This window comes from Centrocercus urophasianus, unplaced genomic scaffold (assembly GCF_019232065.1).
Source record: "Centrocercus urophasianus isolate 14NV4802_14NV808 unplaced genomic scaffold, USGS_Curo_1.0 seq_43, whole genome shotgun sequence".
Classification (NCBI taxonomy): Eukaryota; Metazoa; Chordata; class Aves; order Galliformes; family Phasianidae; genus Centrocercus; species Centrocercus urophasianus.
In genome coordinates, this window is record NW_024885011.1 from 1 (window position 1) to 70,365 (window position 70,365).

The 70,365-nt window shown below is 45.5% G+C and overlaps 3 protein-coding genes and 1 long non-coding RNA gene across 10 annotated transcripts; all 4 read right to left on the minus strand.

The window, feature by feature from the left end:
• Window positions 1-1,131: 1,131 nt before the first annotated feature.
• LOC122168566 lies at window positions 1,132-3,668 on the minus strand. 4 transcript variants are annotated; one of them, XR_006171285.1, is made up of 5 exons: window positions 3,416-3,668; window positions 3,116-3,198; window positions 2,550-2,651; window positions 1,840-2,067; window positions 1,132-1,754 (listed from the first exon to the last, which is right to left on the minus strand). It is a non-coding gene; the product is annotated as an uncharacterized LOC122168566 (long non-coding RNA). The 4 variants fall into 4 exon arrangements; XR_006171284.1 differs by lacking the exons at window positions 3,116-3,198; window positions 3,416-3,668 and adding an exon at window positions 2,219-2,313 and having other exon boundaries at window positions 2,550-3,109; XR_006171286.1 differs by lacking the exons at window positions 3,116-3,198; window positions 3,416-3,668 and adding an exon at window positions 2,148-2,313 and having other exon boundaries at window positions 2,550-3,109.
• Window positions 3,669-8,648: 4,980 nt separating this feature from the next.
• RCAN3 (RCAN family member 3) lies at window positions 8,649-17,164 on the minus strand. 3 transcript variants are annotated; one of them, XM_042833901.1, is made up of 5 exons: window positions 16,774-17,164; window positions 14,236-14,475; window positions 12,008-12,181; window positions 11,520-11,691; window positions 8,649-10,756 (listed from the first exon to the last, which is right to left on the minus strand). In XM_042833901.1, exons 2-5 carry the CDS (start codon window positions 14,431-14,433, stop codon window positions 10,551-10,553), a joined length of 750 nt encoding a protein of 249 aa, XP_042689835.1. In that variant the 5' UTR covers window positions 14,434-14,475; window positions 16,774-17,164; the 3' UTR covers window positions 8,649-10,550. The 3 variants fall into 3 exon arrangements, with proteins under 3 accessions (XP_042689835.1, XP_042689832.1, XP_042689833.1); XM_042833898.1 differs by lacking the exon at window positions 16,774-17,164 and adding an exon at window positions 15,540-15,662; XM_042833899.1 differs by lacking the exon at window positions 16,774-17,164 and adding an exon at window positions 15,140-15,233.
• A 3,107-nt stretch (window positions 17,165-20,271) lies between these two features.
• NIPAL3 (NIPA like domain containing 3) lies at window positions 20,272-29,633 on the minus strand. 2 transcript variants are annotated; one of them, XM_042833897.1, is made up of 12 exons: window positions 29,495-29,633; window positions 28,246-28,509; window positions 27,251-27,319; window positions 26,980-27,151; window positions 26,793-26,852; window positions 26,123-26,244; window positions 25,373-25,469; window positions 24,853-24,988; window positions 24,110-24,198; window positions 22,755-22,818; window positions 21,610-21,704; window positions 20,272-20,976 (listed from the first exon to the last, which is right to left on the minus strand). In XM_042833897.1, the coding sequence occupies exons 2-12, from the start codon at window positions 28,342-28,344 to the stop codon at window positions 20,777-20,779; spliced, it is 1,203 nt and encodes a 400-aa protein (XP_042689831.1). In that variant the 5' UTR covers window positions 28,345-28,509; window positions 29,495-29,633; the 3' UTR covers window positions 20,272-20,776. The 2 variants fall into 2 exon arrangements, with proteins under 2 accessions (XP_042689831.1, XP_042689830.1); XM_042833896.1 differs by having other exon boundaries at window positions 26,123-26,268.
• Window positions 29,634-41,080: 11,447 nt separating this feature from the next.
• On the minus strand, window positions 41,081-62,956 carry GRHL3 (grainyhead like transcription factor 3). Its single transcript, XM_042834033.1, has 16 exons — window positions 62,940-62,956; window positions 55,555-55,741; window positions 54,787-54,848; window positions 53,214-53,550; window positions 52,869-52,948; window positions 51,563-51,716; window positions 50,644-50,755; window positions 49,867-49,961; window positions 47,693-47,851; window positions 46,820-46,898; window positions 46,317-46,450; window positions 45,436-45,470; window positions 44,666-44,754; window positions 44,447-44,532; window positions 43,432-43,496; window positions 41,081-41,835 (listed from the first exon to the last, which is right to left on the minus strand). The coding sequence occupies exons 1-16, from the start codon at window positions 62,954-62,956 to the stop codon at window positions 41,721-41,723; spliced, it is 1,806 nt and encodes a 601-aa protein (XP_042689967.1). The 3' UTR covers window positions 41,081-41,720.
• Between the last annotated feature and the right edge of the window lie 7,409 nt (window positions 62,957-70,365).

The window sequence follows — 70,365 nt, forward strand, 5'->3', positions numbered from 1 at the left end:
TGGGTGTGCATTGCCCTTACCTGCTGGGGAGACAATTACCAGCCAGCAAAGCGGGGTTCCGGGCATCCCAGGAAATGCAGATTCCGGTTCCTTGCTGTTCCCATAAGAGCCACACATCTCCATGCGGTCGTTACGGCACTCGGGAGTGCCGCAGCCTGCTGCCACCTGTGGGACACAACGCAGTAATGAAGGCACTGCCCTGCAGATGTGCCTCTTTCACAAACCTGCACTCCTTTCTCTGATCAACGTGGCTGCGCTCTGCGCACGATGCTGCTTACCAGCAGCACTGAGCTGGGAACAACAGACAAGGAGAAGGCTGGCTGAGATACCCAACAACATCCATCTTCCATCTTCTCTGATAACTGCTCATTATACACTGCCCTCACCTTTGGTTTGGTAGGTGGGGATTGAGGAAGCAATGCTGGTCCCACAGACCCCTCCCTATCCCACACTGTGATGGGAGATCAGGTTCTGGACCACCTGAGGACCCGAGCATCCAGGAGTCTTTGGGTCCTGATGAGACGAGTCCCAGAGCTCTGAGGGAATTCAGTGCTGCAGTCACCGAGCCACTCTCAGTGGTATTTCAGAAGTCGAGGCAGTCAGGTGAAGTCCCTGGTGAGCAGAAAAAAAGGTGACAGCACAGCTGTTACTGCAGATATAAAGTGTGACCCTGGGAACTGCCAACATGTCAGTCTCACCTCTGTGCTGCAAAAAGTCATGGAGCAGATCCTCCTGGAAGGGACTCTGAGGCACGTTCCAGTGTGTCACCACCCTCTGTATGAAAAGCTTCCTCCTAATAACCAACCTAAACCTCTCCTGTCTCAGTTTAAAACCATTCCCCCTTGTCCTATCACGATCCACCCTTGTAAACAGCCGTTCCCCTTCCTGCTGTTCCCCCCTTCAAGTACTGGAAAGCTGCAACGAGGTCTCCCCCAAGCCTTCTTTTCTCCAGGCTGAACAAGCCCACTTCCCTCAACCTTTCCTTGTAGGAGAGCTGCTCCAACCATCTGCTCATCTCAGTGCCTCCTCTGGACCCGCTCCGTGAGCTCCACGTCCTTCCTGTGCTGGGGGCCCCAGGCCTGGATGCAGCACTGCAGATGGGGCCTCACAAGAGCAGAGCAGATGGGGACGATCACCTCCCTCTCCCTGCTGGCCGCTCCTCTTTTAATGCAGCCCAGAACACAGCTGGCCTTCCAGGCTGCAAGCCCGCTCTGCTGGCTGACGTCCAGCTTCTCACCCACAAGGATCCACAAGCCCTTCTCTGTGGGGCTGCTCTCAAGGTGTTCTTTGCTGAGTTTGCACAAATATCTGGGATTGCCCCTTCATCAGTGACATTGACAGTGGGGTGGAGTGCACCCTAATGACACCAAGCTGTGGGGTGCGGTGACACACCAGAGGGACGGGATGCCATCCAGAGGGACCTCAACAGGCTGAGTAGTGGCACTCAGCAATGCGCCTTCCAGCCCAGAAAGCCAACCGTATGCTGGGCTCCATCCAAAGACGTGCGGTCAGCAGGCGAAGGGAGGCGGTCCTGCCCCTCTGCTCTGCGCTGGGAGGCCTCACCTGGAGGTGCTGTGTGTGGATGTGGATGCCTGCAGTGCAGGACAGACATGGAGCTGTTGGAGCACATCCAGAGAATGGCCACAGATATGAACCAAGGGATGGAATGCCTTTCCTATAAAGACAGAGAGCTGGAGCTGTTCAGCCTGCAGAAGTGAAGGCTCCGAGGTGATCTGGTAACAGCCTTTCAACACCTGAAGGGAAGAACAAGGAAAGATTTAGCCTAGATATGAAGAAAATCTTGTACAGTGATGGTGGTGACACAGCAGAACAGATTACCCAGACATGATGGATGCCCTGTCCCTTCCAAGGTGAGGCTGGGTCAGGCTCTGGGCACTGATCTGGCTGTGGATGTTCCTGTTCGTTGTGTGGCAGTTGGACGAGATCACCACCAATGGTACCAAGTACTCCAGCTGGGATAATCCACATCCATCAGAGCCTCTCTGGGCCAGTCCCAGTATTCAGCAGAGCAGGGGCTTCACTTCATCACACTGTTGGGAACCAGAGCTGCAGAGCATTGAATGCAGGTCAGGGGGTGGGAGGAAGAGGAATTGGGGTTTGGGTGTCGTACAGATTAGGAAACTAACAGCATCTCCAGACAATTAGGATGGAGATATCTGGGGTGATGCTGAGTACAGCGGTCCAGAAGAGGACAAACCTTGGCTTCCTATAAAGATGAAGACTTATTACACCTAACGGTGCACAGAATGCCCTTAAACAACTCTGCACGGTTGGAAGCAGTGCATAACAGCCCTGAAATAAAGGAAGAAGAAGTTACTCCATTCCGAAGATGAACACTCAGCCCACACTGCCAGGGAAGCAGTCTCCAGGTAGAGATGCTGCCCTTATGGCTTCCACCCCTTAAATGTGGTCAGGATACTGAATTATAATAATAAAAAAAAAAAAAAAAAGAAAAAATGGAGATTGCAGCCTGAAATAAAGAAAAAACAAAGAAACCACTTACACCCTTCTCAAAGGCCAAAACTCACCCATGCTCCACAGGAGACAGCCTCCAGAGATCAATGCTGCCCTTACATCTACCAGCACTCAAATGTGGTCAGGATGCCCCAAAAACAGGAAAGATCACAGCCCTAAAACAAGAAGGAATCACTCATCCTTTCGCAAGGACCAGCCCTCACCCCACACTCCCAAGGAGACAGTCTCTAAAGACAGATACCACCTTAAAGGCTGCCAGCCCTTAAGCGGGGTCAGGATCCTCCCAAAAACAAGATATTGCAACCCTGGAATAAAGACTCACTCACCCCGTTTCAAGGGTTCACCCCACACTCTAAAGGAAGCAGCCTCCAGGTGCAGTTGCTGCTCCTTCTGCTGACAGACCTTAAATGTGGTCAGCAGCTCCCAGAAAGTGAAATTACAATCCAGCAATACAGAAAAAACCAATGACCCCATTCCAAAAACAAACACTCAGCCCACACCCCAAAGGAAGCAGCCTCCATGCAGAGATGCTGCCCTTACAGCTTCCAGCCCTTAAAAGCAGTCAGGATCCCCAAAACCAGAAAGACCAGAGCCCTGCAATAAAGCACCAATCACTCACCCCATTCCAACGAGCAGAACTCGCTCCCAATGCTCCCATGGAGGCAGTTCCCAAGCAGAATGCTGCCCTGGCTGTTCTCAGCCCTTAAATGTGGTCAGGAGCCCACAGAAAGTGAAATTACAATCCAGCAATAAAGAAGAAATCAATGACCCCACTCCAAAAACAAACACTCAGCCCACACCCCAGAGGAAGCAGCCTCCATGCAGAGATGCTGCCCTTACAGCTTCCAGCCCTTAAAAGTTGCCAGGATCCCTAAAAAGCAAAAGACCAGAGCCCTACAACACAGCATCAATCACTCACCCCCTTCCAACGAGCAGAACTGGCTCCCAACGCTCCCCACAAGGCAGTTCCCAAGCAGAATGCTGCCCTGGCTGTTCCCAGCCCTTAAATATGGGCAGGGAGGGGGTGGAGCCAAGCTCAGCCCTATCCGGTCCCACAGGTAAATTGCTTCCACCTGTGCTGGCAGGGCTGGCCACACCCCTCACCAGGTGCTCAATCACTGCTTCAGGCTGTAAACAACAACAACAAAAGACTAATTACAAGCAGGTGATTGGATCTGCCTGTCCGGCAAGGGGAGTTTGATCAAAGGATGAGCAACAGTGGCATGCATATTTTGATTCAAGTCTGTCCTCAAAGGCATTCGGTAAAATTTCTAATAGATAGGGGAGCACAAATTTCACTACTGATACAGCAAGATGCTGAAAAGCTGTGTGTGCAGCCTGGACGGCAAAGAGTTGAGATTACCAGTGTGATCGTGGCAAGCACTGTTTGCCAAACTAGTGGGGACAGCTTATGGCTCTCCAGTGAGAAACGTGTCACCTACTTTCTTTGCAATTAAAGACCATTGTGAAAATATTTCAGGATTCGGTGCCCTCAGTGGGTGAGTCTGGCACTTGCACTTGTATGGCAATGTGTGGCTCAAGTATCAATCCCAAATCCCAAAGAAATAGGGAGGCTGCAGTGTGAGTATTTCATGTAGCCCCTGCACTCCTGGAATCAGGAATAACTCACCTATCTGCCCAGTTTGGAAACCAGGTGGAAAGTGGTGATTAACAATTGATAATTAGTGCCTGAATGGTCATAAAGCTCCTCTAGGAGCTGCTGTCCCAAACACTGCTGACTTAACAGCTACTTGGCAAGCAGCCATGTGTCGGCTTATTCCCGTGGAACCCAGTGCCCTCTGTGTGCCCCAGAACTCTTTCATGGCCACACGATGGGCTCTAGAGACAACCAGATGTGTTCCAGAGCTATGGAGTGTGCCGTGGGCAGCCCCAGAGACATAATCAAGCCCTCTCCCAGCTTCTCAGCGCACTCTTGGATATGATGGTGATGCAACACAGGGAGGTGTCAGGCAGCGCCAGGAAGTGCCGGTGCCATCGCAGGTGCCGTTCGAGCAGCGCTGTGGGGCAGATGAGCAGTGCCACCTTGAGCTGGTAGTGACGGTGACACCCAGTGTCATGCTGCTGCTGGGCGGCCACAGAACCAATGTAACCGCTGTGCTGATGCTGCACAACCACGGTGAGGTCACACACGGGGCCACCATCACCATCCGACACCCCCTGAGAATGGTGTTCCACAGAGCCAGGGTCTCCATGGTGGGGGCACCTGTCCCCGTGTCCACACAATGTCCCCAGTGTCCCTGTGTCCCTGTGCCTCCACATCCCCCAATGTCCCTTGGGTCCCCACAATGCCTCCCAATGTCCCCACAATGTTTATTTCCATGCTCCCATGTCCCAGTGTTCCCATACCCCCCAACTTCGCGACAGTGTCCTCACATCTCCCATTGTCCTCCCACTGGTGGGGTGACGTTGAGGGTATAGTGGTAATGCTAAATCATGGCTTGAAGCAGTGATGGAGCACCTGGTGAAAAGGCAGGGCCAATCCAGGGGAGCAAAGATGCATGCAATGTTGCTGAGTGATGAAGGGGTGGAGCCAAATCCACCCCTTCCCAACCCTCATTTAAGGGCTGGCAGTGGAAGCATAGGGTTTTTTGTTGTGGGTTCCCGCCAATCTGGGGTCTTTCAGTGTGGAGTAGTTTTGTTTCTGTGCCCATTCATGCTGTGCTGGAGCTGACCTTCATTTGCTGTAACCTGGGGATTGGCTGCTCTGCTGTTGCTGCTGTGCTTTCCAGCTCATTGTGGAGGTGAGGCTGCGGGGGTGACACTGTGGCAATGGCGGGGTATCACTGGGGGGGACGTGATGTGGGGGGCTGATATTGGGGTGATGGGGGGTGGGGATGCTGGGGTCATGTTGGGGAGGGATGCTAGGGTATGATACAGTTAGGGTGACACTGGGGGGAATATCAGGAAGTGACAGTGGAGTGAGGTGGTTGGGGGGCAAGGTTGGTTGCTGAGGGTGAGGTTGGTTGTTAGAGGTGAGGCTGTCAGGGGTTCTCTTCCACTTGGGCTCTGTACCATGCGCTGGCCACACCGCTACAGTGTGCAATGGAACAAATCCTGTAGACCCTAGGAAGAATTAAAGCAGGAGAGAGGCTGCAGTAGGGGTGAAAGGCCAAGTGCCCTTTGAAGCAGGGGACGCCCTGCTGGCACTGCGTATCACATCCACTGCCAGCCTGTTCCTTCTCAATCCTGTCGGCAATTTGCTGTCTCTCAAGGGTCAGAAAGTAATAGTGCGCTTGTTTGGGGAGGTTCTGCTTCTTATTTACGGGGATTATGGTGACACTGGGGTGATACTGAGAAGTGACACCAAGGGGTGACACTATTGGGGTGAAACTGTTCGCTGATGTGGGGGTGATGCTGTTGGGAGGTGGTGCCGGAGGTTGACATTGGGAAGGGATGTTGGAGGGTGATGGAGTATCACTGGCGACATCGGGGAGTGATGCTGAGGGGTGACAACATTAGGAATTATGTTGGGGTATCAGTGGGGTTTAACATCAAGGAGTGATGCTTGAGGGGAGACACTGGAGTGATAGTGGTACAGAGGGAACGTTGTCAAGATGATGTTGGGGTGATAGTAATGACATTAGGCAGTGACAATTGTTGGGGGGTGATGATGTTGGGGCATTGGGGGAGCGTCACTTGTGGGTGACATTGTAGGGGGGGTGGCATGGAATGACAATGGGGTGCCATGAGGCATGACTGTGGGGAATTATGTTGGGTGTCCCTTCAGGGTGACACTGGGATGACACTGGTGTCACGTTGCGGGGTGACATCAAGAAGTGACGCTGGGGGATGACATTCTTGGGGAGTGGCATTGTTGAGGGGTGATGTCAGGGTATCACTACTGTTGATATCAAGGAGTGATGCTGGGGTGATGCTGGCTGGTGACATTTTTGGGATGAATCTGAGGTGATGTTGGGGTATCAGTGGAGTTTAAAAGCAAGGAGTGATGCTGAGTGACATTGTTGGGGTAACACTGGGGTGGGCACACTGGAGTGATGTTGAAAGGACACTGAGTTGACGCCAGGGGGCAGATGCTGCAGAGGTCACATCAGATTGTGATGCTGGGGATTGATACCCTGGTTATGTTGGGGTGTAATGTTGGGGCATCATTGGGGTTGACAGTAGGGACTGTTGCTGTGGTGACGTTGTTGAGGTGACAGTGATGATGTTGGGCTGATGCTAGGGGTGACACTAGGGTGATGGTGGGATGTCACTGAAATTTAACATCAAGGAGTGATGCTGGAATGGGGAATGACATTGTTGGAGCGATGCTGAGGGTTGATACTGCGGTGAGATTGGGGTGGGACACCACTAGTGACTGGCTGCCAACTGGGTTTAACTTCACTGACCACAACTATTACTTGATTTACCCCCTCATCCCACACCTTCTCCCCAAAATACCCCCTCACAGCCCCCATTCCCCCCCTCCTTTCCCCCAAATTCTGTTCCAGGTGCAGATGGCGCTGCCCCCCACCACAAAGCACCATCCATCCCAACCACATTGCCTTCATTCTCCTGCCCTGCACACTTGCCCCCTGGCTTGGTTGTCAAATATCTGTGGGGTGAGTCCCATAGCACTGCCCCACAGCTTCTCAGGGCACCCACTCCCACACTGTAAAGCTGGGCTGGGGAGGGGCTGTTGGCCATCGGGGTTGAAGTGGGGCTGAAGGTCACTATGGGATGTGGGAGTCGATGTAGGGCATGGGGTGCTATGATGGGGTGGGAGTCAATGGAGGCCATGGGGTGCTATGGGGCCGGGAGTAGCTATGGGGCTGCAGGTCACACTCACCTGCCTGCAGAACACTGCCATCACCATGAGGATGTGGAAGCTGCTTGTGCAGCACAACGTTGCTGTATCCTCCACCTCCTGCGAGAATGTGTGGGCCAGCTGAGAACCTAGTTGCCCCAGTCACCACAGTTGGCCCCACATCTCAGCCCTACTCCGTGCACTTGGCCCCACACCCCCCATCTCAGCCCTAAACCTGTCTCCAAATATCAAATCCAGGGCCCAGAGGGATCCCCCGCCCTATAACCTAACACCTGCGCCCCATGCCCCAAATGCCCCAGACCATTCCCGGCACGACACTACGCATGCGCCAGTTCCGGCGCAGCAGTACGCATGCGCCTTTCGTGGCAGACGTGTACGCATGCGCTGTTCTCTTCACAGCGCCACGCAGGCGGTGTTTCCGGCGCACCACCATGCGTTCTGTTCCGCGCATTGGCCACGCCGTGGCAGCAGAGACCGCTGATAGAACTGCGATGGTGGCGACGCGGGCCCGCAACGCAGTCGCCGGCCTTTCCTTCTCTCTTTTGGTGATAGGGGAAGCGCGCGAAGTTAGAAAGGGGGGGGAGGGGAAAGACCTCGGTCGAGGGAGTCCCCTTTACCAGGTCAATAACTGCAGAAGAATTTTGTCTTGCTCTAAACAAAGGCAGGCAGCTGCTGAAGCGCACATTCCTCTCTGGTGTTAGAAACCAGTTTCCTCCTGCTGACTTCACCATTAGTGGCTCTTCTGCACCAGGTTGGATGGAGCCCTGGGCAACCTGGTTTAGTACTAGACCTGGAGGCTGTGGCAGAGGGTTGGAACCTGATGATCTTTGGGGTCTCTTCCAACCAAACCATTCTATGATTCTATAATTCTGTGATCTGTGGATAAACTGAAGATTCCCTTCTGTGAAGGTTTTGCATTGTCTGCAAATGTGGTCTTGTAGCACTTTTCACTTAAGTCAGTCCTATTGCTCTGATCTGTGCTACAAGAAGGGCACGCTCAGCCTGCTTCTGCTGTCTGAAGAAATGCCTTCTGAACTGGACCTCACCCGTGACTGAGGCAGGATGGAACCTCACAGCACAAACACGCGCTGTACTACAAACGAACGTTAGAATGCCCTTTCTGTGGTAATGGCTTTCTGTAGTTTTTGGAAAACATTTATTTTTATTACACAAGCACAGATAATAATGCTGCACCCAGACCCAACGCACTCCCTTAAATATTTGCTGTCTAAGTCAGTGTCAAACCCCCACTGTGAGGGAAACATCCCAAGGGAATCTATCTTCACTGCTCACGTAGTTGCACCAACATAAACACTGTCAGAACACACAGCAAACATGGGTTAATTAAAGAAAACCACATAAATGGCGCTGTATCATTTTTATTTTAAGCCTCTTTACACAAGGAATGATGTTGGAATGCAAGGTGCGATACACTTTACACAACATACATTGACAACATCACTCATTCCATTTGCCTTTATAAAATGGTTTTGGAAAGTTTTCACTGAATTCCTACTTACACAAACTGTTACAGTGGGGTAGAAATCAAACAACTGACAAAATATAAATATCAGAGAATCCAAGATGGACTTCTGGCATTTTAAAACACACAGGTCTCGTGGACAATACAACTCTTATTTTTTCGTACTGCAGAACAGCAAGACAGAAGTCAGATGAAGTGATCTGACCATCTGAAGAAATACATAAATATCAGCACATTTGCAGGTGAGATGAACAAAATCCTTTTTCCTGCCGTTCTCATGGACACTCCTGCCTCTGGAACAAGGACCTGCCTGCAGGATCCCACTTCACAACTGCAAGCCAATGGCAGGAAGGGATCGCAACTAGCACAATATGGACCTGAACACTACTGTGCCTGTGCAGATTCACGATCACTGCTACTTCAGTTGTCAACCAAGTGAAAACACTTTGGAAAGAAGTTCAATGAGCACTTCAAATAGAATTAAAATACACTAACATGATTTGAAAAAGTCCAATTTCTGAATGATTTCTATATATGCATATAAGCAGCTTGGCTTTTTCAATGTTTTCCTGTTTTGTTTTGTTTGTTTGTTTGTTTTACTAATAGAAAAAAGAAGAATCCGTGTAGACTAAAAAAGGTTGGTTATAAAGTAGCATAAAAGTATACACACACATCACACAATGAGGCATATTTTCCACCTATTGAAATGCTTAACACGAGTTTATGGAATTTAAAGATCTGTATTTTAAAAAATGCATCCTTGTCTCTAAAGCAGCAGGTGCTCTATCAGACAAAGAGGATGCTGCACAGGAAAAAGTCTCAATGAAAAACAGCAAAGAAGGGCTTAAACTGCATAATAACAGCTGGCCAAGCCAGGCAACTGACTGCCTTCAAAAAACAAAAACAACAGACAGATCAGGTTTAGGTCCACAGGTCAGAAATCTACCCTAGGTGTTTTACCTCCTCATATCATTCTGTCATACATTCAGTTTGATTTATTTATAAATTGAGGCCATCTCCAGGACTGGAGAGGGACAAACATTACCACATTTCCAGAGAGGATAAGAGATTGCATTCAGTAGCCAAATCCCTATTTCACTCTGCATATTGTAACTCACTCTTAAGCAGATGTCAGTGCAAACTGTTGCAGCCATCAGTGTACCATCAAACAGTAGCAGCAGTAGTGCTGGAGACAGATTCAGGGTCTGTCTTGTAGTGGTCTGTGGCTCTTCCTCCTGTACTCTTTTGTGTAGTGAGAACTACTGGAATTTAGTTCCATATATGTATTTGTGCCTCATGTCAAATTAAAAACATATCTGAGAAAAGCAAGTACTGACCTTCAGCCCAGAAGACTGATAACTGGGAAGGAATTTTAGCATGAAGACCTATGCCTCACTTCCACTTAAATAACTGGAAGCTGCCACACGAGCATGGATCAGTTTATAACTGCTATACAAATAACTTCTTCAAATCCAGTAGTGACAGAAAAATATTATTTTAGCACTTGGCACGCCACACTTTACAGTATAAAGAGTAATATTTCAATAAAACTAAACTTCCTATTTTTCACTATTGCACGTCGGGTGGATTTGCTACACTTGGGAGATTAGTCCTTAGAATTAAAGTGCTTTGTGGAGCATTGGCATCCAAAATCTCGAACATGAGAGACAACTACAAGTAAAATCTGTTGTTGCTATATATAACATATAGCAGGACAACAGGCATCAACGTGTGTACTCATTATGTGTCTGGTTTTCGATGGCATCCTGAGTAACACAGAGTTTAACAGTGCATAGTACCCCCTACCTCCAGTGTACAATCAAATGCTTTAGATTCATCCAGTATTGGTGGCGGCTCTGGACGCCTTGTCTGCATGATCTTCTGTTTAGGATTTTTCAATTCCTCTTCCTCTTCTGTCTCACTTTCACAGACATGGACGACGACACTAGGAGTGGATTCTGTCCCTGCATGAAGCTCATACTTCTCCCCTGAGGAGCAGCAAACAAAGACCATGCTAAGAACATCCCCAAGGAATAGCATTAAGCCACTTCATCACAAAAACTCCTTAACAGCTGCAGTAATTCAATCAAAAGACGAGCAGCATACAAATTTTTAAGTGACATATTTGTGTTGTGCATTTGCAGGACATTTCTAAATGGAAAACCATAAATGCATTTGATAATATTTAATCCTCCTAATTCCCCACGAAGTTATGTTGCTACTGTACCCAGTAGTGGCTTTCTGAGAGGACAAGAAAGTAGCTCTCTTCTCTACACCGCTACTTGTCAGAACATTTCTGTCCTGTTAGGACGGCCAATTCAACAGATTACACATTAGGTTCTTTGTGTGAAAGATAACCTTCCTTTCAGGGAAAATAAATAGCATTGTTCTGAGTAAGACCCATGAAGAATTTTGGTGATGCAACATAAAATCCATATTAGCATCCTTAACAACTGAAGCCGCCAATCTGCAAGAGATTGAACATCTCATTCCTCTTCTTGTTTGCTGGTCAATACTAAGATTATAGCAAAATTCAATAAATGGGTGACAAAGAGCCAGCGCCACACAGTCCAGTTTCTGTGTTATAATTTCAGTCAGCTACAGAACAAAGTTAATAGTGACAGCTTACTTTATTCAAGTAAGTAACCTAATATAAGAGAAACTTGGTTCTTTTCCCAGAAAAGTAGATAAATGCCCTGGATAAGTACTTTTGAAGTTAAATAACACAACAAAAGCAGGTAAATATCCCACCCGGTCCCAACTTGGAGACAGCACAAAGGAGGTCATAGTTTATCAGTGGAGTTGCATCTTCAGTCTGTTTCCATCCAACTGGGGGAGATGCAGGTGGTGATATCAGGAACTGTTTAACAGGTTGTGGAGGAAGAAGGTAGGACTTGTCTCCTACTTCACCGGACACCTGTACCTAAAGACAAAGGCCAGGAGATGCAGAATAAAATCACAATTTCCCCACTACTATATGGCTGTTCTCTAAGAATGCTTAATTCAGCCTAGATCCAAAAATAATAGCACAGCTACATAATACTTCAGATAAGCAATGCAGGTTAAGAAACTGCTCTGTGTTGACAGTGTAGCTGTCGATGAATAGAGAATACATGCTCGTGTATAAGAACAAGACGTTAATGGTTGCTTCAGAACTTCCCAGAAATGAAACTTACTGTCAAATATGAAACAAGGGAGAAACAAGCACACATGCAGACCAAGTTAGCATTCCATAATACCTGTGCAAAATATAGCTTCAGCTTTTTTCCATTGAAGTCAGTTTCATGCAGTTCGATCCGTGCTCTTGCTGCTGCCTCTGGATTACTGAAGTTTATCCTTACTCTTCTAAAGCTTTTAAACAACTGGAATGTAACTTGATTATCGTAGACAGTGAAAAGTGCTTCAAATCTTTCCTAGAGATGAAGTACAGAGATTCTCCAAACACAACATGAACATTTTCACTCAAGGAAAACACACTCTGCATTCACTTTCCTCTCCCAAATCCCCATGCATTTCCTTAACACTCTTCTAAGCCTGCATGTTTCATAGTTCTCCCTGACTGCTTTATCTCACTACTAAAATTCCAGGAGTACACTGATATGTAAAAGCCCCTGTAGCTCCCAAGTACTGCCATCTAGCGACAGTTACCCAAAAGCGCAGTCGACAAAAATAGCTGCACACTGGAACCTGACTTTCACCTGAGCATCACAGATGCATTTTTAGGCGTGATAATATAAAGCATTGAATGATTAAGGAAGCTAAAACAAAAAACACAGGATTAATGAGATTTCTCTAGGAGAGAAAGACTTATTACCAAATACTGTTTTTTACAAAAAGCAAAAATAAAAAAAATATTATTTAATTAGAAATCGTATTAATCATTGAGGAGATTGAACATAACTGTATTGTTAAAGGTTCAACTTGTTTTAATTTACTAGTTCATTTTTATTAAAAACCTAATTTGCAGATTTTTTTCCCCCCAGTTTAACTACAGGTATTCTCACTCACTGAAAAAAATCAAATTCAGATCAGCAGAAGAATGCAAACGATATATTTTCAATTTTATTTACTCTGCATTGATAACATTCAGTTACTCACAGAGATCTACATAAGCAAATGAGCAGAGAAGAACAACTTTTAAGAACTCTTTCCAAAGGCAAAACTTATTTGTTTCGTTTCAAAAGACTCCAGTCTCTTTACATAAATTCTTTGACTCCTGTAATAATACTTATAGGACGAGGTTGCCACTGACTTCCGTTTCAATTAGGACAAAAGAAACTCTACAGATGATACCCACGTTAGTTTTAGAATTATTAGTTTAGCAATTCTTTCTGCAAGCTGCACCATCTCAAGGTCTTCATTAAATCAGAAAATCCATTCCTTCTGCACTCTCACCAAATTTGGTAATGAACAAACACAGAACTACAATCTAGCGTAATCACCATTTCCCAAATAACATTTGAAATTAACCAGAAGTGGTTACATCCACCAATGGCTTCATAGCGCATCCAATTACTCTGGTGTCATTAGAGAAGAACACATTGCCCTCAACACACCTGATATGCTCAGACAGACTGTGGGAATACCTTCACAGAAAAAGGAAACGTGCCTAAAAGTGACAAATCCCAGGCAGACACGCAATGTAATTTAGACAGGCAGCATTTCCAGTGCACACTTTCTAGATCAAATAATGAATTATGGGGCACTGCTGTCTCTGTAGCAGAGCTGAATCAGTCTGGTGCAAGACTTAATGTTTCGTTGATCAGCTGCTGCTTTCACTGCCCTCTTCTATAAGTGGTAACAACCACTGACCCAAATGGAGGGTACGCCACTCTCAAGAGGCTTCAGAGAATGCAGAAGCAGGAACAATTTAGTCATCCGAGATTTACAGGTGTATGCAGGGAGATGCCACCTTGCCCTCTTCATTTTTTTCCTCGAATACTCATGAGCTACCAACAGTCATTCCTGGTGCTCTCAGATGCAAAGACCATGCACAAATCCGACTGAATACAAAGATTAGCAACCCAGAGAAGATTTAGTTTATTACCAAGTCCTAAGCGACTATCAAGAAGTTATTTTAGTTCAAAGCAGAACATGCATTCTAAGAATTTACTATAATCTTTAGGAGAATTCTTGCCTTGAAGTAAAACACAGACGTTTGCCTTCAGATTATACATAAATCTTCCTTTAAATTTGGTACTTTGCATGAAAAGAAGAATCAGAAGAGCCTTTTTGTAGGAGGAGCCCCATCACCACTATTAGAAATTCCAAATGCCTGAACATTGCATTACTATCTTCTCTTGGGAAATCTACTCATTCTTGATCTGAACTCACTGGTAAATAATTTGGGTAGATCATTTCCTCCCCCTCAGCACAACACACAGCAGTACCAGACAAAACATCCCCTGCTGCCTCTATACTTGCAGTGCCGAAGCCAGATTTCACTTTACACCTCATTTCACTTTACCTTTTCCTCCTGTACCTCAAACACCGCTTCATGCACACTGCAAGCAAACAGTGAGGTAGGCAAGTCGCTTAAATCCATCATCTCTTCCAAATCATCTTCATTTTCTCCAAAAATCATCTGTTCTTCTTCTTCTTGGTCACTGCTGTACAGATCGGACTGGCTGTCGCTCCAGGACTTCATAGTACCTCTGAGCACCATTCAACCAATGCAGCACTGTGTTCTAGAGCTCCTGGTAAGGGTCTGTCATTACAAAAATGCATTCAATTACGGCAACAAAATACTACACTGTGAGTTGTTTTCTGTCCTATGTGACGATGGCAAGTCTCAAACGAGATGTCTGAACAACACTGGAATTGCCTGAGCATCCCCACTGCTGCAAGGGAGATCACCTTTTCTTTCAATAAGTAACAAATTTTGAATTTTACTGGAGAAGTCATTGTGTTTCTTTAGACAACAAGGATAGATTCTCACTCGCTTTTGACTCCATGGAGGGAAAGCAGTTATGCCCTTCATCTCCCGCACACAGCTTGTAGGGAAAACTCTGTACAAGTTAATTAAACATCTCAGCAACAAGTGAATAGTTCTGCATGTTTTGCAACACAGCATCTATTGCAAGCGGGAAAACAAACCTGAGAAGTTTCCATAGAAGGCTCCAAACTCTGAAAAGCATCGCTTCAATTTTACACATTCCACACAGGAACGCACTGCCACTCAACTATAGTTTAACTATACTTTATATATAGTTTAACTATAAACCCGCAAGGTTAACGCCAGTTTTGTCCAACTCCATCCCAGGGGTTACACAACAGTAACTAACCACTCTCAGAACGTGGAAGAGGTTCCCTGGGATGGGATGTGTAACACCAATGCACCATCGTTAGTTAAGTACTAACAGAAACAGTACCGTGAGAGGCGTTAACGGACGAGGCAGAAAGCAACAGGGCCAGAAGGGCCACCCCGAGCAGGATGGCAGCTGAACGCTCCGTCCAGCCACCCCCGCACCGGAAGCGCAGCGCTGCGCTCACTCTTCCGGGCAGCTCTGAGGGCAGCCCCTGTTCCGACACCGCCCCACACAGCCCCACCGCCCCCAGATTCACCTGAGAGCCGCGGAGCTGGGCCACCCCGCACAGCCCAGGGCGCACCGCCCTTCAGCTTCCAGATCGCGAGAAGCGATGGCGACGGGGGGCGGCAGCACCGCGGGTTCCAGGCTCTCTCACACACACACCCGTGTGAAGACGGGGCGCGCAGCGCTAAGGAACCGCTCCACTCAGCCTGGCTGTGCCCTCCCGCTACACCGCGCTCACCTCAGGATAGACATTCGACGCCCGAGGGGCGGCGGAACAAGAGATGGCGGCGGGAGAGCAGCGACTGCTCAGCGAGGGTCCCCTCAGCAGCGAGACGAGCCGCCAAAAGGGGGGCGGCAGCCGGCGCCGTGCGGAACGATCCCTGCGGGCGGAGAACCGCGCAAGCGCGCCTGCGTGCGCTGTCCCTCATCCCGCATCGCCTCGGGGAGCTGGGGAGGAGAGGGTGGTGACCGGGATGGAGGGGGCGACGCTGCGCGTGCGCCATGCCCGCCTTCTCGAGACCGAATGAGGGGCAGCGCCTCTGGGCAGGCCGTTGCGATGGGGGTAGGTGGCTGTAAGGGCTGCGTTGGGCGGATCCCGAGGCTCCAAAGCAGATCGTTAGGTGGAGAAGTGGCCGCCAGGCTGCAGAACGAACGTCACTGACTGGGAAGAGCCCGCACACAGTCCGGGCTTTGGCATAAAGACAGACGTTTCTGCGGTTTAAATGCACTCTTTTGAAGTTCGGACATGGAAAAGAGTAGATAATAATCTTCAGCTGATCCTTTCCCTCACAGGAAAGCAGAGAATTGGTCAAACCTAAGGGCTTCTGCAGATTCAGTGCAGATTTTGACAACAACAGGGAAATCCTAATCATCCTCTCCCTTTCCTGGCTGCAGTCAAAGCCATTATTCACAGTCTCCTCTCCACCCACAGCTGTGCCCATCTCAGGAACACAGAAGTACACACACCTTCGTACACCTCAACCGCTGCTGTCCAGATCCCAACATCAGTTTGTCACCTTTATGCTACCACTTGACATCATCTGCTGCCACCCAGTAACTCTTGGATGAGGTAGTAACAAGGCAGCACCTGTTCATCACAAGCTATAGCATAGGGATGCTGCTTCAGCAAACATACAGGAAAGAATGAGCCCCTGCCTTAAGGCCTAGCCAGGAGTACCATGTAGGACAGCTGTAAGGCCACAGGGGACATGACTGCTCCCAGGTTGTTTTTCCCCACTTGTGGTTTGGGACCCCAAGAGATACATTTAGTTAAGCGCACCCCGAGGGTTATAACTCCACCCCTTGTCCCCCTGGACAAAACCCCACGCAGCGAGTGTTAATTCGGTTGGCAAGCATTCATTAGTGCCGCTCGTTAGATAGTGCCAGTATTTTGAATTTATGGCTGTTCATGTCTCTTAATTGGCATTGCTAGGAAATGGCCGTAAGCTGCCCTGAGGCACAAGAGCCTGTACCTGAAGGATGGCATTTTCCAAGTGCATTGTCCCCAACGTGTATCAGAGGCCTGTGTTGTCCCACAGACGATGCTTTCTTCACCTCAGTGCTGAACTGGCAGGTGTGCAGAAACCGTAGATCAGGTCCTCAGTCATAGAGCACATCCTGGCTTCCCGTCCTCAACCTTGCTTTTCTCCAGGCTCCACTTGGATCATGTTTTCCAGCTCTTCTCTGAAATAACGAATGCTAACACTTGTAAAAGTCCTGTAAAGCCAGCAATGGTAGTACTTGAGCCTCGTGTAAATTCACATGCCTCAGGGTGCTACAGCCCCAAACGTCAGCTGTAGCAAACTGCATTTCATTTACAAATACACAATTAAAAACCATTTTTTTGGATGTACATAGTGCCTATCGTTGTAAACAACTACTGCCTTAAATTCCTTAAAGATTTTTACTGATTAAAACTGATTATAGCAAGAATATTTATCATGCCAGAATTCCATAGTTTTTAAACAGAATCTTTTATTAAGTTAAATTTCCAGAGGGGTCATCAAAAAGACAGAATTAAACAGACATGCAACACTGCTTACAAAAAAAAAAAAAAAAAAATGAAGCAGTTCATCCTCAGGGTTCAACACTGCAAAGACACATTTATACACACATTTCCATATGAACATTTTATACATTCAGTCAACACTGCAGCTCTATGCCACAGCATAAAGCTATATGCAAGATATACAGTGAGAACATATTAAGTGCACTGAGAAGCCACACAGTGTATAGGCCACAAAAGTCAGTTCACATTTGATAAAGAAGCTAGGAGAAAGTCAAGGACCTATTCTGCCCAATTCATAATGGAGACAGCAGTCAGTTGGATTATGTGCACGCTTTTTCAGTGTTTGATTCTGAACAAAATGCTGCACATTTGGAAATCTAGCTATGCTCCACTGTTTACAGCACACTACTTCTCTGTGGATCAGCTGTGGATAAACTGAAGCTTTGACATTGCATGTGTTAAATGATGTGCTTTACAGAAACAGGTTACTTTCCATGCTGAAAAAAAAAAAAAAAAAAAAAAAAAAAAAAAGCACGTGGCATGCAGCTCTCCTTTAAATCTTTAGGGGCAGTTTAGTCGTAAATGCCTGCTGCAATCCCAGGCATGACCACTGTTACCTCAGCCCTAGAAATATTCTGTAACAAGTCTGAGGGTACAGAGGACTTCTCATTTTCAGTTTCCAAGACCTGAATTAGAGAAAAGGTAAGGATGTAATTGTAATCCTGAGCTATTCCCTCCTTCTGTTAGAAAGACTGGATAAGCCCTATACTCAGTTTACTTGTGCCTTCTCAGGAACAGAGACGGCATCTATAAAAACACAGTGCAGAGCAGCATGTACAGTCTTCTGAAAGTTTGTGAGAAAGAACAAGAAAGGAGAAAGTACATAAAAAAAAGTTAAAATTCAGGTATTGCACATAGGCACCACGAAGGGGTGAGGTTCAGTCTGGCAGTCCTACCACTATGCTTACCGTGGCTAACAGACTGACAAGAGTGCAGCTCTCACAACATCAGCGCACTGAGTTCAACCCTATAACCCCCAAAACTCCTCAGGCTCTACTGATTTGTGTGCTCTAGAAATAGACACACAAATAGCAATATTTCACATTACTCAATAGGAATTACCTCCCTTGGAATCTGCTGTCAGAAAGCTCCTAAAAGCAAGGTGTTCGGAATAAAAACAGCCTTACAATTAGGAGAAAAAGCTAACCAGAAAAAACAAGTGGCTGTGAAGTCTGCACATCAATCAGTTGCAGTTTTTAAGTACTACTTAGAAACTGAGCACTGGGAAAACAATGCTCAACTACACAGGATCACCCTATGAATAGAAATCAATAGCAAGCCCCTTTTCACATCCTTTTGATTGATATTTTACTTACATATTTTATACCATCTCTGTAATAATTAAACAGTATTGCCATGTAAAATGTGGAGTTTGTAGGTTTAGCACAGTTGCTTTTAAAACAGCTTGTTTCTGTGCCTTCAGAACTATTAGGTCAACTACCTACTGCCTCATTCATTAGAAGGAAAGAGACAAGCCATACTTGTACTCATACCCTTCCCAGCCAGCCCCCACTGTACTACTTTGTTTTGTATTACAAGGAACAAAAGCCACACATAACTTCACAATCGATTACCAGGGGCACAGGCAGTAGAACCAGCGTCAACTCCAACAAGATTAATGTACTGGCAGAATTAGCCCATTAACACTGTTATCTTATCTAAGCATAAAAAGTACTGTGGGCAAAAGAAAAGTTGGTATTTCTTGAGGTTTCCTAAGCTGCAGTGTATGCGACGCCACTAGTTTCAATTGTCAGATATGTCAAACTGAAGAAGCAACTTCACATATAGGCACATGCGCAGCCTCTAGGCATCTTCACTTCACAGGGGTAGGAGTTTATTTTTATTTAAGTTGCACAAAACTGTCAGTGCAGTCTCATGTATTCCCAGATTAAATTAGTATTCATAGCTGGCAAGGAAAACATATGCAAAAGAGTAGTTCTGTTGTCAACTGTAATAACATGAAGCAGTAGAATTACTTATAAGTCAGATAAGCTCTCAGGTAGTGGAAAAAGAATCTGGTTGTGAGTGAAAAAAGAAAAAAAGGAAAAATGCAGGAAGCCACAACTTTAAGTTCAAGATCCTTCTGAGCCCCTTAGTATCAGAATTACCACTTAAAAACGCACAGAACACATTCACTATTCATTTCAAATTAAGTCTTCTAAGGTCACGGAGACACCCTACTATGCATACAACCCAAAATACAACAAAGTAAACTTAAAATTTGGTTTCCCAGTAAAATTATTGCTTTCAGAGAAGATATCAAAATACCAAGAACAGCTGCATACTCTTGTAAATGTTGTACTTTGTCCCCTTCACTTAACCGTTTTACACCCGTGTCTGTTTCTCCCTTTGTAACAGCTTACAGCCATCTCTTAGAAGCTGGAAAGAAAAATATCAAAGTACACAATGCTTCATTATTCTGGCAGTTCTCACTGAGTGCTGGACTGTGCGTGCTCATTTTTCCTACTAGGTCATTCACAGTATTAGGACAGTACCTTTTTTGCTTCTTAGAATAAAGGAGCATAAAATGGCACCCCTACCTACAACACCGTAACACTGCCAAAGGAATGCTGACATCTTTAAGCATTTAAAACTACTAAACAAAGTTGCAAACCCTATCTCGACTACAGAGAGAAAATAAAAATGGTAAAGAATTGGAATCTCATCAAGACCGACTAAAATATCCTTCCAGTCACGTTACTACAGTGCTGTCCCTGTAGCCTTCGATGCAACTTGAAGCTCTTTCTGTGAAACCAGAGAAATAGCAAACAGTCCTTGTTCTAAACTGCCATGTAATCCAGTGGTGCTAGATAAAGAATTAACGTGCTCAGTGCATACATTCAACACAAGCTAGAGAATGGCTATACAAGAAAAGCCCAAGAATACTCAGTAAGTTTCAGTGTTAGTGCTTGAAAATAATTAAATTTTATTGCCATGTTAAGGTAGCATGGTGGTTACGTTAGAAACATGAGGGTTTACAACTTTTCCAAAAATTCGTCAATCTCTCTGTGTAAAAGATTAAATCCTTTCCTCATCTCACTGTGAACAACGCCTGAAAACCTCTATTTGGAAATAAACCACTCCCAGCAGAGCTAGAAATTGCATGGTTACTTCTCTTCCCACAGCATCTGCTATTTCATTAGTTTCCTAAAGACGCGATACTGTATTCAGTATTTCATGCTCTCAGCAGCCTTCAACGGAGGACTGTGATTTACTTCTTGCTAAGAGGAATGCTTTCAACTTCACAGCTACAGAGAGTTGCTTATTTTAATAATCAGTCTTTAAAGTAAAGTTTGAGACAAACTTTAAACTATATCAAAGTCGGCTTAACACTTGCCTACATTTTAATCAGGTAAATAAATAAAGGGCATACTTCCGATGAGTCAAATCAGTTCCTTAAAGGTCATTCACTCCTTTTTGCTGTGCTCCAGCACCCGGTATGGTGGAGCAGAAACTCCTCTGGAACCATGTTGCTCCTGCACTATTGGCAGTGTAGCAGGTGTATAAATTTCTGGTGTGCTGTCATTGTTTTGCAGGGCACCATAGGAAAAGGAAGCTTTGAGGTCAGGCTGAACTGCAATCCCTTTGTCATGCATGTTTTGCATGCCTGAAAATAGCAAAAGCAGAGATTAAATGTTTAAGAACAAAAACACATTCTTCCTGTACTCTGTTAAATCACCAAATTACACAGGCTGTGGGTTACTGGCACGTGGCTCATCAGATCCTTGAACATTAAATGAAAGAATGCTTTTCAGCTAAGCAGTAAAGCAACTAACGGAGGAAATTACGCTGTAGTGAATGCAGGATTGCAATCATGTATTTATCAAATGCTACATGTTTCTTGTACAGATCACCAGAAAGACAGTTTAGCTATACTTCAAAAAATAAGTTTCTGTTCCTTCTGGCCTCTATCGTTTGCCATGTACCTCAGTCTTCCCCAGTAATCACTTCTTCCTGCTTGATGAAGACCAATCCCAAGTAAATGCTCAAAACCTGTAATCTTCCCAGACAGTAGCTAATGGGACTGTTGCCACACTCTCTCTGGCATCAAAGGGCCCAGAGTTAAGTGTCACCAAAGCAGAAAATGATGCCTTTCCTGCTTCACAAAAAACATGAATGCACACCCCTCCACGAGACAATCAACCAAAGAGAAAGGAAAAACAAAGAACAACTTTAAAAAGACTCAAGTTTGAGTGAAAACCCAACAAATAAAAGAAACAGGGCTATAAACCATTGTTACCTGGCATAGCATCCATTGATATATAGGGTTCAAACGGTACAGATTTCTTTCTATTTCTTGTGATCAGGAAGACACCTAGAAACGCTATGAGGCATCTGAGAAAAAACAGAAGATCTTTTGATATGACCGTGAAAATGGAGAGGAGACAATGCTTGATGACAGGCCCTCAGAAAAATCAGCACCTAGCACAGTAAAGAACTCGGAACTAGAAGAGAAAGATCTACAGAGTGAGAAAGACTTCTCAGTTGAGTAACCCTTTTTGACAGTACTGAAATGTAACTAGCAATCACGACTTCGCACCTTTACCAAAATGCAGAGAGAAATTTTCACATTAATCTTGACTAAGAGCAGAAAGAAAGCATATAGAAATTTTATCTGCTTTGATGACATTCCAGGATTTTACAGCCTAAATTATGCAAAGTTTTCCATGGATAAATACACTGACAATTGTCAATCTTCATTTTTACAGCATGCTGACAGAGGAAGACAGTTAATAATACTAAACTCCCAACTGTTGCTTGTTTTCCTGTATTAAATTGAAAAGCATTTCAGGTTGCCCCCTGCTTATGGAGAGTTAATCACATCAAACACTGTAGTTAGGACTAAACGTTGAGTTACAAAGTGAATGTTTTACTGATTATATCTGCATTGTGTGAATGGCCATGCCCCCTAAGAAACAGGATTCCTGAAGTCTCGTAATAAGACAGTGAAAGCTCAAATAGATGCCCAAGAGATCACTGCTTCTGATTATTTTACAGTTCTAGATTGGTGAGCAGATAGCCTGAGAGCATTCCACTTCACCTTAGAAGGTGTGAATACACTTGGAAAAACAATCCATGTGATTCAACACCCAATAGGATCTCCAGTACAGTCAGCAGGACATTTACTGTGAAGTGCAGAAGTTGTACAACTATACATAACCTACTGTGATAAAATTCCTCTAGAGCATCCACCATCACTCAGATAAGGTATGGAACTATGGGCCACTGTGTGCTCTAAGAGCACAGTCAGTTTGTCCTCCTTCACAGTAGGTTACACATCCCACGTATACACACATACACATGTACTTACATACGGATTTCTAAAATTTAGCCATATGAAGAAAAACTACTCAGTTTTCTATCAGGGAAACTTAAAACACTTACCCAAGTGCAAACATACATATATGAAGAACATCTTCACCAGTGAAATCCAGGTAGAAAGTTGCTCCTTCAAAAGGAAATAATTCACAATGGCTTTCTTCCCAGGTAACATGAGCAATTACTGCTGCATCTCTAGTACTGGTCCCTCCAGAAACTAAGTCATGTAAGATCACTATTTGTATAGTTAGCATGTTTAGTTGGCTTTTTTTTTTTTTTTTTTTATGGTCTTAATACAGAAAAGCATGGTCTGATTACCACTGCAACAGAAACTGTACGTTTACAAACCTTTTAGAATTTGACCACCAAAATAACAGTGCAATTACTATGGCCACAAGTAAACCTGTACAGCAGCACAGCAACTAGTACAAAGCTTCCAATATTGGGGTAGGGAAGGAAATAGTGTTAGAACTGTTGCAGGTCACTATGCAAATGAGCCTAAGCTGAATTCTCACCAGATAGTTATTACCATATAAACACAAGAGACCACACTCCCCAAGACTGAACAAGAGACCAAACTGGATCTCTCTAACTACAACAGAATAAAAACCCTTGACTCCAATTAAGCATACACAGCTTAAAAACATAAGATGACAGATGTCACTGTTGCCCTAGATGTCAACAGGATAAAAAGCCTGACCTACACACCCTGGCTCCAATTCTACATCTCTAATAGAGGTAAATAAAGTTGATTAATCTGAGAGTAGCATGTGACTTGGAACGTGACAGGGAACAAGCATTAGACAAAGAGTAGGCCACAGTCTTTCACAGTGTTGAACAGAACTAAAAGGCAATACGTAATTTTAAGGGGGCAGGGGACTATTGTCCCTATGTATCTAGGAGGGAATTACTATTTACACAGATAGTGCATCTGCTTTATTGTGATGAATACTTTCTCTAGTGCCTTTTTTCTTCTTCCCAGTTTTACTCATACATCTAAGAAAAACCTTCAAAGCGCTTCCTCAGGTTTCAAGCCTAAGTGGGTTTAAAATGCTCATCTTTGTTCATAGACAAAACTTCCTCTGTGCAGCTAAGGTCTAAGATTGGAGTCATCTGTACAAAATGAAAACTACCTACAAAGTTGAAAGCAGTTGCATCCTACATACAATGCAAACAAAACCATCAAGAAGAAACTCATAACAGGTGTGACCAGAAGAAAAAAACACATTAAATGAAATGAATTCACATTTTGAGAGAGGAAAAAAGGGAAAGCAAACCAGCTCCAGAAGAGAGATGACAAGAAAATACAAGTCATTGTCTTGCTGGGTATTCACATTCCTCAGCTGTAGCTAAGAATTATTTTCCAAAGTCTTTTGCCCCTCTTTCAGAAAGAATCAACATGCTGTTTTGAGCACTGTTACCTGCTGTGATAGCTACTGTTGTGGACAGGATGTAGCCAATGCTCGCAATTTGAGATGAATCATAGAGCTGTGAAGCTTGAGCTAAAAATCTGCAACGCAGTGACAGATGACAGAAGTTAACTTGGGAAGAATACTCAAACTGCAGTAGCTAACATCAACCAGCCCACTTCTCCTTTCTGGAGGTACCTTTCAAGTACCTGGTGAATACATTTAAGAAACTTTACTCTTTCTCAGTACACCTACATAAGCATCCCCTAGAATTAATAGAAATGATAGATGAATGAACATTCTGCTGTACTAACTAAAGGCAGTTCAATTACAACCACTGACATTGGGGCCAGGACATCACTTGCATTCTGAACAGTTCCTTATCCTTGCTGCTACTTGTGTTTTTACATTATCGTAAGAACAAAGGGGAAAAATACAGAGCACTTTGATTTCAGTCAGTGCAAATACACTGTATTTCATTAGCCACCATTTCATTCACGCTGGTGTTTTACAAATACTAGAATGATCTATAAATTTGAGATCAATACTACTTGGTAATGTCACTACATGGAAAAGCAAAGAATGCTATCTTAGGCTCCTGTGACACAGATTTGAAGACAGGTGACACAAGAGGCCAGACCTTCACACTAAAATTTGATCAGCATTCTGGAAATCAATAACAAACATCTCACTAGTTAGAGATCTGCCGAACCAGCACAGTTATGGAAGAGAGAGATGGTCTTAGATGGTCTTACGTTGCTTGAAAGACTGCTGTAGCAATCATGCACACCAACATGATATAGAATATCGGGTAGTTGAGTTGGAGGTTTCCTCGTATTGAGACAACAATCATGCCTGCCACAGCCTTCACTGTCACAACAGTCATGGAACCTGCAAATGTTTATGAAAATACAGCTGAACTATGTCCTTCTCAGCAGGACAAGAACACTGCACATTCACTCTATATGTGACGAGCAGCTGCAAACAAAGTCAAGATATACACATACTCAAACCCTTCTCTTGCAGGGAAGGTATTTTATCTCTAAACATCAGTTATATTCCCAACAACATTACCACTGTGACCTTCAGTAAATCACAACATTTCGATATTAGTTTTTCTTGTCAACAGGGCTAGGAGCATCTACCACTTGTCTTAAGCGTTTAAACATTATTACACAATCATACTACGGAAGGATAAAAGCTATCATTTCTGATGACACACTGACATGATTAATAAGACTAAGGAAGTTTTCAAAACAATCCATATCAACTTACCCAGCAAAGCCACCAACAGGAGAATTATTACAATGTAGTTTGCATTTTTCTCCTTGTAAAAATACAGTAGCAGGCAGAATATGATGATTTCTACAAGCTACAAGAGAAGAGAAACCATCAGATGTGGAGTTTATGGCATTGCCAGTAAATGGAATACTGAACAAGTCAGACATTAAAAATCACAAAACAGGACAAATCAAAGGAAAATGAGGATCGTACGCAATTACAGACCAAGCTTAATCCCAATCAAATACTGATATCACAAATATCAGCCTATTTTCCATAATGAGGTTGTGTAAATGACCCCTGCAGCACACATCTAATTTAATAGGCAAACTTATCTCTGTTAAACAGATTTTACAATATTATTAATGAGACAGTGATGGCTCAAGAAAAAACGTCTGTCTAGGAAAAGCGCAGACCAAGTATAACATTTGGGCACCTCTTGGACAGTTGCTCTCAGCTGCCATCAATACTACTTCCACAGGCTGAAGCTGACAGGTCAGGGAGAGAGCAAGCTATTTTAAAACTTTTCAGGTAAAGATACTTAAATTCTAACAGAGTAATTCAGAGAGAGAACAGTAGGGTTACAAGTTGCACGTGCACTGTGAAACTGACACTGGCAAAAGTGACATAAGTCCATTAGCAAGTACAAAGAAATACCTCTAGCACTTATAACAAAAAATACTTTAAAACCTCTCAACCAGGAATATGGCAGAAAACATTCCCGTATTTTATGGGCTATCTTACCATATACAACAGAAATGGCCAGCTCACTAAATGCCTAGTGATATTTTCTCCTGTCATCTTCTCATGACTATTAGGTCCAAACGTAATCAGCAGATAAGTTCCAACAATTGCCAAACCACAACCTACAAAGGACAAAACATATCGCCCTTCGGCAACCAAAGGACAAAAAAAAAAAAAAAAAAAAAAAAAAAAAAAGGAAGAAGTGGACAGTTAGTAGGTTAGTATGGATGTATGGAATTACGATCTCATGTGCATATAGCCATGACACCATGCACAGTCCTCCAAGTGACTCATTCCTCTGCCCTTCATGCCCTACTTTCAAATTGTTATAATTAAGAAACCTCAGGCGATAAGTATGCCACGATTTGAGAAAAAAAAAAAAAAAAAAAAACTCATACCAAGTAGCATTTGCTAAAATAACTGTAGTCACAAGATCTGCATCTGGGGCTTATCATGCCTTGCACTGCCTACAGCCTATTTTCCAGAAAGCAGAAGAATGAATGTTCCAGCTCTGCAAACACACATATGCATGAAATGTGGCTGATTCAGTTCTACCTAAGCAAACGCAGTGCCAGGGACCCAGGCTCACCATGCCTGACTCTTAGGTCATGCTTTGCATAGGTCAGCTTGTGAATGGAGGAAAAAAGTGAAAAGGAAATGCAGTACTTACTCAAAAATTCCTTGGGCTTCCATTTTTCTTTAATAAATATAATTCCTATGATTGCACTAGCTGTAAAGACAGGAAAGAAAAAAAAAAAAAAAAAAGAAACAGGATGATCTATATATTGGTCCAGCAATCAGTTGTCTCGCACTAAAACGCTTTCAGACTTGCATGTCAGTCATCTCTTTCCTCTTACCTATAACAGACACTGCGCTGAGAGGCACAATCAGTGAAAGAGGAGCAAAGGCATAAGAAGAAAACACCCCCAGTTCTCCCAGAACCAGGAGAAAAAGTCCACACCACCATGTCTTGGTTTTGAAATAGGCTCGGGGATCTTTGGAACCTGCCAACCGGATATGGCTGTATTTCTAGAAAAAGGGGATAAAGGAACAGAAGCTGTGGCATGCATGACACTTTTTAACACAGGATATTTGAGGCAGGATCAATATTTGTTTCACGATACTCACCTGGAGGTTGAGTGCAATACTGATAACAAGATGCCCAAAAATAGCTAGTAATGCACCAATCAAATTCTCCTGTAAAAACAAAATAAATATAAAGATATTACATTCACCTACTGGACCTTGAAGGAAGTTGGGGTTTCACGCACAATCACAGATCACAGAATCACAGAATCACCCGGGTTGGAAGGGACCTCAAGGATCATGTAGTTCCAACCCCCCTGCCTAGCAGGGCCACCAAACACACACATTCAGATCAGGTTGCCCAGGACCCTGTCCAACCTGGCCTTAAACACATCCAAGGACGGGGCATCCACAACCTCCCTGGGCAGCCCGTTCCAGGGCCTAACCGCTCTCCTTGTATAGAACTTCCCCCTAACATCCAACCTAAATCTTCCCTCCTTCAATCTGGAAGACAGCAGAATTAAAATGGCTCCTTCGAATACTCTGCAATAAAATCTGTTTTTATCTTCTCCATGTGACAGGAAAATTCAAGTAACTTTTCTGTAGCTACATTCCAAATCTGTGAAGCTCAGGCAGAAGATAATCCATTATGAATTGACACTCCATGAGAGAGCTAAATTAATAAGTGCATATTTGGAATCTTTGCAGGAATGTTTCTCAGCAGGAAAGAACAGACTGCTAAATGCAACCTATCCGTTCATTCTTTCCTTTAAATATCTGTTTTCATAATGGCTTGGCATTCAGCAGCACATGGATCAGAAACATTTGCATTCTGTGAATCAGCTTTCAAGAACTATTCTGCTCTTCTCCACCTCACCTATAACATCTGCTGGTTTAGTGGGCAATTTAGCTGCATTCAAAAACCCCTGAGATACCTTCCCACAACAGATAGTAAAGCTTGCATAAAAACTTGCAAGCCCGGAAAAAGCTCATGTTAATCTGGAGAACTTTTATAACCACCCAAAACTGTGTTCTAAATGAAATTTTTATACACAGAAGTTATGGCATTCAAGAGTAGACTGGAGTAAAAATATGACCTTATAAGAAAAGGAGTCTGCGTGTGGCTGCACAGAAACTGCTGCTGTGGCCAGTGGGACTTGCTGAAGTTGCATGTGTGGACTGTTGCCTCCTTCCATTTTTGTTTGTTTTTCAGTCTCCTGGACGACAGAACTCTTTAAAGAGGCTTGAACTCTGCTGAAGTTAGGTCATTTGTGACTTGGTACCACTTCTTCCCATCCATCCTGCTTTGCTTCTTGAAATTCTCTGCAGCTTGCCTGCTTTTCTTCCTCTGCAGGGTTATGCTGAAAAAGAATAGGCACCACAAGCAGAGGTGTAGATAAGCAAATATTTCTAGCAAGTTAAGCGGCATAGCATCATATTTCTCCAAGATGACACTAAGAACAATGTAAAAGAAAGGAGAAAAAAAAGGAGAAAAAAAAAAGAATCAGTTCAGTGAAGCCAATGGTCAAAAAGCTGTAATGAAACCCTGTGGTAAGATAGTCCATACGTAAAAATCCCCAGAGTCAAAGCAACAGCTGTACCTATCAACAGAGAAAGTAGAATTTCTATGCCTTCTCAGAAAGCCTCAAGCACAGGAACTCACTCTTCCCAGAGCTCACAAACCGGCCTGGCCACAGAGGGGGACATTTAACAAGCTATGCCATTTGGAACGCTCGTTCCCGAAGTCTCAAAGGCTCCAAGCCCTGCTTTGCCCCCTCTCCTGCCTACAAACTTCTTTCATTAGCTCAGGACACCGCACGACGTCGGCCTCACAGCCCCACGCTCTGAGCGGCTCCTGGTGCCGCTGGGGGGGCCGTCACCACATCGCGCGGCTCCAGGCGGGACTGCCGGGACCAAACTCACCGCACAGCACCATACGCACAAACCGGTCCCCGGTCCCGCACCACGGCGGCTCCTTCCACTAAAGACCTCAGAAAGCATCTGTGGCCCTAAGGGACAGACGTGGTGAAAAGATCCCTTCGCACAAAGGGCCACACGCTGCATCAGGGCGCGGTCCGACAAACAGGTGAGGGCTCACCCGGTGCTGCCCACAACGGGGCTGCCGAGCGTTCCTCAGTCCGACCTACGGCCTCAGCGCGCAGCTCAGACCCACACCGTGCCTGCCGAGCAGAGATCGCTAAGATTCACGGCCCGCCCCGCGCAGCCTCAGCCCCGCGCCGCACTCACCCGGCGGCCCGCAGCTCCTGTCGCCGCCTAGCCCTGCTCACCTGAGGCGGAGGGAAGCCCTCGACCCAAGGAGAACCTCTAACAGCAGCAGCGCCTTACCTACGGCCAGGACATTCCTAGAGCCCGGTCCTGAAAGCAGCAGAGAGCACTCCCCAATTCCACAGCATTCCTGTCCCAGAGGAAGACCGCCGCACCCAGGCACTCGCCTTCTAGAGTCACCTTAATGCGCATGCGCCAGTCGCCAGCCTCAAGCCACCTTAACCAGCTGCGCACGGGGCTGCTTTGAGAGCTTGCCTGTGATTGGAGGTCTACCGGAATTTTGAGAGAAACAGGCCTGATGATTGGTGCAGATTGGGGGCCGGCCACTGTCGCGGTAACTAGGGCTATTGCTCCTTTAGTGCGCCGCGCCGCATAGCAGGATGGGAATTGCTTGTCCCGTTGCCGGGAGGGGCATACGATGGTGCGGTCCTGGCGGTTCGGTTTCGTTTGCTTCAGAAGCGAAACGGTGGTCCCGTTAAAGTTCGTTGTGTTGGGTGCGCGAATCTCGTGGCTGTTCTGGAGCAGCACGAGGTGCCTCAGATCGTAAGGTCCCGCCCGGTACCGTGCAGTGAATCGTTCACAGCTGGAGAAGGGAAATCCCAACGACGCGAGTGATTTTCTTTCAAAGCACAGTATTTATTAATGAAGGCAGTCAGTACGAAGTGATGCCCGGAGAAATTTATATCTCTATCAATTGGGTGTGCATGAGGGGCAAAACTGAACTCCTTGGAAACATTTGGACCAGCACAGGGGGATGGGGAGCGCTACCACTCCCGGCTTCCCGGTGGCTGTGTATTGAGTGAGGTAGTGGGAAGTTCGCTGCGGGCTCTCTGACGGCACTGAGCAATTCCTCGTCCTATACACAGCCCTCTGCAACCCCAGCAATGACTGTCACAGGGTACGCACTACCTCTGCTCAGCAGCATCCCTCCCTTCTCACCGAGCTACAGTGAATTTGAATTCAGTAGTGCAGCATTATTGCCAGTGCAGGTCTATGCCTTATCCTGATCAGTCAAGGTGTCCATGTTTTTGTTGTGATGGCTGTAGGAGACCAGAACCAGAGCTGGTTGCCACATCCCTACCTCAGGACAGTCACCACACCTCTGCCAAGAAGGGGCCTTTGATCCCAGGCCTTCAGATGTGCAGTTTAGGGATAATCAGTGCTGTAAAGCGCACTGTTAAGGTGCACAACAATCTGCAAAAGCTGCACTGAGCCACCAACATTAGTGTTTCAAAGAGCTTCCTACCCCTCCCCCCCCTTTGCTTTTGAATAAAATAGGAAAATTAAATGCAAAAATGCTGATTTTTTTTACTTGAATACAGCATCAGTGTCAGATGTGCCTTTTACTTATGCATCCTATTTGAAATGAAAGCTGGCATTGCAGTTACGTGTTTTCTGTATCTCCATTTTCAGTTTTATTACTACTGGCTGTTCTTTTTAGGTTTCCAAATTTCCTCCAGTCTTTATAAGCAACACAGGAACATAATCTCAAGATCAGGAAAAAAAAAAAAACCAAGGATTTAATTCTCAATCAAAGTTACTTTAATATACAAGGCAAATAAGAACAGTGTTTCATGTTGTCGTTTTTGATTTTATTTTTTTTTGCAAATCATAATGGTCCTGTTTTGAAACCAAGAATAGCAACTAAGTTTAGATTGTGGTTGTTAAATTAACTTTGAAATCACAACTGATAACAGTACGAGGTAAATGGTAAAGCAATATTAGTAGTTTAAACCTTGAAATTACCTTTATCCATACTATCTCCCTATCTCTCACCAGCCCAGCTTTATCCATGGTCGCTTTTCCAGCCTTCTTGAGCTTCCCTGGATACAGAAGTATCCTGGACATATTCTGAAATTCAAGAGCAAATTCAAATAAATCAGCAGAGTTAAAGCTTGTGTAGTAATAGAAAAATGACTCCTCCTATCTTTCAATACTCTTCACACTGATCCTTCCCTGACTGGTAGGACTTACATTGGTATGTGTGTTATCTGGCCAGCAGAGGGAAGCAGAAAGATATTTTATAACCCTACATGTTTTTTCCAGCCTGCTCTGTACAGTTTCTTTTCAAGTCTACCCGCACTTACAGACCTCCTTGGGCTTCCTGGATGCATCTTGAAAGCTATAAAAAGAGGGTCCCCATGGCTTCTCTTAACAGTCTCCTGCTGTCTAGTGGCTGTGATACCACCAGAACTCTAAAAATGAAGCATATTCAGAATTTCTGAAACGTTGCATACCAAGTATGTAAAGTAGATAAATCTCTGAAATATTTTGCTTCTTCCCACTTCTTTTGCCTTTGGCATCTTCTCTTCCATCTCCTCTCTTTGATCTCTTCCTCCCTGCTTGTCTCTCCCATCTCAGTGATATCAGGAGCATATTATCTCAGGACTGAATAACAACAATCAAGGATGTGCAGGACAAAAGATGAGGGAAAATGATCAAGGTAGAGAATTTGTTTAAATATCTTCTGTAGGCACCATCAGTCTGACTGGTCAGCTTCCAGGAGTTCCAGATGATCTAGTGCTAAGTTCTGACTGAAAAAAAGAGGCAGAGTCTTAAGGTAGCTTCACAAAGCACTCCCCTTTGAGAACTTCCTGCTTGATGAGCAGAGAGGGCAGGAAGCCAAACCACAAGCTATACAAAGGCTTGGCTGATTATTTCTTAAACTTTACCCTAGAGAATAGTAGTTACTGCATTAGGTAGGGGAGGGAAACATTAGTTCCATTAATACTGCACCTTTTGGGGGTTACTGACTTATTTTCCTCCACCAAAAGCACTTGACTGTGTCCACTACAGCACAAGCCATTTTGAAGCACATTCCTTTAGCAGGGTAGTTGGGAATAAATGCCAGTACATTAAATTTACCCATCTGTAGCGTAGGAAATGTGGAGGGCTTATTTGCTTCTTATTACCTGACCTGAAATACCTAATAGGTTAGTTGACCCACTTTTGTAACTGTGCCAGTTTACCACTCTATTCACACAGCTCTGTGGGTGCCAGGGCACTGAGGTCTGGAAGATATTCCTGGTGGACTTCCCGCACATCTGTATGCCCCCTTATAACTCACCTTTACAGGGTAGGACCTAGCACGGGACTCTGTCCAAACCTCAGCAGGCTGGCCAGCAAGAGCAGCCAAGCCTGGGCAACAGCAGGGAATTGAGCTTGTAGATGCAGGAGGTTTCTTTTGTTGTTGTTGTTTGTTTTTTATCATCTGCACTTTTATTAGCCAGTTCTAACAAATTCTTCAAACTTGCTTCCCTCCACACAATCATGCAGCACGTGGTGGGGATCCTCAAGCACGTGGCAGGACTTCCACATGACAGGGTCACACAGAGATGCAAGCTGAGGATCACAGCAGTATAGCAATCATTCTGCTTCTAGTTCTGGTGTTGATTAAAAAAATAGCTTTTTAAAAGTCCAGAAAGAGCAGAGTCAGGAAAGGTATGGTGACTGCAAATACATTCTGCCCACATGGTGAATTAACTAGGTCCAACTCAGATACAATGAGTGAGATTTTAGTTTTACTGTGGCTCCCAGTCTTTACCGAGTAGACAGCAGGGAAATTTGATCTTCCTCAGACTCAGAAATACTCAGTTTTCCATGCAACAGGAGATTTGCATTAAAATATTATAATTTTGAAACAATTAAGACATCTACCTTAATGCACAATTAGAGCATAAAATTAAGAGATGCAAATGATGGCTTGGAAAATGGTACACACACACACAAAAAAAAGCCAACTATCCTCTATCCTGTTGCTACACCTTCAGCTGGAATGTTATGTTCAGTTCTGGCTTAAAAAAAAAAAAAAAAGGCTATGACAAAAATACACTCAATTTACAGATAAGATATACAATCATTAACTTCCTACTAAAAACTGAAAACACTAAGGATGTTTAGTTAAGAGAGAAGGTAAATAAAATGGCTTGAAATTTGTGAGATTATTAAGGAGAAAGAAAAGAAATAACTCTTCCATATCATATAAAACAGATATCAGCATAAAATTAAAAAACAAAAATCTAAAAGAAGGAAGTAAGTATGAAAACAATGCTCATTCTACATTTGTAGACTGGGGTGGTTGTTTACTAGGAAAGCTGTTGGGAGCAAGAGATAATCAAAGTAAAAACCGATAGTTAATTTGTGAAATTCAGCCATAAGTGCCCATAAGACCTTCTTGCCACATCACTGGCTTTGATACTGATGATTCCCACAGCATCTGATGAGTTTGCATTCTCGAAACCAAGACTGTGTTGGCTATGTTGGTCAAGAAAGCTCAAAGCAGGTGAATTTTACACCTTTAGCAGGTACTGGGCTTTAAGGTTCAACCTCAGAGTTGGCAATGAGGTCTGTGTCCTTCTGTTTGCTGCAGATCTATGTCAGTTTATATCAGCTGAAGACCTACCGCTCAGGTTCAGGTCCTCAACCTCCTGCTGAGTACTTATTGGTCCCCACCCATGTCAAGTGACCAGGCTTTGCTGGGATGTTGCAAGCTGTAGTCCACAGGAATTTAGAGTGTGTTTTGAGATATGGAACATACAACAAAACACAAAGTGCTAGTAACAATTATCAGACAGTTTATAATAATACGCACACAGTTAATTGATTTTTTTTTTGTCCTTTCAGTGTTTTCTTGCAATAGCCATAGTTACATTTGGTTTGTTTTGTTCCTCTTCAGAGAGTTTTTTCTTTTTCTGCACAGGATGTCTGCATTGCAGCCATTTCCTAGCGAGCTTTTCCTTTTAAACTGCGTTGTAATGCAAGATCCACCCAGTGTTTGGAAGGGCAGAACATACTGACATCTTAACTGGCTTCATACATGTTCTTGAAGCAATTTATGCTTTTATAAAGTAATTTGATACAGTTTAAACACCAGCTAAAGTGCTTTAAACAAGCATGCCTTACCTCACTATTTGGGTGTGCAAAGAGCACACATACAGAGTTACTGAGACTCAGCTGACATGGGGTAATCATGTTTGCTCATACAGTCTGTATACCAAGACTGTGAACTTTCTTGTAATGACTCACTGTGGCTGAGAATCTGTCCCAGCATGTTCTAAGTTGATTAAACTAGTTTGCAGGCCATAATTATTTTCTATATCATAGTATAATGGATTCACATCATATTATTTTTAACACTGTAAGAATTTGCTTCTGGGAATGGCCTTCTTAAATTAATCACTGACTCATGATTTACTGTAGGAGATAGTATCTAACCTACAAGAAGCAGAACAGGAAACTATCTATCTGAAAGATGGCAGTGTCTGATAATTTATGACTATAGACAAAGAGACATCTGAGAAGAAAAAAAAAAGTCAGATCCTTCAGTCTTTATGTGGCCACTGCTCTCACTAAGACAAGAAGGAACTTTTGTCTAAGAACAGGCGGGCCTGTATTTGAGGCAGTGACAGATGAAAATTGACAAATATTGGGGGGAAAAAAATGAGTGAGCAATGAGAAAACTGTCTCAAGATGTCTTCAAAGCTGTCTCCAGCTCTTAGACCAAACCCCATAGTAAAATAAGTCCAGTTAAACATCATGACTATTCACCAGTTTAATACAGGAAAAACATCAGTCTTTTTGTGTTTGACTCTTTTATCCAAGTGTCTTCTCCCTACCTCCTCACTGTCGTGCTTGAACTGTTGTGCTCTTCTGTTTACATTGGTGAATTAGCCTTGACCATTACAAGTTTTAACTATTAGATTAGATAAAAAGTCAGTTCCAGCAGTCAACAACAACAAAAACAACAAAAAGAAAACAACAAGAAAAATAATCCTGTCTCCTGGAGCATGTTTCAGGAGGTTAGATTTCAACCTGAAAACATAATCTTTCACTCATTTCAGCATTGATCTATTCTGTGATTTTGGTAACTCTCTTAACCTTTGGCACCATAGTTTTTGGACTCAGTAAAGCAAGCAGTTATCACTGAGTGTGTGAGCTCTTTAGGAGCTGTGAATGAAACATTTTCCTCTTCCACGTTCTGAAGAAGAGCAGCAGCATGCACCAGAGGAGTGACTGTGACAGGTAGCTGAGTGCTCCATGGGAGCAGTGTGACCTTCTTCCCCAGGGACTTCTGACACCTCTGCCCAAGTTAAATCACTTGGGGACCACTAGCGGAGTAACTGCAGTGCTGCACAGAGTTCAGTGCAAGTTGTAGGAGGACACAACCACTCCACCATTATCTGCAGACTTGAAGAATCTCTTATTTCAGTTTATTCAAGTCATGCTTAGTTAAAAGCCACCAGACCATGGAGACATCCCCTTTCCTGCAGTGCTTTCCATGGGATGTCTTGCAGATGGCCTTTAGGTGTCTCGGTACTGTCATCTCAAATGCTAGGCTCAGTCAACGGCTTGAACCTAACTAGACACTTAGCGCTGATGCCGGAGAAATCGGAGGCAGCAATTAAAATCAAAAGTCACATTGCTGCAAAGAGTTTAATGTCCTCAGTGTCTATGCAGCCTTTATATGCTGGACTGTGAGAAAGAGATCTACTTACAGTTGGTAAGCACTCCCAAATTTTAGTCCTAATACCACCTACAGAGCTACATCATTAGAATCATTCACAATGGAGATGATTCTGTCTCAGTCAGAATTCTAGTGAGCCTGCCTTCCAACTGCTGTGGATAGGCCCCTTTGAATCTCCACTGAGACAGCTTTCCTGAAACAATAATAATGGTTTTGAGTAGCCTTAAGGAATCACTAGAACACCCCATAACTCAGCGTAAATGCGAGAGACTTCCAGAGAAGCTACATTAGTATATAATGTACCAAGCTGCACAGTACTCCGACTACAAAACAGGTCTACTCCTGGCCCATCAGCTGTTGAGGTTTGAGACCCCAAGCATGAGGGCGTGTAGCTTATAATACAAGTCACATCACATGCAAGTTCTCCTCCTATTTGATTTTTTAAAATTACTACCATTTCCATTTGTGACTATGCTCAAGACAGATCGTATTTCCTTATCAGTGTCTCTTAAAGTAAGTTCTGCCCAGGACAGCGCTTTTAAAACCCAGAATTGATTTCCCCACACAGTCCTGTTATACCAGTTCTTTTTTCCCTACGTTTGCTGACTGATATACTCTCATTCCTCAACACCAGTGTTGTAGCCATGTTTTGTATTTACATCTCTTTCCTGTTTATTTTGTAGGTCACTACATCATCAACAATTCCCTCATCAAATTGTCTCCCAAGGGCATAACATCTTGCTTCAAGTCAAAGACCTCCAACTGACAGGGGCAGACAGATATGCTACAGAGCTTGCAACCTACTGGCCACATAAACCTACCAAGGAAGCAAAGAGAAATCATTTCGTATTAGTCCAACTCTGGAAAAAAAGCCACTTTCACATGATGTGGGAAACTATGTCAGACAACAGAGCAATCCTACAGCGTCCCACTATATTACCTGGTCCAATTTGGCCAGTTATTGCCACACATTTGCAGGAACTGGCTTAGAGATGGAAGGGCTACAGTACACAGCCTTGAAGAAGACTGTGGGCTGATAGTGCCCTGGAGCAGTGTATCAGGGTACCAGTATCAGATGATCTTTCAGACATTTACAAACAGTGATTAAGTACTGCACCACCTTTGTGATGTAGGGGTAATTTCTCACCCCCTATTTTACAAAGCAAGAAGCCAGAGCACACATGACCTGGAAAAAGAACCTTCTGCTCTCATATCCCAGTCTGGGGCTTTTACACTAGGCTGTGTTTCTTTTCCATAGCCGGCATTATGCCCTAAACTTACACCCCAAAGAACACACTGCCATTTCCCCAGCTTCTCCTGGGGCTGGGAATTAGAGCTGGAAGGAGGCTTGTAAAAGTCTCAAATACTTCCTTCAAGTCAGAACTGCCATTCCCACATATCACATCCTACCCCTTTCAAAGGGATTAAAGCCATGGAAGGAAACTCCCTTCTCCAAAGCCCTCTGTTCCCTTCATAATACTTATGAGAAGACAAATAAATCTGCCTATCAGCAAATCACTCAAGTAAATTTGTTGTCATCATACAGAGTCTTTGCCTGGCCTTAGATTAAGATCAACAATAAATTCCTGACCACAAAGACATGAAAAAGCCCATGGCTCTCCTTACTCAACAAGTGTATCTTCACTACATCTCTCAGCAGTTGCATCTTTTAGCAAAGGTTTTGTAAAAGGATTGGGAAGCTGCAGGGTGGGAGGGAAGCAATGCCAAGTGGCATTTGATAAAGAGAGAGTGCTAGAGGAAAGGACAAATTAACTATGAGAAGTGAAGATCTCTGCTCCATAACATAGGAAAGCACAAAAACATTTCACACTCAACTGCTGGCATTAAAGCTTGCAGCCTCTCCTTTTTTAATCATTGGGAGAGAATGAGAGGAATTCCCTGTTGGAGTCATTTGGCATTGCTGCTTTGGCTTTAGTGCTATTTTGCTTTGGAACAGCTGAGCATCAGGTCTTTGCAGAAGCTGGATCTCTGACAATGCTTTCTATTTTACCATAAAGTGAGCTCACTGTGGCATTACAATTTGACCTTTTTTTTTTTTTTACCCCCCCCCCCCTTCCTCCCCCAGTCATTTCCCAGGGATTTTGGTTGAGGAAATTAACTATTGACCTCTTCAAGGTATCTATGTCATTGATCATCTCCGAACATACTGTGTGGGTGTCCTAACAAAACACAGGATGCTGTTTTTCCCTTCACAGCAATGGAGAACCGTGCCACACACTGAGATCCTCAGCTGCTTGATCAATGATACAAGGAATGAATAAATGAATGAATAAGCATGAATAAAGGCATAGAAACTGGGTGCTATTTGTACAAATGAGCAGCAGAGCCCTCCACCCAGCATCAAGGACACCAGAGCTCTTGCAAAATGCAGCTCACTGCCATGTTCTTTTTTCTTAATGCATCTCTGTCACTGCAGGTGTTTATTCACCCAGAGCACTTGGGAAGCATTCCTTCATCTGTGAACAGAAGTGGGTCTCAGTGCTGTAAGCAGCAGAACCTGCGCACCAAAATCAAGTTCCTCAAACAGGACTGCTTTCAAAGTCTGCAACATGCTTACTCACAGCAAGCAGTGCTGTCCTCAGCCTGATAGTGCAGCAGCTGATCTGTAGCACATAGTGCTGCACATTGGAAGATGATCATAAGCTGAAGTTGACTTAAAAGCCTCTAATCTCCTTGATGTTGAATAATTGCTATAACTAATGGGAGTTGTAAAAAAGCTTCTCTTGGTGCTCTTATAAACTAAAGGAAAGGCGCTGCAGGCTGACCATGCCCATAAAAACATAGCCCCTGAGAAGGGAGTATTTTCTTATCAACATCTGAATATATGAAAACAAGAGCACAGACAAATCCTACACTTCTGCTTTGTGCTCGTTCAAGGGATTGACACTTCAGGTTGTGCACCAAAGCCTGATGCTGTGTGACAATACCTGCACAGAGTGCGCATCATACTTGCGCGATGCAAGTTGCTTGCATGTATAGACACCCTCCACCACGTACCCCAGTACATTTTACAAACCTTTTTAAGCATTTCTGACTCAAGTCAGCACAAACCAGCTGCTGAATGTCCAGAGCAGATGCTGCTCCAGAGGGAGCTTCTCTCATTTATCAGTCAGTGTAGGGCCTTTGCAAAACACAAGTGGGTTCATACTTTCACATGACCTTTGTTCACTTAGAGATGGATTGCCTTCATCACTTGTATCTTCATCTTCAAAAGGAACTGGTGGGCTCCAGGCAAAGAGTCAAGAATGCTTTCACACATATTTGGGAGCTGCTTTACGCAACCTCTACAGCAACTCACATTTGCTGGAAGGGATGAATGATACCAATCAGCAAAATACCCACCCTCCTGTGATGGCAGGGGGCGGTGACTGTACTTGTTCTGACACTGAAGAAAGCTGGCATGAAGTAACCAGCATTTCCTTGCATGCAGTATGGTTACTATGATTAAAACCTTACAAATTGAGGCTAACCTAGAATCTGCACCGGAAAAGTACATGTATCTTAGCCACCTTTCCACAAACAGAGGAAGTCGTTTGAATAGTGCAGATGAGCTCAGCTCCATTCTGGGCTGTTCTTACCCTGCAAAACTTAAGACACTCTTGTAGCCAGCATGAAGTGGAGCCTTGTACAATCCAGCAAGACTCTACATTTTTGTGCTGGGAGCCCAATTACCAGCAACACAGCTTTTGCTGTTTTTGATCAAAAGTAATATTACTAGAGTTAGACTTGTGAGACTGTGTGGAGAATCAGATGGGTGACAATGACTTTATTCATACCAGCAGGGAGTTTGCTCTGAAACTAAGACGTTCAGTGTAACTAACAGAGATTAGCAGTCAGCAAGAGCCCATGGCGTTGCATACACACACCAGAAAAAAAAATCCCCAAACAACTAAAACCAACAAAGCTGCAGCCCTTCTAAATCCATACCGCTCCCTCTGAAGGCATGGAAAACACTTTCTTTCCCCCTTCCACCTACCTTCTTGTCTAGCACGCTGCCCTCCCACAGGCAGCAGTGGACCTCTGCTCTTACCTTGCTCAGTAGCCCAGAAGGATCCAACCCACCTGCAGCTACCAGCCATGGCAGCCAACCCAGCACAGGCAGTCATGCTACAGAGGTCTTCCCAAAAGGAGCAGAGCCTGTTCCTGCCCCTACTCCTTGGGCTGGGATGCTGAGGGGACCTGTTGACTTTGGAGCCATCTGTTCCAAGTGCTGTGGGATTCTTGGTGTGCCTGTTTTCTTTTTAACTCAAGCTGAAATTTGGCTATAGCAGGACAGTAGGTAGGCACAGCCCTACAGAACTGATACTGAATGAGAGAAGTCCTGCTGAAGATGAAGTCTGAAGTATGAAAATGAAGGAGTGCGGAGTGCTGAGAGAGATCTTCAGTGGCAGATAAGTCTTCGGACTTATCTGAATCTCATCTCAAAGGCCCTCCTCATCACAATAACAGCAATTAAGTAATCCAGAATTCACCAGGCTGACACATTTCAACATCTCAAAACCCCCATTCCAGTGGGTGTAGAGCTCCTCTCTCTCTGTGATTGAAGGATTCACGTGCCTTTTGCTTTTATGTAGATAGGTAAATCAGAGGATTAAAAAGGGAAAAGGAAAGTTCCCACTTTTCAGTTATTTAAGGATTAATGAAAAAATGGAGGCCTCTGCTTCCTGTTTTTTGTTTTGTTTGTTTTTTTGTTTTTTTAACCTATGAGGCAGCTGCAGATGTTTTTTTTTAGCACAGGAGACCCAGAGGTGTTAGGAGACAGCAGGTGTGAGGAGTTTGGGCAGCACAACACCAGTAGAGGAAAGTATAGAGCTGCTACCTGTAACACTGCCCTGCCCTGGAGGATTGAGGGTGGGAGGGTTCAGGAGGTATCCAGGCACAGACCTGTGTGCACGAAGAGAACCAAGGCTGTTTAGAATGACAGACTTCTTGTGCTGTTAAAAAACATGTGGTGCAAAACCCACCTGGAATCTTTTCTGTTCCTCTCAGGTCCTCTCCCTGCCCTGGCTTCTCTCCAGCCCTTCCTGACTCAGACCTCCAGAGCCAAGTTAAAATGGTTTGTGTTCTGTCTCTGAACCTTTATTACTATGGAATATCCAAAACAACAAAACCAACAACACAGTTACAAAAGGGGTTCACGGAGAAATGTGAAGCAGCCTGTGTTTGAAATGCTCTGTGTCACTGCACTGAGTCAAATATAAAACAATACATATTTATACACATATAAAATATAAAAGAATGATACATTAGAAATGTATAAACGGGAGGCTACGGAGGCCTTGGTGGTATTTACAGAGAGATGATGGTGGAGGGCATGGAAGTAGGCAATGTCCATTTAACTGAGTTTTAAACATGTCTCTGAAAGTCTCTGCAGACAGAGAAGCTTAGAGCCAGGCTTAGCCCTACTGGAAATGGTTGGAGGCTTTTGGGGAACTGATGGGCTGGAGAAAGCCAGAGCCCACAGCTGGATCGGCCATGGGCAGAGGCAGGTGGCAAGCAGAGGCTGTCCTCACTGCTGCCCAGAGCCATCAGCCACGTTAGTGCAGCTGCGCCTTCCCAGCTTGAACAGAAGGTCAGGCCTGTCTCCAGAAGGGAACAAAATAAAATAATGAATTCAATAGAGAGAAGTTCTACGTTCACTTCAGTAACAGATCTTCCAGCTGGCTCTGGCCCAGCAGTGCAAGGCCCCACCCCGCTGGCAGTTTTCAAGTAGAGGCAATGAGGTGGGATACTCGGCTGAGCTCTGTTGGGTCAAATGTGCTGGTTGGTAGAGAAGTCCCAGTAAGTGCTGACTGCAGCTCCTTATAGCTCCTTGAGGATGACCTGGATCTTGTCCTCCGCTTCTACCATGTCAAGGAGAAAGGCCATGTGGTTGCTGTAGTGCTGGATGATGTTGTTGTCCATGTTGACCAGGATCCTACAGGACAGGTAGAGCAGCCAGGTCAGACAGTGCGTTCCAAGGCTTGAGGTGCTGCTTAACCCGGAGAGTTTGACCATATGCTCTGGGTCCCCACTTGTAATTGCACCACAGACAAAGTCTCATGGCACAGGGCAGCCCTCTCCAAGCAGATTTTATGTTAAAAATGGCCCATGCTGCTCCATTACTTATCAGTTCTGTGTTACCACAGCATGGAGGAGAAACTTCTGCTTCTCCCCTCCCCACCTTGCAGCTGCCCACAAGCCTCACTTTAGCTCTGGGAGCAAACAGGTCCTGTGGGGGATCGAGTCACAGTGACACCAAATGAGCTGGAAGATCACATCCAGGGAGCTTTAGGACCTTCTCATCTCATGAAATCAGAACCTGAATGAAGAAGCAGAGCTTTGGACCAATCCTCAGCTTCCCCTGGCTTCTGCTCCCGTGTTTTTATGTGGAGCACCACTTTGCTGGCTGTGCTAGTAAGAATGTAGGACTGTATAAGGCAGGACCCAGCATTGGCCTTTCTTTTCTACCAGTCTCTCCCCGTGCTCAAAACTGGGATCAGGGCCAGTAAAAACAATGAGTTCATTTCCCAGGCAGTCACTAGTGCTTGCAAAGCCTGATCTTATATCACTTGCTCTGCAAGAAAGACTCTGGACTTAGCTTTATGGAAATAACTTGGGAATTTATGAGCCCTTCTCTTTCCAACAGCTGGAGGGAGAACTCACTGCCAGAGAGGCGGATAGTCCTGGAGTTGTTCTTCAGTCCAGAAAACATCTCTTAATATAGCACCGGGCCCTACATCTAGCCTGCTGCCTTCCACAGAAGATTCAGCAGCTGGTCCTCTGCTCATGCAAGCCAACATCACTCCATCTCAGCCACATATGTGGTCCATGTTGACTAGTCAATAATAAAGATCACTGTGGAATCATTTGAGAAACCATTTTATATTTACTGCACACTTCTGTCCATGCCCTGAGAAGCTGTGCTGGTCCCCCAGTAACACCTGACAAGTGTCCGCTGTGGGACCTGCAGCACTGCACTTGGGCTGCATGAGAGCCCGTGTGTGCAGGAGGGTCTGATCCACCTCCTAAAGTCAGAGTGGAACTTCCTGCTGACCTCCTTGGTCTGGGGATAAGATGGGGAAGTCGGAAATGAGCACTCCTCTTTTAGAGCTCTTCAGTTCTCTACTGGGGCTTTTACTTAATGGGTACGATCTCACTCAGGGACACTCAGGTGTTCGGTTCAAAGAGGCAAAGATTTATACATCTCTGATGACAGTAAGATACGTACTCTAAACCCCCTGCCTTTCAGACTGAGACATAAGGAGTCAGCCATTAACTCCCCCAACATTCCTCCGTCCATCTGCCTTTCCTTGGAAGCCTTTACACTACATACAAATATAATACAAACAACCACTATCCCAAATCTTTAAAGCCCTCAAGGATCTGAGTTTTATATGGTCCAAGTAGTGCAGACCTCACATGGCTTTCCTTTTTACTGTCTTGTTGAAATGCTATTTCAGCCTATGGCAGCGTACCAAAGAGAATCGGGTTGTAGAAGTACAGCATAAAAGCAGATGAGAGATTAGCTTACCCTCTTTTGCATTTTTTGTAGACTTTATAAATGCTTTCTTCAGGCAGCCCATATTTTTCTGAAATCTGCAAGAGAAAACACAGCAATTCTTGGTACTTGTAAAATGAAATTCCTATGATAAACATCAAAGAAAACACTGAGCCAAAGGTATTCGGCAGTAAAGGATTACCCCTCCCTTTTTACTGAAGAAAAAATGGCTGAAGCAATGGTTTGAACAGGACAATTTGAGCATGGTTCTGTCTGGTGCTGGGCTGACGGGAGCCATGCAACTTTCTCCCAGCTGTTTTCAGTAGCTGCTTTTGTCTGTCTGCGGTGAAGTAATTAGGGATGGAAAAGATGGCAAAGAATCTTCTGAATCCTCTGACTCATCTGTGCTGACGTTTCTCAGACTCTATTTTTAAAAGTTTGTAAAAACCAACAAAGCCTGAAGTGCAGTTGTAAAGCTATCCCCAGTCCAGGATATTGTTTGTTTTCTGCCTAGCAAGCCCCGGAGAGAGGTAGGATATCAGGGACGCTGCTGATGGTCACTGCAGAAATACAGCTGTGTGCTCCTCAAACACTGCACAGGGAATTTCAGCACAAGGCCAGGGCTGCCTTCACACTGCACATATGTAGCCAGCATGAGAAAGGAGCTTTACAATAGAATTTGCTGTCACAAGATGACACTTACATGATGCTCTGAACAGAACACAGAATCATAGAACCACTGAATTGGAGGGGATCCTTAGAGGCCATCTGGTCTCACTCCCTGCAATGAACAGGGACGCCCCCAGCTCCATCAGTGCTCAGAGCCCCATCCATCTTGCCATATGGTGTGTTCTTCCTCACTGTGGCACTGTGGCATAACAAGCATTTCTGGGTAGACTTCACCTGTCCTCACAGTTTCCGTTTCCATTCTCAAAAGAAAGCAGACACGAGATATAAACAGCCTTATATCCACTTTCCTATATGCGAAGTGCCAGCACCCTATGATCTGTGGTTTGTTCATATGCCGCCATTTTTGGGAAACACTCACAGCCATTCTGAGGCCCTGGAGATCCGGTGTCTTCAACATGAGAGCATCAAACACTTCCTCTGATTCCCTCCTCACATACAACAGCACTGAAATGAATGAAGCACAGCACTGAGTCAGGGCTCTTCGCAGAGCAGCGTGGCCTCACATGCTTCAAGATCCAGAGCTACCTTAGTCCATAGAAACATCACATCCAAGAAGAGTTCCCACTCCAAGGCTTACCTCTCTGAGGATCTTCTTCCTTGGTTTGCTTTGGAGGCACTGGGTCAAATTCATCTGTGAGTGAGGCCCCGCTCCGCTTTAGGGGCAGCCTGAGAAAGAGGAACACGGTACTCTCAAGAGGACAGAACAATATAGCAAACAAAACAGTGGCAGCAGTTTGACTTTTGACTGAAAAACTGATTATCCCAATAAACACCCAGCAAACAAATATTGGTTCTGTAATTACAGCCACAGAGTATCTCCAGATCTGCAACTTCCTGCCTAATGCATATGGGACATTGGTGAATGTGGGCAGTGGTTTTGGTACCATGTAATTAAAAAAGCGTTTTCTGTCTCCATGTCCTCATTGCTCTGTTGGTATCAGTAGACACTGGATCAAGCCAGGGGGTAAATCCTGGCTTTTCCCCACACTAAGCTCATTACAAGCGTGATTTCTACTTCATTCCAGTTTCTTTTATAGCAGTGAAAAGATGATGAGAACACTTAAGTGATCATTCTGTGAATTATTTTTTGCCTCTTTTCAAATTTGGTCTCAGTAAGAGCAGTGGCCAGATACCTGGAGAGGGGCTCACTGATAGGGAGGAAAGAAGTGTCCTCTTAGTATCTTCTAAGCCAAACTTTAACATATACTTTGACACTCAAGGCTTCAGGGAGACATCATGCTTTTATTTTACATCTACAGATATGTACTACAGATATTAATCTGCCATGATGTGCCCAAAGAAATAGAACAGCTGATGGATGGAAAATACAGACTGCTGCATTCTTACCTGTTTGCAGAGTTGGGAACAGCAGGAGTAAGAGCCTTGAAACAAAAAGGAAACATCAATCATTTAGTTTGTGGTGTTGGGAAACAACAAAGCTGGCGGGGAACACAAGGGCACATTCTTAATGTAATTCCTTCTCCCAGTCCATCCATTTTTCCTTAAGAACACAATTAAACTCTATAGGCATCTTGGATTAAATGAAAACTGACATAAAGAACTCCCTAGACTCCCCTCCTCTGCCTAGAAGAGGCCTGAACGCATATCTGACTACACCAAAAAGCAGCTCAAATCCCATAACCTGCTTGGGATCAAGCACCAACGCCTTTCTCAGCGAGGTCTTTAGTTGCAACTACATTCTTCCAGTACCTGTTTTGCTGTGATGCATCAGTACAGCAGCCACTACAGTGCTGTCACAGGTGGCTTTTCTCCCTTCTTTTGATAAACCAACAGCTGTTTCATGAGGAAATGGTGATGAGCTCTGAAGGAGGCTGTGTCTAGGATGTCTCAGGCTCAAGGGCAGATAGAAGGGCAGAGGAGCAGTGAGAGATGTCTCCTGCACAGGGACAGATGTGGCTGTATTTTTCTACAGTTTACTTTCTGCCAATATTTCTCCCACCACTCTCATCCTCTGTGGCTCCAGATGAAACGTGTAAACCACAGGACTATCTGCAAGGAACACAGAAAAGTCATCCTGCCCATCACTGCTGCATGGCATCTAGGCTACTCCTGACAGCTGCATCTTCAAGTTCACCACATTTCCACAGAGGAGCTGTGGTTTGGTTTTCTTTTTTGACATAACACAAGTCATGCTGGGGGGTCTGATCAGGTTGGAAATGATGGGTGTGATGAGAGCAACAGGTTGGCTGTTCTGCAAAGGGACTTACCGTGCCACATCTCTGCTGGTTTGAAAAATGGAGGTTGGGGATGAACAGGACTGGCTGGGTTTCGAGGTCAGTCTCTGGCCTCAGGAACGTGATCTCATTCCCTCTGAAGCCAGACAGCACACAGCCTTTCAGACCTACAGATGGAAAGTGCAGCTCACTTCAGTCCAAGCACTTAAGAGGTGACTACATGTGAGTGGGAAAGTGCCTGCTCAACATCACTCAACAGAATTATTAGAAAATGGATGGATCCCAAGAGACCCAAGTCTTCAGGGCCTGCTTACTACCATCTCCTCCAGGACTATTCTCTTGCATGATCCCATGGCAATTCAGAAGGGTTGGTAAGTATCAGTAATGAGCTTTGAGAGTCTTGGCAGGAGGAGACCTGACTGACAAGTTGTTTCTGAATGGGGCTGATTCCATCAGACATGGCAATACTCAGGGCCAGATCTCGTGGAAGTTAACAGACAGGCCACCACAGATTAGGTGACAAACATCGCACTAACCATTGTTATTGGAGTCCAGGCATTTTCCTTTCCTTCTGAACTGTTTCCGTTCATCATCCCTCATTTTCCTCTCTGCTCCCTGTGGGAAACGTGAGGCAAAAATTAGGGCACTGACAGCTTTAACGTAATGTTGGGAGTAGAGGGTTTACTGACAAGAACTTGAAGGTGAATCACAGAACGGCTGAGGCTGGAGGGGAACCTCAAAGCCCATCCGGTTCCAAGCCCTGTCATGGGCTGGGTGCCCCCACCAACTCAGGTTGCCCAGGGCCCCATCCCACCTGGCCTGGGGCACCTCCAGGGATTGGGGCACCCACAGCTCTGGGCATCGGTGCCAGTGCCTTGCCACCCTAAAGGCAGCCTTTGTTAAAAGTGATCATCTCAGAGACCTCCTAAAGGCCATCTGAAAAAAAAAAGAAAAAAAAAAAAAAAAAAAAAAAAAAAAAGAGAACTGAACTTTCTCATATTTATAATTCTTATTATTTTTTTTATATCTTTTTAGAAACAAAAAATGCAGACAAAAATAGCCGTTAGAAATGTTTCAGTGGAAGGATGTCTGAGGCTGGGGAAGAACCTCAGAGGAAATTCTCATCTCTTCTACTATTTAAAAACTTGTCAGAATAGGAGAATCAATTAAAAAGGCAAAAGGCTCATGCAGGCCTGAAATGGAGAAAACTTTCTTAGGACTCTGTTCTACAAAGGTCCTGGTGGTGCAGACACATCCTGGCTGCCTTGTCTTGCTCAACCAAGCATGCTGAGCCATCAGTGCTCCAGTACACTGCCTGCTGCACTGTTTGGCCTCTCACAACTTCTCTTTTCCACCTCCTGGAGTTTAATGTTTCTCTCAACCAAGCTGGCGGAAGAGCAGTTTTGTACCTTATCACAGAATATCTTGATCTGGCAGACAGCGCGGTGCACCAGCTGGTTGGTCCCATTGCCATAGTCATAAGTGTCGATCTGGAGGTTCAGCGGGACACCTTTCACTCCTTTCTGAGAGGAGAAGTCGGTGCTCAGGCAATTCACCCCAATAAACACCTGCAAATAGGAACAGAAATGGCTACAGCTTGTTGGCACTGAAAACATCCTCAAACATCCATCAGAAGTTCGATGGAATAAAAGGAGCTCACAAGACATACCTCAACGTTCCCGGCCTTGGCTGTACTAATAGGTTGTGGTTCCCCACCTGAGCACAGCTGTGGGTTGTTTCTAACTACACGCTCCCCCATCACCCACAGCAGCAATCCAGAGAAAGAGTTTTGCACAAGCAGCTCATAAATCCCCAGCTGTCTCCTGCTCTCTGTTGGGTCATCCACTCCCATCAGTTTAGGAATCATAAAATCCTTAGAGTTGAAAGGGACCACTGAAGGCCACTTAGTCCAACTCCCCCACAATGAACAGGGACACCACAGCTAGATCTGGTTGCCTAGGGCCTTATCCAGCCCTGCCTTGACAGTCTTCAGGGACAGGGCATCAACCACATCACTAGGCAACCTATTCCACTGCCTCACCACTCTCACTGTAAAATATCTTTTCCTTATATCTAACCTAAATGTAACCTCTTTGAACTTAAAACCTTTTCCCCCTTGTTCTGTCAGCACAGATCCTCCTAAAGAGTCTGTCCCCTTCTTTCAAACCAGAAAGAAACTCTGGCTGGGGACATTCTTGCTGATATTTCTGCTCTTTCAGCTGAACAAGTGACTTTCAGATGGCAGTACCCCAGAGGAAGGGAGAAGGTCTAGGCTTCATCTTTCAAGAATCAAGAATCACTATTGTTGGCTAAACAAATACTCCTCTGCTGGTCTCCCTGGTCACTACTATGGAGTCAGTTACCTCCAAGTGGGAACTTATGAAGAAAAGCTGTATGCAGGTAATCCATGTTATATCTCCAAATTATAAACTCATTTGTGTGACTCTGAAATTTCCACCGGACTCCCTGGGAACAGATTTGCAGCTGCTGAAGCTCATATAGCTCCCTCCGCAGAGTGTTGGCTGAGGATTTCAGCCTTGAAATCTAGCATCAGATCTACTCACTATCTACAGACAGAAAAGAAACCACTTATCTGTGAAATTTAGTTGCAAGAAAAGAACAGGTGCAATGGAAGGCCCAGACACTGGACGCCCTCACACTGTGGCTCCCAGAGGAACTCTCTGAAGTCTCACTCCTACTAGCCCCAGGCGAGTGCATGTACAGAGTTTCTGCTGAGAGTTAAATCCAGTTTTGCTGAGGTGCCCCTGAGGGCTTGCCACATACCTGACATATTTCCATTTCTGACAACTTTGCCTTGAAGACATTTGTTAACCTCTTGGGTTGTAAAAGAGTAAGGTCGCCTTTGGGCTAAAAGAAGGGCTTAATGAGATTCCAAAGCAAACCAGAATTCTCCCAAGATACCAGTTTCAGGGAGACAGAATTTATGTTCTTTTTTTTTTTTTTCCTTAGGTCTTTCATCTTTTTTTATATGCTCCTTTCAATCTGCACCGGAAAGCAAAGCATTAACAAGAGACGAAGAGATGCAGAAGAGACAGCAGAGCTCTTTCTCTTTGTAGGAAAGATGTTGATATAAGCTTTGCAGATTTTAAGGTCAAAAGGGATTTTGTGACCTGCTTGGCTACCTTCCACATCACTCAACTCAGAAAAGGGTGGTCAGTCACTTCTGCACCAAAACTCCACCTTGGAAGAGTTCCCTGACCTTTGTTCCCTGAGCTGCAGTTTATTTAAATAGGCTTCAGCCACATGTGAGTAGAGCCCTGATCACTGCTGGCTGCAAAGGGCTTTTTTCAGGAGTCATCCATCAGCACTAAGAAAACATCTCTGAGCCAGTCTCAGGTGTAGCCAGAATGTTTATTAGCTAATGGCAATGCTTAAACACACAGAGAAGCACTGTGTCCTTCCCTGCAGTCCTAGCAGACAAACACAACCTGAGGCCACTGGAATAGCACTGTTTGAAATTGAAACTTTCTCTGTCTTCCAGAGAACCAGAGAGTGGACGGACATGGCGGTGCTGTTTGAGAGGCCTAGGGCTTCCCATTTCCCCTCCATAAGCAGATTGTACCTTTGCTTCTTCATGGATATTCCACACAAAGGACAGCGCGTTGTAGGCCAATTCCTCAATGTTCTGAACTGTGTTGAAGTTCTCCTTACAGTCAGCTGAAACACAATGAAGAAGCAGTTTATACTCTACCTGCCGAACTGTTCACATTCCCTGGGCTTTCCAACCCCTGAAAGACTTCCTCTCACTGGCTGACCACTGCTTAAACCTTAGCATGCATCTGTAAAGCCAGGAATGACCCAATGTCCTAGCTGGCAACTGCTGTATGTGCAGTGATTTTATACAATGTATATTGGTTCTAAATTCAAACAACCACGTGTCCTGCTCTGAGCCATGACATGTTCCAGAAGATGCTACTCCTAACCCTACCTCTGCCCCTACCCTTTGGCCCAGCACAATGAGCTACAGACCCTGTGTGCTAGCAGTGGAAAAGGACAAGCAGCATCAAAGCCTTTCCTAACTTGGATTCCTAGATTCCAAGAGGCCATAGGTCACATCTCTAAGAGCCAAAAGAGTTCAGCAGTTTCTGCTCCTCAGACTGAGGCTCTTCGTTGGTATATTTTGAGCTCCTTGTGCATATCCCAACACTTGGCAAACAACATCTTAAATGCTGGAGGACCATTCAGACAGAAAAGATCTGAAGCCAGCAGATCAGCCTGCTCCCCTCTGCTTCCCCCAGGCCAGAGTTTTGAGCTGCAACAGTGTTATTGTGTATTGGAAATGCAGTAAACTGATGATAGAAGCTGTCAACCCAAGCCATTACCACAGCCATGCTCATACCAACGTCAATGACTCTCTGCTTGGCTGTGGGCTGGCGAGAATGCCAGTGCTTCCAGAACTTGAGCTGCTCTGTCGGGATCTTCTCGTTGTCAAAAACAATCATCACAACACTCTGTAACACAGTGAGAATATCCCATATCAGTACACAGTGCAGGCTCATGCTCGGTGCCCTCACTGCCCTTTCCATCTGGTGCATCCATGCACGGGGCAAGAGCAAGGGCAGCTTAACATCATTGTTAATGTTACATTGCTGGGGAAACTAAGGCAGACAGGGAAGGGACTTGACCACGACCCTGCAGACATGCAACCACAGAGCCAGAAGCAGAACCAAGGTGCCCTGCATGTCCCCTACTTGCACTATCCATGTGTTTCCACTGACACCAAGGCATCCTGCACTGGAGAGTTGTTAGCAGTGCGGCAATAAGTATTAGGCTGTGACATTCTAGAAGGTCTCTCGAGACATTCTCAGTTTCAGGAATCCTGTAAGCTTTGAGTTGTCCAAAATCTAGCTCCTAGACACAAGTCAGGGTTGGAGGACTACGTTTCTTTGGTGGAAGCTCAAGTTCAGCCATAGCCTTGGGGGTGACTGAGGCCTGGTCACACACACCAGAAGCAAGACTGAGCACTTCCCTGCAGCTCTGGTCTTTCTACCAGGCCCCTCAGCCAACCAGCAGCTGGGGGGGCATTTTATGCATCCCAAACTCAACTGCAAAAAGTTTCAGCTGGCACTTTACATGAAGGCTGTTGCTGTGCATCAGAGGATTAGCCTGCTATGACTGAATCCATTCCATTCATCACTTTAAGTCAACAAGAGCCACAAAGCCATTACTCTTTATGTTCAGCTGCTTTCCCAGGCCAGTACAATTGCTGGATGCCTGACTATAGCACATGTCAGCAAAATTGTCAGCTTGTCTCTTACCTTCACTTTATTTGAGGACAAGTGTAAACATTTGCTGTCTCCAGCTGTCCGCAGCGTGATGGGGTAGAACTGTCCTTTGTTGAGGTAGGCCATGGGAGAGTCCCCAGATTTTATATGAATGGCTTTGGGCGACCCCAGAGTATATTCAAAGTCACTTGTATTGAACAAAGAGAGAATGATGAATAAGTACATGCTGCTGTTTCACTTCAAAAGCAAAACAAGGCATGCCTCCATCCTTACAGGTGACAGACACTGCACACACAAGTCTCTACCCTATTCCCATCTCACATCGAATCATAGAGCCCTTAGAGGGTCAGCTAGCCCAACTCCTTTGCCATGAACATTCTCCTACGCTGTGGCCAAGCACCTTGAAGCACAGCACATACTGATTCTCCCAACACCCTGAGGAACAGCACTTTTCCAATAGCCACATTTTACCATTTGTTATATCTTCTTCAAAAAAGAAAAATAACATACATTGCTTTGACCCATCTTTTTGTGTGGATGGCTACAGAAACAGCACACAGTCAAAAGCCTGAACCCAAACAAACCAAAACAGGCACTGCCAATGACACTTTCAAAACATCCTAAACTCAGATTCCTGTCGCCAAATTGTCTCCTGTCACCTGTAAACTTGGATAATCCAAGAGGACTGTGTCCTAAGGGGTCTGTAGAAACGGGAGGACTTGCAGGATGGGGATATCTCCAACTCCTGTTTAGTCACCTGCTCTTTTTCCTGCCCCGCCTTCCTGTGATGCCATCTCTGAAGACAGACTCAGCAGCTTCTCTTCTTTAGAGCCAGGAGAGCCTTCAGTGTGGGGACAGACAGCAAGCAGAAAGCCTCTGATTCATAAATGCGAGCTGCTGTCTGTCATAAAACTCCCACAGCTGATAGCTGAGTCATAGAGTCAGGTGACTCAGGAGGCAAATGAAAGGTGGGAAGTGAGATAATGCCTACTTGGAGGTTTGGTGCAATATCAAGAGCAGGAAAGCTCTCTGAGGGAAGGATGGGAAATGGAGAAATCTCCCATGTTTTAGGAATGAGAGGCAATAACATTACAGCAAAAGCCTTCCAACACTAATCTTTACTTCAAACACCAAACACTAAAATTCATAACTCCTCTGCATCTAAAAAATCAAAGAAGAGCAATTTGCTTTTGAGATACAACCTCTCTGCAAAAGATCTTGGAGTTTTCTGTGGCTGCTGCCAAGGCCAGTACTGGGACGGGGAGAGGGCTGCAGCCATTCCCTAGGAAAGGTACACAGCCAAGAGCACTGGAAACACAGAGTGTGGACTGATAATTACCTCTTAACATCACCTGTAGAATAACTCTCAGAGCAGGGTGGCTCTGGCTGGGGCTTGAGGATATCACTGAAGAGTAGTGACTATGGAAAAGTGGAAATGAAACAGCCACATTTAGAATCTTTCACCGCTTTGTCTGTTCACCTTCTCCCACTCATTACAACAGAGGCCTCATTTCAAAGCCTTCTAAAACTAACGTAACACCCCCAGTAATTCAGTGGAAATGCCACCAAGCTTTTAATGCACAAGCAAAGCTCCCCCTGACTCCAGCACGAGGAAATCCCAAATTATAGACATTCTTGTGTGGTACCCCAGCACTGCCAGTGTGTAACCCACTGTATCTCTGACCTCCTGAGGATCCTCTTTGAAAGTGCTGTCTGGCTGCCACCTCTGCTGTGGTGTGGCCACGGGGTTGGTCTCGAAGAGGGAGTTCAATGAGCTATTGTCGTACAAGTCTCCTGGAGGGAGCATGTAGGTATTTGGGGTGGCATCCAGTTTGCTGGTTCCTGGTGGAAGCATGGCTGGCTTGTGAGGTGTAGGGATGCCTTCAAGACTTAAACCATTCTTCTTCTGTGGTTCACAATATTCTTGGGTCATGGAAGTGTTTTCAGACAAGAGCTTCATGAGATGGGCTGAGCCGTCAAAGGACATGATATCTGAGTCATACTCCATTCCGTGACACTGCCTGGTGGAGAAAGGGGTCCATCTCAAACTAGAGAAGAGGGTGGACCACCCCAGCAAGTTGTTACACCAAGGTGCAGATGTGCTGGTACACAGCTGAGGAGCAAGCTGCACAGTCTAGCTGCTGAGCCAGCTATGTACATCTGCTTGGTACGGGAATCTGACAGGGCCAAGGGTGATCTCCACTCACTCAAACACCTTGCAGTGTGAGCCAGAGGTGCTCTGCAGGTAAGAGCTGATCGCACAGGATCAGAGAATATGGTTTAGACTTGGTTGGGAGCTGCAGGTCCAGAGCCTATATCCACCATTTCTTGTTATGGGCTATTAAATGTTTAAAGCAGTAGGGAATATGAAAAAGAGAACTGCTATATGGACAAAAATGCATTCCCGTCCCACTCAACAAATCATCCTTCAGTGCAGCATTCCAAGAACTGGTCCCCTCTGCTGGAAGAGGCAGTTTGTTAACCCCGTCACCATGCTCAAAAAAAAAAAACCCACAAACCAGCCCCCACACCTTTTGGGAGATAGAGCTGAATGGATAGCTCCCACCCGCTCTGCTTCAAGACTTTCACTTTTTGGTATGTGCTGGAATCTGTGTAGTTAATAAATATACTGCTGTTATAAATACGGTCCAGAAGTCTTTCAGAGAGAAGAAAATAACTTACTAATGAAGAAGGAATGGAGGACCATTTAAGAGGCTTATTCTGTTGAGGATTTAAAAATAGACAACCAGAAAAGGTTGCCAAAGTACACAGCACCCAGGAAGAGGAACTGAATTCATAGTGGTGAATGAGCTATTAATTTCATAGTTAATTATCTGAAAACCTCAAAGGACAAATGGGATTCACCGGAAGAGAATGCTGGGAGACTGCAAGCAGTTGGAAAAGAAATCCTTATGAGCCTGGTGGAGAGGACTTCACCATTACCTTCCCTCAGTGCCTATCCGATTGGCACGACATAGGAAATAAAGATAAAATCTTCAGCTACTGCACATTAGTGCAACTCCTTCTGAACACAGTGAGATGGATCCTCAGTAGTGTAAATGGGTGTAGCTCGATGTATACCTGCTTGGGATTTGGCCTAAAGAATTTTAATACATGTCTCAGGGTTAATAACCTCCACTGTTGCTGGTAATAACACTCTGCTTTGATGTTTATTTTATGCAAGTGAGGAGACCTATCATGCATGCAAGCAGCTGCAGGGAAATGAGACAGCTAGGGAGAGCAAAAATGAAGCTCACCTCTTTCCTAGTTCATTACGTCCCATCATACCCGATGGAAGAATCCTCTTCTCCTTTGGGACCTAGAACAAGGCAGAACAAAGAGTTAGTTTGTTGTTAGATTTTATTCATGGAAAGCAAAGGCAAATTCCACCCTGTCTGCGTGGCACAGATGAAAAATCAGGTGAATAATAAATAATAAGTATAAATAAGTATAAATAAATAAGTAAATAATAAACACAGGGTGAGGATGCAGAAGACCCAGACCCTCCTTCTGGTTCTGGCATAGATTGCCAAGGTAACCTGAGGCTACCCAGCACACAAAACAACTCTGAAAAGCACCCAGGTGAATGGGAACATCAGTTTATTGGTTCCATTCAGGTGTAAATCCTATCTGCATTTCATGCAACCCCAGCCTAAAGCACTGCTGGAAGTGAGAAAGCTGGAGAGTCTGCAAGGCACCTGGCTGTTTCAGCTTTGTGTCTCTCAAAGCATCCCCACTTCTTATCAGAAAGCTGTTATATACAAAGAACCCCATCCTGAGACCCAAGACACTCATGTTCAGTTTTCCACTCTGTTCCGGCTTTGTAGAATTATGTAGAATGATATCAGTTTACTTCTGTGACTGGGGTCAATAGTGGTCCTCTATTGCTGGGTGTTTCCTAAGGATCACTGCACAACCGACAGAGAGCTTGGGGAGGTTCCCTCAGAGGGCTCAGCATGTTTTACCTTCACACTTGTCCTGAGTGACTGACTTCCCCAGGAAACCCAGCCCCAGTAGTAACGTACCATATAGTAGTCATAGAGGAGGCTCAGGGCAGCCACGCTGTCATCATCTCCATTCACCCTCATCATTGCCTTAGTTGCTGCAGTCAGGGGGTTCTCCAGGTAGGTTTTCCAGGCTTCATCTTCATTAGTGTAGGAGAACTTCTGGAAGTTCATGGTGTCATTCTTCATCAGACGCACAGATCTAAAACTGAGCCAGACAGAGGGAGAAGGGGATGAAGGATATGGATTTTTCACAGTAACTTCCATGCCACCCAGCTGGAGTCATGAAGGGCTTGTGAAAGGCACTGCTGCAATGGAGGAAGGCCACCTTCCTGGTCCTCAGCTCCCAGTCTGGGACCCAAAACCCAAGATCTCAAAAGCAGGCCAGGGTCACGCTGGGGGCTGCATAGAGGGGCAGGATTTTCTGTCATTTGTAGGCGATTTCTCTTTGAGGGAAGCAGACAGGCCAATCTCAGCACACTCCCTTCCCCTAAGAAATAAATACCTGTCAGAGCTGAGGCTCGTGGGACTACACGCGCTGAGAAATAATGCACCAGAATACTGTCCCTCCTGTTCTCTTCTGGCACTTTCTCCAGGTCTCTCTATCTGATGTTAACGAGCTGCCAGACACATAGTTATCCAAACACTGGTCACCCTTCCTTCTCCTCCAGCAAATCCTACATGCATACCCCCTGAGGCTCTGCACTGTGGGCTCACCCCACTCGGGGCGGATGAGTCAGTGGCTTCACACTGTCACATCCACGCAGATATGCTGTTGCTGCAACAGCTCATGGTATTCCCCATAAGAAAACACAACCTCTGTGTCCAAACTTACATTGGTTCCCAGCCTCTCCCACAGCAGCACAAGAGGCCAACAGTTGCCCCATTGTCCTCGCGCAGCAGAGAGCCTGCTATGGGCACTGCTAACAGCCTAGCACCCAGTCCCCACTGTTGTCAGTGCCCCCATGGAGGCACGGCAGCAGCTCCTAGTTACGGACAGCCCCCAGCACTGCTGTAAGGATATGCTGAGCTCACTCCTCTTCCTCATGCGCCAGGACAAGACACCAGCAGAGGTTTTAACCCATGCATGAAATCTCACCAGGTGCTCTGTGAGTTCTGTTGTTTTTAGCGTTTCTCACGCAGCCTTCCCTCCTGTCAGTGCCACTGCCATCTCCAAGGCGAGCAATAGGCATGACTCAGATTTCATCGGGTTGGCTTGGCGATAGGCAGACGGTCCTGTCTGGGCAGGACTGCTCACCCGCTCCCAATCCTATCTTCTCAAGGAAGAATAGGCAGTGACAACACACTCTCAGGGTAAGACGCAGCTCCTGTTGCTGGTAATCAACACAGATAAACACACCATGGGAGGATGTAGCAACAAAGCACCCAGGAGCTTAAAAAAAGAAAAGATATCACAAGGAAGAATGCTTCAGAGCATTATTCTCCCTCACCTAAGCCCTCAACCAGGCCACTGTTGGTCGTGAAGATCTATGAGCCACTGTGAGCTCTTGAGCACCTTCCCATACCGTGGGGGAGATGCAGATGGGGCAAAGGCAGGAGCTCCTAACTGCTCACAGCTGTGTCCAGTTTATGAAGAATTAAGTTTGACAGGTGCCCCAGGAGCCTACATCTCGTGTCCACATGTGGCTCTGTTTTGCTGGCCAGCCCAGCCATGATGTTCACAGCATCACCACCCCAGCACGTGCCTGCCCCATCATGGGCTCCATCCCATCTTTTTGCAAGCACTCTGCTCTGACCTGAAGGCTAACAAGGTGAGCCCAAACCTGCAGAAAGAGGGTGATCCAAGGAGATAAGTAGATATGATAACAGGTTTGAGCCACCTCTTTGGCACCAGGTGCATCTCAATCCATGCAACTGCAACATACAGTCATGTCAACATGTTCTACACCTACCTCCAACCCAGCATTAGCAATCTCTGTGAAGTAGAGATCTGGAAAGAAACATCCAAATCCAGATCCAAAAACATATGAACTTTACTTTCATCACTCTCCATGATGCCTCTTCTGTGTGGCTATGTCAAGTTTATCCACAGCAAACTGTCTGCTCTGTTGAACAAAATGATCTTTCCTTTGCAGGCACTTGCCATGGTGCAGAGGCTCAGACAAAACGGGGATCAGTCAGTAGAACATAGACCCATGGGGCCAGAGCTCTCCTTTCCTGGGAGCCTTGGGATCATGTGCAAAGCAGATTTGGGAAGGGAGCAGTCTGTTTCCAAACAGCTCCCAAGTTTGACGCAAGGTGATACCAGCCCTTTTTCCCTGCTCCATCCTATTCCATCTGTTTTTCCAACTTATCTGCCCAGCCTACCATAACAGAGGCCTCCTGATTATGAAAAAACGCTCAGGGTTACGCTGAAACAGAAGAATGTAACCAGAGGATTTGGGTGGGGAGATCAGTCCTGAAGGAAAGAAGCACTCATACTCCTTTCACTTTTTCTTGGTTTTAGTGGATGATTTGCTGGCCTTTAAGCTTTGTGTTGCTCATCTTTGTTCTTGCCCCTCTAACTGCAACCCAAACATAAGCAGTGCCAGATACTCTGCAGAAACATCAAATTGTCCATGGCAACCAGCAGCAGAACTCAGAGCAGCACAGCAAAGCCCGCAGCTTACAGCACTGCAGAGACACTGCTGGTTCTTAGCCCCGGTTTAGTGCATTGTGCTCACCTCCCTGCTGGGATAGCCCCAGTGTTCCCCAGGGCCCCGTATGAACACATGGGAATGGACCAACACCACACTTAAGAGCAGGGCAAAAAAAGGAGCGCTCAGCATAATGGCTGCATCAGAGCAGAAGTTTTATCCATATCTCAGGCCCTCCTGCAAAGGAAGGACAGCATCCCCATGTCTAAACCCAAACTTCTGAGCAACATTCTAAATTTTACCCTATCTTTGCCAGTTTAATAAATAAGCACATCTGAAAACACTCTGCTCAGAGCCATCCTCAGCTCTGTTGTCTCCCCCAGAACTGGGCTGTGCATGAGGCAGGCTGACCCTTGCACCAAGCAAAGATCCCACACTGTTCTTTACACTGTGTGTGGAAACCACCAAGCAGATGCACACTGCCTGAGATGAAGAGGGAAAAGGCTGTTGTAAGCATGTTTGACAAATGACTCCTGTTCCCCACAGACTTGATCCTGCTCAGTGAGCACAAATGAACAGAACTAGGCCCAAATCTCTGCTCCCAGCTGCCCTGGACCATTCCACATTGGGGACACCGCTGGCACCCTGCTGTACTTAACATCATCCCAGAGGCATCCACCTATACAGCCATATTTCACAAACAGTAGCACCTTTCAAACAGCACCTTTCCTGCCTAACATAACAGATTACAGCACAGAGTTTCTTGGCAACTCAGGAATTACAGCTGCTTTTCCCCAAATCTGCATGTGATATCATGTGCTTCAGCCCTGGGTTTCAGGGTGATCTGCCTTCAAAGGCTGGATATTAGAAAACCTTCTACCAAAGAGTGGTTGGACAATGGCACAGGCTGCCCAGGGAGGCTGTGGGGTCACCAAGGAGTGTTCAAGAACCATGGAGATGTGGCACTTGGAGCCATAGTCAGTGAGCAGCATTGGTGGTACATGGACCATTGAACTGGATGATCTTAGAGGTCTTTTCCAACCTTAATGATTCTGTGAATGCACAGCACAGCAGGCCCTGAACCAGTGTCCCTGGCAGCATCTGCCATTCACCAGCACATCTGAAGCACTTCCCACTCATATTTGCATGGCAGACAGATCAGGACACACCTCATGTATGTGTTCAGAACACAAACCATCCTCTCCACCAACACACATAGTTCATTTATTTTCTACTGCTCTCCAGGTAATTAGTTTTTAACATAATAAATATTTGTGGGTTACGAGGTTCCCAACAGAACAGAGGCTGTTTCTACTCACAGTTCCATTCTTCCCTCATCACATCCCCCAGAGAGTCGTGCAGTCAAACACTAGGAGATGGGGCTGTCTCCTCCTTATGTTGTTTCATCTACTTCTCAGTGCTCATTTACAAATGCCATAAGAGCAGAGGTGGCTGTTAATCTCACGGAAGGTTTGCTCTGTCAGGTACATAGCCAGGTCAGCGCTGGAGCCACAGAACCACTCCCCCACGCCACGATGAATTTCAAGAAATGCTCTGCCCTACAAGTGATTCAGGTTGTATATTAGGAAAAGTTTCTTTTCTGAAAGGATGCTCAGGAGCTAGAATGAGTTGCCTGGGGAGATGGTTGAGTCATCACGCCTGGAGGTGTTCAAGAAATGTTTAGATGTACTGAGGGACATGGTTTAGTGGGGAAATCTTGGTAGTAGGTGGACGATTGGACTGGATGATGTTGGAGATCTTCTCCAACCTTGGTGATTCTATATAATTCTGTGATACAAGTATGAATCATCCCATCCTGGGTGTAAGCCTGTTAAACAATGCATTTCTTGAGAGAAAGCATTCCAGCTCAGATGCTCGGTAAAGACAAAAAAAAAAAAAAAAAAAAAAGAAACAAAACTTTGGCACCAGGAGTCAAGTGTGCTGGTAAGCAACTCCTGCTCTTTGTCTTTGAATGCTAAAGATTATAAACACTGCAGGGACAAAGAAGTACTCTGGGATCAGGTGCCTCACACCCCGCTACTCTCACCCATAACCACAGCCACCAGCCAGAACAGCAGCACCGGGAAGGACAACAACAAACATCAGTGCCACCACACTCCCTCATCTCCTGAGCCTCCGAAACTTGCATATTGGCAATAGAGTTCCAGCCAGAACACAATCATACTCTACTCCACTCACTGTAGTGCTCACAGTGCAGCGCGACCCCAACAGAACAGTTTACATCAACCAACAATTCCAGTGCCAGACTGAAATGGAGAGAGCAAACTCCCATCACTGTAACTTGTATCCATCAGTTGAAACTGTGATTCAAAACAGAGACACAATGTAAATGTTGACTTATGTCTGCTTTGAGTCTCCAGTTTATTTGGGGGGGAGGAGAGGGGGGTTGGTTACTCTTTCATTTTGAATTGCATAGCAGTTATTGCATCTTTAATTTGCAAATCCCTACTCATACAACTTATAAAAAAAACAACACATCCAATGCACATTTGCCGTGGAAGTGTACTTTGCTTCAGTGCAGTTATCCCTTGTGTGCTTTGCTGCCAGCATTTCATAAAAGGGCTTTAACTTTTCATTCACTAGGAGCATAACTCAAGTTTTAATAACACGCCTTATGCATGACAAAAATTTGCTTCTGGCAATCATGGTTTCGACCACAAAACCACAACTGGGAGTAACTCCTGGTTAACTCCTTCAAGCCCACGCACTGCAGCACTAGACACAAGTTCAATACAGGCGACAATGGAAATTATCAGTCAGAATATTTTAGAATAGGCAAAACATCTCATTCTCTCATGTCATGCTAGCATCTTCCCAGGCCTTTCTGTGAAATTAAAGTCACAAAGACAAAGATAATAGAATCACAGAATCACTGAGGTTGTGGGGAACCCCAAAGCCCATCCAGCTCCCATGGGCTCACCATGGGCTGCTTGCCCCCACCAGATCAGGCTGCCCAGGGCTCCATCCACCTTGGCCTCAGGCACCTCCAGGGTGGGTGGGATCCTGGGCAGCCTGATCTGGTGGTTAGCAGCCCTGCCCATGGCTGGGAGAGATGGCTCACTGCCAATTTTATGGCAGCAGCAGTGCACAGGACTACAGCAGGTACCTCACAGCTCTGCTTGGCATGTTCCACAGCTTGGATCCATCCTGGGATCTATTCTGCTATCTGTCCTGCTGTGCTCAGCCTCATGTGAGGGCTGCATTACAACACCTTATCTGTGAGAGGCACACAGACACCCACCGTTGCCCTTCCTGAACCTTAGCTGCAGTCCCAACAGCCTGTTCCTCACTGGGGTCTGCACACCTGCCCCCAGGAAACGCTCTCTCCAGCTGCGGGCTGGGGACCTCTAAAGGGAGATTTTCACAGAGATCTGCAAAGGTGTCCCTGGGTTCAACCTACAGGAGCCTTTCACCTGCGTTTCACTATGCTATCTGAGAGAAGATAGCAGCAACCTTTGTGTGTTATCAGTCCTTGGAACTGAATGACAAAGGGATGCTGCCCCTGCCAGCCCCCCCCTTCCCAAGTGAAAGGCCCAGGGTTAACAGTCCGTTAGAAAAAGGAGTCAAGCAACCATGTAATTCATGGGTCACATCATGCCCTGCTCCATAATTACTGATACATCAATCTCAGTCTGCAATGTGCTCATGCACTCAGGATTACTACACGGCCTGACTTGAAGCCCCAACACAGTGACTGCAGATCACCTGAAGAGTTCAGAAGGTGAAAATTTGTCGCTGATTCTTAACTGACCCCTGAGTGTAAGGATCCCAGTATTTACATTAACCAACAATTAGCTCTGCACATTTTCAGGGCTCTTAATTAGGAAGAAATCAGTCGTCACAATGCCTCTGTCAGGTCTGTAAAAACACACACCCCTGTGCATTTCTTTCAAAACAACCTTCTCAAGTGCCATATCTGTACACAGATACATCCCTGTCTGTGCATATACTGTAAATATATCTTGTTGTACCTATATTTCTAGATACGTTTTATTACACATACGTATTTCACACACGGCCACACATCTGGGCAGCTTGGGAAAGCTGCATCAACAACAGCATTCACTGATTTTCTTCATCATTTTCCAGCATCGATTCACGTCACACTGATGTCACACTCCTTAGCTTTGTTACAGAGGTGTGGGATGCAGGGGGGCAATACACAGCCATCAGCATCCGCAGCCACACACATGGAGGACAGGGAGTTATAGGGCATCAACAAAAAGTGCATTTTCTTGTTTTAAAAAAAATACTTGTCAAAACGAGTTTGTACAGTCAACTACAGTTATTTGATGGAATAATGTGAAGCCATATACCTTAGCATGCTGTCCCACCCCCAAAAAAATAAAGTAAAAAAAAGAAAAACAGAGAAACTCATCAAAAATTGTTAAATAATTTATACATTTTTTTTTTTAAAAAAAAAAAAAAAAAAAAAAAAAAAAAAAGCACAAAACAACACCCGGAAAAGCACGGGATGGCTGCAGATTGTGTTAGATGGCAGATTTCCCCTAGATAGACCTGATGTGTCACATTTTATCCCAGGGGAAAAAAAATAAATAAACCAGGTTTGGGACTTAAAAACCTGCTAAATAACACAAGTGGAGTGGAACCTCTGCCGGGCAGCAGCAGGTGGGGGGGAGTAGAACATCCCACAGACATCCAATCCTCCATGCTGCTGGAGGGGATTCCCTCAGAGCTCCCTGAGACCTGCAGTCCTTCAATCAGCCCCCAAAAAGACGCTCAGCCCCATATTCAGGGGGGCCAGAATGACAAAAACACTCTACTTACTCGAGTTCATTGGACATCTTTCCTTGTGTTCCCAAATCCTTGCCAACGGTAAAACCCCCAATGACTTCTTTCGTCTAGGACCTGCTGCACACAGACATTGCCTGCGAAGTGTTTGATTTATGTTGAGGTTTTGCAGGCAGGCATGTTGCTGACAGCAGCCCCGGGTCGGCGCCCATTGGCTGCCGGCACAGGTGCGGTGGGACAGGTACACCCAGACAGGTGCAGCTGTAACCCTGTGTGCGCCGGCACGGCAGTTCAGGAGGAGGAGGGAGAAGCCCTGGGGGCAGACGGGGCGATAAAGAAAGGAGTGGGTTTGGTTATTCATCTCCGTGATAATTAGTTTCAGTTTGGCGGACATGTTCCATGTACTGCAGTGCCAAGAAGCTGTCATTTTTATGGATCTAGTTGATTTCTCTTCTTTACAGATAAACATACGGACAAAAAATGCATACACATATATACACAGGAATAAATCAGGGAAGAAGAAAACATCTTCATTTTGTCTCGTTCCTAAATGGTATTTGCACTTACAGACCTCTCCTTCCTTTTCTCTCCTTCCCTGAGCTGCTCCCTCCAGGAAGTCTATGCAGGTTGGTGTGCTTTCATCTTAAAACAGCAATTTATAGGAACCCAACTGCAAGATGCCACAACATGCAATGAGGACCTTGACTCAGAATATCTCTACCATTACACTGAGTGCGTAAAGACTGGGATGTGGGATAACTCCTCTGTATGGCCTACACAGCTCTGCCACACTCCTCTGCAGGAATACCACCCGGGCAATGACTCTAGAGCAATTCACCTGCAAAGGGCGAGTAGGTTTATGCAATAGAACAAAACTCATCATGGATTCAAGCACTCCTGTTGGATGGTTTCTGTCATCCGTGTTGCAATGAGAGGCAAAGGATGGGCTCGGTGACTCATGTTGACTGGATTTGAAAGGCAGGAGAGGATTTTATGAGACAAGTTGGTGCAAGCCTTAAGACAAAGGGAAAAAGAAAGGCTTCCACCACTCTATACCATGCCCCCATCACACCGTCTCACTGAATCTGCCCGATTCAGTGCCCTGCACCAGCAGATGGATACAAAAGGGGAGAGGGCTGCTGAACTCTCAGCCTGGTGGCCAGTGGCCTTCCCAGCCCACTCAAGCAGGCAAAGGGCATGTCCACACAGGCAGATGTGGAAACAGCACATTACTTGAGTACAACACCCTTTAAACACAGCTACACAGCACATGGCCATGTGCTGGGTCTGGCCCTGGATCAGGAGCCAGAATGCAGTCACAACCTGTCCTCTGGGAGTGAAACCAAGGGCCTGGAGAGCACCTACTACCAGAGCTGGGGACAGGGGAGGAGGGCAATGTTCAAAAATCAGTGGAGTGAAGGCTGGAATCAGAATTAATGCCACAACAGGGGTCATACCACGTGAGCACAAAAAAAGGAGAGAATACGCACACCCTTTCCAGCCAAAGAAAAACATAGAACTTAGGCAGTGGTAGTCTTAAGTGATCAATACTCTGATTATACCTCCAAATTAAGGAATCCTTGCCCAGGGCATGGCAACCAGAGTGGGAGCACTGGGAACTTGCCCTTCACTGGGGTCCAGCCAGAGGGAAAGTCCCCTCTCTAGGCAGTGCAGCAGGGAGGTGCATCCCTTCAGGGCATTTCCAATCCTTTCTGAATTTTAGAGAGACTTACTAGATTACAGCAACAAAAGTGAAGGAGGGAAAACTAGCAGAGCCTGGCCATGCTGGTGAATAGAAGGGCACAGGATTCTGACCTTCCTAAGAAAAAGCTAAGCTGAAGAGAGGAAGAAATGCAGGTGACAAAGCTGACATGCTTTCTCTTAGAGAAAGGCTCCCCAGCACCTCTATGGATAGGTCCAATCTCCCCCTCTGGATGGAAAGGTTCTGATGTCCAGACTCCACTGATGGCGTAATAGTGGGGTTGATGTTGTCTGCTGCTCTGTGACAGGGGATAGCTAGGGAAGTTCGCAAACAGTCCCATTCCCTCCACAATTCATGTGTGCCTACTGCAGCACCGAGGAACCCCACAGCCTTCAAGAGTTACAGGGCCTCATTAAAACTGCTCACATCAGAAAACAGCCCTTTAGTGACAGCATGTATGGCCTTGCACATGTCCTTATGGAAGCACTGGTGGGCTCTGCTCTCCCTGGTACCTTTCTGGGGCCGAATAAATCCTAGCTTCCCACAGCGAGGATCCTCCAAGCTGTAATGATGCCAGAGGACCAGGACTCTTCTGCACACTCCAGGGGATGTGGGGACCACCACCCTCACCCTGCCACATCCCTTCTCCAAGGTATCTCTGTCTTTTTTCTAATAATGAAAGTTTCATTGTGCCCACGAGGCCTTTGGGCCCAAATACCCTGACAATGCTTTAGACTATGATTTTAGTATTTTTAATTATTATTTTTTCTCTTTTTTTTTTTTGTCTACACTCCACCCTCCAAGAGTATCTGGTGAGAGGGTGGGATAGAAGAAAAAGACCAAGAGATGCATTCCCTGTGCACAGAACCCTCCTACTTCCCTTCCACTCCCCTGTTAAATATACCTTGAAACAAAAGCTCTTTATTATACTCTAAAAATAAAGCATGCAGCAGTCAAGACAAACTGCAAGGTTTAAAAGACAGGGCCAAATTCTGCTCACAGCTACACCCTCTCTAAGGCAACAGGGTTGCATTTGTGTTTGGATTGTTAAACCCTCTTTAAACATCCAGGGGCAAACTGTGATTAGCTACATTTCGTTACCAGTAGATCAGCATGTGACTAAGGACAATATCACTCACTGGCCCCCAGTACTCACCCCCCAGTGACACTGCTGCCCTGTGACCTGGCCACCCTAGTGCTGCCACTTCACCCTCAGCCACCGATCTGGCACTTCAAACCCCCTGTTCCCAGCTCTGCTTCTTTTCCATGTAACCTGAAAGTAACTTCAAAGCAAGGTTTCTCACAGAGTTACAGAAGCACAGCACGGCTGGGTTGGAGGTGACTCCAAAGCCCCTCCAGCCCCACCCTCACTATAGGCTGGCTGTCTCCACCAGCTTAGGCTGCCCACGCATGGCCTCGGGCACCTCCAGGGATGGGGCACCCAGAGATCTGGGGCAGGAGTGCCAGCACTTAACTGCCTTCTGGGGAGAGAATTTCCACCTGACATCCAACCTGCATCTCCCCTCCTTTAGGTTAAAGCTATCCCTCCTTGCCCTGTCACTGTTTGCCCTGTAAAAAAGTCACACTCCCTCCTGTTCTAAGCTCCCTGTAGGTACTGGAGTCCTTTAGCACACAGGGCTTTCCACCTGAGAGCTGTCAAACATCCCTCCTCATTGCCCTGCAGTGTGCCAGGTATTTCAGCTGTGCTCAACCAAGGGTTATCAACACACTTCAGCAATTAATACACAGTAAGTGGAAGCAGCCTGAAGCGGGTTAAAACAAGTTGCTCTGCAAAGGGAGATGTGGCTGCTTCAGGTGCTTTTCAGTATTTAATTAAAAAAAAAAAAAAAAAAAAAAACCGCTTGCAACACACACAAATTTTAAGAAACTTTTGAAACCCAAAGCAGGCACTGCTACTCAGTGACACCCCCACCTCCAAGAGCCCTTTCCTTGGAGGCAGAACAAAAGCTGAATGGGCACCACGCACAACACAACAGCAGCCACAAAGAATCACTGTTGTGCTACTGTAATAGCAGTAATGCGGAAAAGAAAAAAGAAGAATTTGCTCTGAAGTGAGCAAGAGACATGGACCCCACAGTAACCCTCCGCAGCGGCTATCCTAAGCCAGTGCCTGGGGGGCTGCAGGGTCTACCGGTCCCGGTACCACTAAGCAGCCCAAACCAATGCTAAACCATCCTTTTAGCAGAGCTGGGCCTGTTTATTATTACCTTTTGTAGCCCACAGGGCTATAGGAAAATTCCCGTCATCTTTATCTAGTTCTACCTGTTCTTACACAGTAACAAGTTGGGGTTGCAAACAACTGATTCAACCAACAGTCCTTGGGGCAGCACCTTCAGCTGAAAAGAACAAACACAGCCCACAGCCTCAGCTTCTCTCTGTGGAAGGAACTTCACTTTCTCACTAACTAGAAGGATTGGAGTGCTTGGGAAATTTCCAAAATGGACCAAGTATTCTGAAATATTCTGAAAGTATTTCTCAAAGGGATCAAGTACTGCTCCCAACCATTCCTTCCACTGACACATTCTGATCGGTTCTGCTCCCCTCAGGAAATTACCTGCCATCTGTCAGTAAGGATACAGCAGAGATGGGTCTGGTCTCAGATACCTCAGCTGACCCTACTCATCATCAGTCAGCCCTCTTTGAGGACAGGCAGGGAAACATCACTGGCAGAAGCTGCTCAGAAAAAATAGCCCCCATTAGCCAGTGGTTAACCCCAGCAGAAGGGACTGGGCTAGGGTTCAGCCTCCAGCTGTGGCCTTGAGGGTTTGCACTCCACTGTCTGCACAGCCACACAGCTGCAGCCCAAGCATGGCACAGAAATGGATTTCATCCAGTGAATTCCTAACTAGTGAATTAAAAAGAAAATACGAATATCAGTCAGCCGTAGTGGACCATAATGAATCTGCTTACAGAGCCTAGAAAGACCTGTTTACATGACTGTTTCTTTTCTGTAATGAATTAGAAAAGCTCAGGCCAGAAATCCATAACTACGTGCAACATCTGTAACTCAATGTCTTGGGGAAGTTGTGAACTTCGATGGTTTCATCACAAATCTGCTGATACCTGTAGTACTGTTACCAGTTCATTTTATTGCCTTTTTAAACCTTGACTTCCTGTAATTATGCGATCATACTAAAGTTTTTTCTAAATAAAAAAATCTCTGTCCTACAGGATCTTTGCAATATGCCGCAGAACAAAACCTCAGTAAGCTTATGAATGGAGAGAGATACATGAAAATAACCCCCTTATACACCCAAATCAGTCCTGTGGTTGGCAGGACCATGGCAGGTGATGCTGGGGCTGGTCAGCATTGGGATCTGATAGCAACAGGACAAAGAGGGATGGCATAAACCAAAAGAGGGGAGTTTTAGCTTAGATGTTAGGAAGAAATGTTTTACTCAGAGGGCAGTGAGACCTTGGCACTGCTGCCCAGAGATGTTGGGAGTGCCCAAACCCTGGAGGCACCCAAAACCACAGATAGGGTCCTGGGCACACTGGACTGCTGGGAGGCATCCAAGTCATGATGGGGGTTTGGAACTGGGTGGTTTTTAAGGTCCCCTCTGAGCTCAGCCATTCTGTGGTTCTATTATTTCTGCACCTCAGCCCTTTGGCAGGAGCCAACTTTCCCACAGTACGTTCAGAAGACAGCTGTTGGACCTGGTTATCTATAGAGAAAAGAAAAGAGAAGTTGGCTTACAAGCTTGATTTGACTCTAAAATTAACTCTGGATTTAGTATTCTTGTGCTTAAATCCCAGGTCTGGTTTGGAGCCACCTTTCACCCCTGGAGCATTCAAACAAAAAGGCAAACATGGAGGGAGGGAAGCAGCAACAGGCTGGGCAGGGGCTTGGTACATCAACTGTGGGAAATGCATCTCATTTCCACTGGATGCATCAGATCCCCTGACAGAGGGCTACCAGGTGACCGAGCTGTCGTTCTGTTGCTGAGCTCTAGCTCTCGGCCACTTACAGGCAGGGAGGGATTTACTTCCCTTTGAAAAGCCCCATCCAGCAGGCCCAGCATTGGCCCTGCTCGCTGCTCAGGGGCTCCAACTTTGCCATCAAAGGAAAAAGCAAGACTCCTGCAGAGCACACTGCACACAGGTGCTGCAGCAAAGCTAGCAGTGCCAGAGCCTTTTGTAAAAATGACAATTTGGGGCTGGCAAAAGGGGAAACGTGGGCTTTCACAATTTATCTTCTGGTGCAAGCACAGCTCAGCAGAGCTCCTGCAGGACATCAACTCCACCTGATGGCTCACTGACTGCTGTAGCTGCTCATACTGCCCTAACCCAACAATGAAGGTGAAAAATCTGCCCATCATAAATTAAATCTGAATTCAAATCACATCAGCATATTGCCGTTTTGGATAACAAATCTAACTAAAACTCATACAAACTCACTAGATCCTTTTTTATTTGCCCAGTGCTGGGACAGGCTGCCCAGAAAGGTTGTAGATGCTCCAAACCTGGAGATGTTCAAGACCAATTTGGATGGGGCCCTGGGCATCCTGGTCTAGTACCAACCAGGGAGGCTGGTGGTCCTGCCTGTGGCAGGGGGTTGGAACTCAGTGATCCTTGGGGTCCCTTCCAACCCTGGCTATTTTATGACTATCTCAGTGAAACCAATAAATTCACAAGCTTTCCTACATAGAAAATTCAGCAGAGGAGTTTGCTTTCAGTCTGAGTACATAGGGGTAGAACCCCCGCCCCAAGGCAAGAGGTTGAGGGATTAACAGAAATTTAACGGCATGGACCCACTGTCCCAAGGAGTGGAAAAACAGCAGGTAGTATTGCAATACTGAAAGAGATACACCATGATGCCTTGGGTGGTAGTTAGCACATACAAGCTGCCGGCCCTTAGGGGCTTGCGGATTTTCCTTTCTTGTAGACAACACCTGCTGCAAGAACAACATACCTCTTACAAAAAAAAAAAACAAACCTGCTGCTTCAGCTTTGCTACATCGATGACTCCATCAATTCTGTTTTACTTTCAGGTCTGTGATCGGACTCTCTTCGAAGCTGACACTTCCATGCTTTCCCCCCCAATGCTGTGTAGCACTGAAATGTGAAGTTTACATCAACTTTCTAAGAATAGCACACTTGATTCACCTGCAAGCCTCTGCTGCTGGGATTGAGCAGAATGGCACTCGTCACTGATAGATCTGTTGTCACAGGGAGGATCTGTTGTCACACCTGGCACCTATGGTGCAGAAACAGGAAGCGGGAAAGCAAAGCACTGCTCACCACATATCAGTGTGCTGAGCTTTGTCTCACACAACCACTGCATCAGTTCCAGCTGGAGCCCTGTTGGGGCAGTCCTGCCCTTGGACAGATGCCACCACTGGGGCTCTCATGGGATCCCTAGCCATGACCGTACAACAAGTAATTTTATGCAACTCAGAAAAATTTGCCTACCTGGAGTGTCTAGTCACCCACGCAAACCACTGGTGGAGATGTGACTTATAGCAATGCATTTTTACCCCAGTTTGAAACAAGATCAAAAAAATTGCACTGCACCAGCAGAAGCCATGTCTGTGCTAGAGCCAGAACTGTGCTTGCGGCCAAAGCCCGAATGCACCTGAGTCCTAGAAAGACACAGAAAGGAAGATACAACCTCATCTGGACCTGAAGGGTTTTTAACCACGAGTTATAACCACGGAGTCCTTCTCCTGTGAGATCCTACTGTAGCTTTAGGGTTAATCTCTGCCCATGAAATCAGTGCTTGCTGCTCAGATTTTCAGC

Coding starts and splice junctions, on each gene's coding strand:
- RCAN3 (XM_042833901.1), bottom strand. CDS start 14,433: ATGGTGCTCAGAGGTACTATGAAGTCCTGGAGCGACAGCCAGTCCGAT. Junction 12,182..14,235: donor TTGAGGTACAGGAGGAAAAG/GTAAAGTGAAAT, acceptor CTTCATCTCTAG/GAAAGATTTGAAGCACTTTT. Junction 10,757..11,519: donor TGTCTCCAAGTTGGGACCGG/GTGGGATATTTA, acceptor GCTGCTCCTCAG/GGGAGAAGTATGAGCTTCAT.
- NIPAL3 (XM_042833896.1), bottom strand. CDS start 28,344: ATGGAAGGAGGCAACAGTCCACACATGCAACTTCAGCAAGTCCCACTG. Junction 26,269..26,792: donor GAAGCCCAAGGAATTTTTGA/GTAAGTACTGCA, acceptor TGGTTGCCGAAG/GGCGATATGTTTTGTCCTTT. Junction 21,705..22,754: donor ATATGTATGTTTGCACTTGG/GTAAGTGTTTTA, acceptor GTTTTTTCTCAG/ATGCCTCATAGCGTTTCTAG.
- GRHL3 (XM_042834033.1), bottom strand. Junction 44,755..45,435: donor GTTCCCAACTCTGCAAACAG/GTAAGAATGCAG, acceptor CCTCTTTCTCAG/GCTGCCCCTAAAGCGGAGCG. Junction 43,497..44,446: donor TCCAGGGCCTCAGAATGGCT/GTGAGTGTTTCC, acceptor TTTCTCTTGCAG/ATTTCAGAAAAATATGGGCT.